This window comes from Leguminivora glycinivorella, chromosome Z (assembly GCF_023078275.1).
Source record: "Leguminivora glycinivorella isolate SPB_JAAS2020 chromosome Z, LegGlyc_1.1, whole genome shotgun sequence".
Taxonomy (NCBI): Eukaryota; Metazoa; Arthropoda; class Insecta; order Lepidoptera; family Tortricidae; genus Leguminivora; species Leguminivora glycinivorella.
In genome coordinates this window covers 12,450,258-12,522,346 of record NC_062998.1, presented here as the reverse complement: position 1 = coordinate 12,522,346, position 72,089 = coordinate 12,450,258, and the positions used below count along the sequence as shown (strand labels likewise).

At 38.7% G+C, this 72,089-nt stretch overlaps 2 protein-coding genes across 9 annotated transcripts in view; one reads left to right on the top strand and one right to left on the bottom strand.

Annotated features, from left to right (window-relative positions):
• Nucleotides 1–20,316, top strand: part of LOC125241532 — a 25,903-nt gene extending 5,587 nt beyond the window's left edge. Inside the window, exons 2-11 of one of the 2 annotated variants that reach the window (XM_048150060.1) lie at nt 10,931–11,143; nt 11,879–12,172; nt 12,732–12,877; nt 15,411–15,506; nt 16,193–16,275; nt 16,357–16,552; nt 16,645–16,812; nt 16,885–17,000; nt 17,082–17,988; nt 18,936–20,316. In XM_048150060.1, the coding sequence (XP_048006017.1) occupies nt 10,931–11,143; nt 11,879–12,172; nt 12,732–12,877; nt 15,411–15,506; nt 16,193–16,275; nt 16,357–16,552; nt 16,645–16,812; nt 16,885–17,000; nt 17,082–17,988; nt 18,936–19,307 (2,591 nt within the window). In that variant the 3' untranslated portion in view covers nt 19,308–20,316. Of the gene's footprint in view, nt 1–10,930; nt 11,144–11,878; nt 12,173–12,731; nt 12,878–15,410; nt 15,507–16,192; nt 16,276–16,356; nt 16,553–16,644; nt 16,813–16,872; nt 17,001–17,081; nt 17,989–18,935 lie in introns of both variants that reach the window. The other variant, XM_048150059.1, reaches the window with a different exon arrangement.
• Nucleotides 20,317–30,673: 10,357 nt separating this feature from the next.
• LOC125240422 (bromodomain-containing protein 3-like) lies at nt 30,674–69,971 on the bottom strand. 7 transcript variants are annotated; one of them, XM_048148308.1, is made up of 22 exons: nt 69,508–69,970; nt 58,256–58,285; nt 57,345–57,401; nt 57,103–57,255; nt 56,942–56,998; nt 56,664–56,834; nt 56,388–56,582; nt 55,124–55,417; nt 54,726–54,824; nt 54,456–54,605; nt 52,485–52,664; nt 52,153–52,400; nt 51,627–51,961; nt 51,034–51,273; nt 50,726–50,896; nt 49,875–49,997; nt 48,251–48,376; nt 39,459–39,520; nt 36,140–37,195; nt 35,658–35,791; nt 33,977–34,163; nt 30,674–32,417 (listed from the first exon to the last, which is right to left on the bottom strand). In XM_048148308.1, exons 4-22 carry the CDS (start codon nt 57,145–57,147, stop codon nt 32,352–32,354), a joined length of 3,939 nt encoding a protein of 1,312 aa, XP_048004265.1. In that variant the 5' UTR covers nt 57,148–57,255; nt 57,345–57,401; nt 58,256–58,285; nt 69,508–69,970; the 3' UTR covers nt 30,674–32,351. The 7 variants fall into 7 exon arrangements, with proteins under 7 accessions (XP_048004265.1, XP_048004266.1, XP_048004268.1 ...); XM_048148309.1 differs by lacking the exon at nt 58,256–58,285 and having other exon boundaries at nt 48,251–48,373; nt 69,508–69,971; XM_048148311.1 differs by lacking the exon at nt 58,256–58,285 and having other exon boundaries at nt 51,034–51,261; nt 69,508–69,971.
• Between the last annotated feature and the right edge of the window lie 2,118 nt (nt 69,972–72,089).

The window sequence follows — 72,089 nt, the reverse complement described above, 5'->3', positions numbered from 1 at the left end:
CGGTCCCTTGAGCGTCGTTGTAACTGGAGTCTACCGTATACACCGTGTCCAATAAGTTTGAATACAGCACAAATAGCCAATAAAACAAAATGAACAAATAGTTACTACATTATTATTATATTTTATGAATGGCACTCTTATTTACTACATTCACAACAAATGTTTTGGAATAACTCCAGCATTAACTTGTTTACCAGCCTCAAACGCTTCTCAAACGGATCACACGCGGCACGCACCGTTTTCTTCACATTTCATCCCAAATACTCTCGATAACCTTTTTGAAATGATCTAGGTTTATGATTTTATAAAAATTTAGTCTTCAAAGCATGTATGACCATACAAAATAGTCTAATACGCCTAAACCTGGAGGCCTGGGTGGCCACTCATGTTTCGGATAAAAAACTGCCAAATTAGTCTGAAACTACGCTAGAATACCATTTGCCGAATGTGCTGGAGGTGCGTCTTGTTGGGACACGTGATACTCATTCCCAAGCATCCTTTTTAACTTTTAAGGCATTTTTTTCTCCAAAACCTTGGTTTTAAAGAAAAAAACGTTGATTTTAACGCTTTTATCTGTAAGTACTGAAGGTAGTTTACCGCGCTTACATACTGCATCTAGGGTTGCCAACTTTTTTTTAGGGAAATATAGTATTTTAGAAAATTCCATATAAAAAATATAGTACACCGAAATAAAATATAGTACGGTACACATAATCAATAACCAAGTCGTAGAGATCGTTCTTTCTGTCCACTCTAAGGGGCTTCATTCGGTTTTCATTAACTTTTGACAAGTTTTGTGTTGCATTGGTTCTCTTATTTAAGTATCGTCGAAAGTTGTATGGCCGAATATCACTTCCCAACTCACGTTTCACGGAATTTTATTCCGCCGAATGTTCATTTCCCAACTTATTGTTTTATTTGCCAAGCTCACATTTACCAACTTAACATTTGGCCTTTTTTAAAAAAGCAAACTTTCATGTTGTCGAATGTTTTACTTAGCGTAATATATAACTAGTTGTTTATTGTATGTAATGTCCCAAATGTTTTATTGAACACCAACAATATATTATGGCGTATTTCAAAAAATATGCAATATTGAGTCTTCTATCACTTTCTAAATTTGTTGACAGGTATGCAATTTTTACTTACTAGGTACGTAATTAACTTAATATTCTTTTAATTTCAATAGTTACCTACTTACTTTTTTTACAAATCCATATTATAAAAAAAGAATACCCATATCATAAGTACTTATATTTTTTATGAAATTTGACATTGTTTTAAAAACATTTTTACTTAAATGAAATCTAGACTTTTATAAAAATGCAAAAGCGATTTTAATTTTAAACTAATTAAGGCAAAAATGTTGACCAAAGAACCAGTTTCGGTCCTAAAATAGTTCAACTTTGATGCTAAATATCACAGAATGAATGAGCTGTGAAGTAGGTACCTAATTATGGGATGCTAGTTTGTTTAAAGACGATGCTGTTAATATGATACGCTTTAGAAACTATCGTAATATTCATAATACCAATGGATTCAAATCGAAGCTCATCGGAGTAGAGAATCCCCTTGAGAAATGTCGTTATTTAATATATCATGGAAAAAAATACAATTGTTTGCAAACAACAGTGACTATATATACGTAACTACAATATTTGCACGAAATAATGAAATGTACAGTGAAGGTTAAATATGAATAAAAGCGCGAACGGAGCGAGCGCGAAATTTTTTTCATTATCATAGCCGCTCCTGGCGGTTTGACCCTAGTGTAAATTCGCCACTGGCATGGACCCCAAAAATATAGTACTTTTGCGTACTATATATGTTTCATATAGAATATAGTACGCTGGGCCAAAATATAGTACAGTACTATATTATATAGTACGGTTGGCAACCCTAACTGCATCCCACACCTGGGCCGATGGTGAGCTCTGGAACCTAGGCACATTTTTCTAGTTGCCCGGAACGTTATCTATCCTCGGTACCCATAATAGTTTATTTTGGACACGTGGCGTCTGTTTTATCACATACAGATTCTCCTTATAAAAAATAACTCTTCACCTGCGTGCCGAGCAAGTATTTTGTTGGCACTTTACCTCTTTGTTTTTCTTAGACACTTCGGAAATTTCATGTACTTTGTACTTGTATTTTATTAAGAGGAATATACTCTTTAGTTTAAATAAGAATTTGATGGCCTGTGATCCCTATATCTTTAGAACTGAGGTAAAATGTGAGTATTCGGACTTATTGGACACGGTGTATTAACATGTTTCATGTGCTGTTGGTTTTCCAATAAATAAATAAATAAAAGAAAGGTAAAATGGAGATCTTGGTTTTCTTACATCAATTGCTTGTATTACTAGGGGCTCTGGGAGCTGTAGACCTTCGCGACATGCCTAGAAAACGCAAAACTGACGAAGCACAGTCAAACCACACAAGCCTTTTTTAGCAATTTCCGCATTTTACAAAATTTCCAAAAACTGGATAAAAATGATCTTCATCGTGCAAGTAATACCTGCTACGATATCATAAACATCAGAATTTTTAAAGGTAATGGTAATTATTGCGTAGTACGGCCATTTCCTTTCCAATCCTCAAAACCGGTTAATAACCGGTTAACCGGTTTTGAAGGAAGTCTCGGTTAATAACCGGTTTTTTAAGTTAACCGGTTTTTGCATACCCTAACTGCGACATAGTGGACCGATTTTCATAAAACATGGCTAAGAACACTCCCGACAAACTCAGCTTTCAAACAAAAAAAACTAAATCGAAATCGATTCATCCGTTAGGGAGCTACGATCCCACAGACGGACACACACAGACAGACAGACAAACAGACAGACAGACAGACACGTCAAACTTATAACACCCCGTCGTTTTTGCGTCGGGGGTTAAAAAAAGCGGAGGCGGTTCCAAGATTTTCATTTCCCGTTTAAGTGGGACTAGAACCGGCAGTCCCGGTTCTTAGTATTTTTAGGGTACCAAAAAGTGGAAAAAGGAACCCTTATGAAAAAAAAAATGAAAATATTTGAAAAAAATGAAAATCAAATCAAATTGCACTACTTGCAATAAATATCATGTTTGTCTTGTCAGATTCAAGTTTACTAATTATTTACAAAATAGTAAAAATGCCATCGCACAAATACAAATGCAGATGCAATTAAAAAAAATCCGATATTTTGAAAAGAACTGGGACCACCGGTTCTTAATTTTTAGTCCCGGTTCTTACGCCACCATTTAGATGTAGATGTAGTGTAGGGACGCCTGGCCGGATGCAGGCGGGCTGTCGATCGCTGATGCGTTCATTCAGCCCAGTTCCCTGGAGTTGGAGCTGCAAGTTACTGTCCCGGCTGCCCTCCCACACTTCTCTCCTCAAATCTTCTTGTTTTCCTGCAGAACAGAAGAACATATTTAAGTTCGACATCCTTGAGTTCATCTTCTCTCAAACTGTCTAACGAATGTATCATATCACGGTGCCGCATTACATAATACATTCTGCTAGTAAGTGCAAGCTTGTCTCCTCCTTACCACAGTGTGGACAGAATTCGTCACTACTGATACCTATTATCTTCATATATCTGTTGAGAGTGTTGTGCCTCGTTATAATACCGGTCAACATTCTTGGACTTTACCTAGTTCCAGAAGATACCTAGTTCTCCTTTGGTCTCTACCTTCTATCATCATCTTCGTCTGTCTACAACTGGTCTCTCTTTCCCAGTCTCTTTGTGCTTCCAGCTCTTTTATCTTCTCAATGACTCTTTTCGTGACGTTAACTGACATCGGCAGAGCCGGTTCCGGACCCAAGGATTCCGTCTCCGCCCCCGCCCTTGCCAACTCGTCCGCTTTCTCATTACCTGTGACTCCCTGGTGTCCCGGTACCCACGCAACCCTTACACTTCTTTGCTTGCTTATCGTGTTGAGCTCCTCCCTACATTCCTTCACCAGGGACGAGGTCACCGATGTTCTCTTCAGAGCCTTTAGTGCCGCTTGACTGTCGGTGTATATTACCACGGCTCCATCTTGTTTATTGTTCTCTTTTATTATACGTGCACAGCGCGCTATTGCACATACCTCTGCTTGGAACACGCTAGTTTATCTCCCTAGTGGTAGAATCGTCCCACGATAAGTTTGCAACGATTTTCACACCCTCGCCAGTGCAGATGTTATTTTAAACGTCAAACTTTGATGAAATTATGACGTTTACTTAACCCTTGCAGAGGCGGGGCTATTAAAATCTATGCAGACTTATCGTGGGACGATTCTATTGATACCTTTTCTCCTAGTTTCGGGATTAATATTCCCGCCCCTGCTAACTTTGTAGAGCTTCTTCTAGAGCCATCTGTGAAGCATACAGTCGTTGGGTGCACGACTCCTACCTTCCAGTTGTCTCTTTCTCCTATATGTACCCTATACTTCTTGTCGAAAATCTCCTCCCTCTTTATGTCATTATTGGCCATCAGCATTTCTAGTTTTGACAGTGCCTCTCTTTGTATCAGCGTATGTCTCTTATCCACGCAGATTCCTCTCCATTCATTACATGCTTTCATTCTGTACCACTGTTCCATGGCTCTCTTCCTCTGCCTCAATCCAGAGGGCCTTTAAGCCTATCAGCACCTCCATAGCATGTGTCGGGGTGGTTCTCATAGCCCCCGTCGTCATGAGGCAAGCTAGTCTTTGTACTTTTGTCAGATTCTTCCGATATTCTCCAATATGGGTCCTGTGCCACCAGATCACGGCCCCATATAGCACCCTGGGTAGGATTATAGCTTTGTAAATCCAGTGGATCATACCCGGCTTCAGTCCCCAGTTCTTCCCTACTGCCCTTTTACATTGGTACAGCGTTCTTATGGCCTTAGCCGTCTGCTCTCTGATATGAGTCTTGTATCTGTCAAGAGTAAACTGTCAAGAGTAATGCCCAAATATTTGAACTCGTCTACCATTTCTAATTCTACACCCTCTATTTTTATGGGTTCTATCTCTTTTTTCCTCTTGTTAGTGAATAACACCAGCTTTGTTTTCGACGGATTAAGGGATTTCGGAGGATTAAGATTATGTTCCTCATGACACTAAGGACCATACCTCTCACCAGTAGTACTCCATCATCAGAGTAGGCCTGCATGTACAAGCCTCCCCTGTTGAATTCTCTTACCATAGAATCCAGAAGTAGATACCACATCAGGGGTGACAAGCAGCCTCTCTGCGGGAACCCCCTCCTGGGACTAATCGTCTTCATTATACCTCCCAACTCCGCCGTTATAGACCTGCACTTAAGCATACTACCTATCCACTGCGCTATTGTCGGTCGGATGCCTTCTCTCTCTAGACTCTCTTCACCGGCTTGGAAGGTAGCCCTGTCAAAGGCCCCCTCCACGTCGAAGAAGCAGCCTAGAGCGTACTGTTTTGATTCTAGTGCCCTTTCTACCCTCACAGCTAGGTTATGAAGAGCCGTCTCCGTTGACTTCCCAGCCATATATGCATGCTGATTCCCGTGAAGCGGGTCTCCACTGCAGTTGACCTTCTCTCTTATATGCTTGTCTATCATCTTCTCTAAGGTCTTTAGGACAAAAGACGATAGACTTATGCTTCTAAATGATTTGACTTCGTGATATGATTTCTTGCCTGGTTTAGGTAGAAAAACCGCCCTTACCTCTCTCCACACCTTTGGAATGTGTCTGAGAGCAATACTTGCCCTGTATATCTAGTTCCAATAGGTCTTCTTTTATGTACTCATACCCTTTCTGCAGTAGTACCGGTAGGACTCCGTCCGGGCCCGCAGACTTGAAGGATGCAAAGGAGAAGATCGCCCACTCTATCCTGCTCCCCTCCACCACCTCCGCTGCCCCCCCCCCCCGTCCCCCCCCGTCCCCCCAGTCGGCCTCCTCCCGGTTTACCTGCTCATCAGTCTCTGTCACCTCTTCACAGCCCGGAAAGTGTGTGCTCAGCATAATACTCAGTACCCTCTCCGGTTCTGTGATTAAGTCTTCGTCCACTCTTAGGCTCCCCAGTTGGCACGCCCGGTCTCGAGCTAACAGCTTTACCACCCTCGCACCTTCTGAGTAACTGTCTATGTCTTCTGTAAATCTTCTCCAGTCCACATGTCTAGCTCTCTCTCTTAGTCTGGTATACTTGTTCCTGACCTCTCTATACTCGTCCCAGCTCTGAGCGTCGCCTTTCTTTACCGCTACCCTCATAGCCTTGCGAACCTTCTTCCTTACCTTCTGTAATTCTTTGCTCCACCATGGCTGTCCTTTACCTACCTGCACGAGTTTCTCCGGACATGCCTTGTGGTATGCTGCTGTTACTAACTCCTTCAGCCTGAGTGCTCCTTTGTCCAGGTCGTCGATACTACCGTACCTTCCACCCGAGACGGTCGCTCTCTTTAGCTCCTCTCGAACTTCGTCCAGTCTGTTTTGCGTGGATTTCTTACCTTCATCTTTTCTACCCGACAATCAATGCTGTAGAGTATCATACGGTGGTCAGACATGCTGTCCTCCTCGTCCACCCATCCAACATTTTACCTTGCCTGATATCTCTCTCGATGCTACAGTGATGTCCAGCAGTTCTCTCCTCGCCCTTGTTATAAACGTAGGTGTGTCGCCTGTGTTTATGATTTCCAGGTCATTGTTTATTATGAATTCTAATAGAGATTCCTTTCGTTGGTGTCGGTGCTACCCCACACCTCATGATGTGAGTTAGCATCGCAACCAACTCGCCCGGCAGATAGCAGGACACCAGCGCCACCTTGCATCTCTTCCCTTCGTCATTGATGAAGTAGGTCTCCACCGCGACAAGGTCTCTGCAACACATGGTCATGAAGCATCCCAAATTTCTCACATTATTACTCACATATATGCATGCTCTAGGAGGTAGCTCACCATTTCCCTCATAGTACAGAGCTCCCCCCAGATGTCCCAGGCCTGCCACCCGGTTCCTCCATGCATAAGGTTCTTGCAGCAGTGCTATTTCAACTTGCGCCCTCCTAAGGGACCGGCCACATCAGAGCGTCGCGTGTCTCGGGGCGCGCAACGGACGTCTGCGCCACGCCACTTCAGTGTAATTCAAAAAACGTCTCCTCAGTACATTTTGTATAGGAAGGACGTAAGACGCGCCGCCAAGCGCCACGCCGCCGCCACGCCACCTGGGGCGCGTCTTACGTCCTTCCTATACAAAATGTACTGAGGAGACGTTTTTTGAATTACACTCAGGTGGCGTGGCGCGGACGTCCATTGCGCGCCCCGAGACACGCGACGCTCTGATGTGGCCGGTCCCTAACATATTGTCCTAGCTCAGACATTGCGTCCTTGCGCCACCATAAAATTATCGGGATTTCCCGGGAAATACCGGGAGCATGCCCTAGCTACGACAATAACACCGTTCTATGGGCCTACTCCACCGTAACACAAATATTTTCAACCAGTGCGCGTTGCCTGTGCTGTAATGACTTACGCAACAGAGACGTGGTGGGTCGCGATGAGTCTCATAAACAGTCACTCAATGGCCGATGAGGGAAAATCTCATGGGTGGCGGCCACGAACTCGAAAGCGCAACCCATTTCTCAAAACTGAAAGTTACAAGCGGAAGTCTCTTTCCAACTTGTCATAATATTAGACATTGCCAACCACTTGCAAATTGTAACTTGTAGCTTCGAGAAATGGGCCCCTGGTGGTTCGACGATGTATTGATGAGAGCAGTGTGAGGCCGATCGCTTTGCAAATCCATGGAAAAGTGGACGTTTTACGGCTGAATTGCTTATTGTGGCATTAGTTTTTCCCAAATTAAATTATTAAAATAACTGATTACTTAACAGTGACTTCCAATTGATACAATCGAATTTAATCCTTAACCACGAGCACGAAACTTCCTCCGCAGATAAGACATATTCCAGTAGACTGGTAGGACGTGGGGCGGTAAAGACGCGTGGAAATTACAGATTCATAAATAATGCCTGGTTTAGACTTGGCATGAAAAAGAAATCTTAAGACGGAAAGTGAACTCGTTCTTGTGATAAAATTATGTGCGCGTGTAAAAGTCGCCGTCAATAGAACTTGTGAACAATGTAAACAAACCTTGTAGTCAAAATGTATTTAATTTCCATTCTAACTCATCAGATACTGGCTAAATCCATGTGTTATTTAATCAATTCATATCACATTATGATCCTCAACATTTAAAATAATAAAATTGTGCTAAAATATTGATATTTTATATAATGGTTTGTTTACATTGTTGATAATTTCTATTGACAGCGATTTATCATTATTTTTTTCAAATTTACATTTTTTGTACGATTTGTTGATTATACATATATAAAATGCTTCGATAAGTCCCCTCACATTTAAGGATTTTTTTAAATCATATTCTAATTTTAGTGCAAATTTTATACAAAGTGCATGTTATACCTATGTTCGTGTTATTTTTAGGGTTCCGTACCAAAAAGGTACAACAGGAACCCTTATGGTGCGACTCTGTCCGTCTGTCACATTCCTAAATATCTCGAGAACTACTAATGCTATCAACTTGAAATTTGGAATAGTTGTGAACATTGTGAACCTCTACAAATAGAAGGTATAATTTTTTTAAATTTATTCATTTTAATTGTAGAAAATGGCCAAAATGAAAGGGGGGCAAACTGTAAATTTCAAGTTACTAGGTCAAGTGGGGTATCGTTAGAAAGAGCTTAAATTGGACGTAAATAAACTATTTTTTATAATTTTTTTGTTGTGGAAAAAAAAAATTTGAAGGAAAATGTAAAAAAAAACCGTCCGTCCCCCCCCCCTTATCTCCGAAGTTTACCAACGAAAAATTATGAAAATTTTAGGAAACATTGGTTTTATGCTAAATATTACAGGAAAAATATAATCGTGTTTGTATCTTGAAAACTTTTTTTTTAATTCACAAAAAACTTTTCACATTTTTACTTTTAATTTACCCACCTTTGCGGATGTATATAGTACTTCAAATTAATACGAGATGTTACGTAAATCATCTTCTTTCCAATAAAGTAAAAATTGTTTAAATCGGTTAACATTATAAAGAATAATCCCTGAAAAACCAACATACTATGGTCGCGCAAATTAGTTAGCGAATTCACCGAGAGATGGCGCTATACATAATAATGCTCATTAGTACCTATACTTTTGTCTTCTAGTCAAGTCGTTAGAGTTATGTGAAAACATGAGATTATTTTAACTGGGGAGTTTGAAAGTTTGTACGGAACCCTCGGTGGGCGAGTCCAACTCGCACTTGCAATATTGACCCCTCGAGTTTTTCCTGATTAATATCGGACGGAAGTCGCGTTAAATATTCCTTTTCGCACTATACTTGAGTGCGAAAAACGCAACGCAATAGTCCGGACGGAAGTCGAAAAAATAAAGTCCCTCGAGAAAGGTCTGAGTATTCCTGATTAAATGTTAGACAATAGTATTTACGGTCTGAAAAATCGCTAGCGACTTTTCAAAAAACTACGTTTTCTGGCGGGCAAGCACAGTCGCGTTATAAAGCGTATCACGTCAGTCCGTCCTTTTCGCACTATACTTGAGTGCGATAGGAACGCACCGACGCAATAGGGTTTATCACACTAGTGTGCTACGCGCGCTGTACTTATGTATAGATTGTATCATTCAGGAACCCCGGTCACCCCGTCGACTCGCTTCGCATTTTCGTTCCATTGAAGATTAGATGTTCCTATAATTAGATGGTTCCAGAATGACACCATCAATACAGCCTTCCTTACCTGAAAGCTGATACATATTAATTGCCTATCTTTTGGCTTTAGTCACATATCAACATATTTTGGAATTTGGTTTAAGTATTAGAAAATAATATATAAACCGTGTAATGAATGACCACCACGGGACGCGCTCTACGCAGTCTTAATGTGGTTGATCTGAGAGAATTACTTAAAAATAGTATAAATACCTATCACATTTCAGGTAGTTATTTATTGTTATATTTTGCTTGTTTCCATATACCATTATTATCGACATATTTATACAGTAATTTAGTGATTCTGACTATCAATACTAAAAATATATTTTTGCATATGCTTTCTCCATGGACTTTGATACAAGTAAGTAGATCTTTGTCAAAGGTTTTACTCGCATGAAAGGTTAAAAATTATTATTATTTAGTATGATAAAGATGTATTTAGCAAATAGACGAGAAATTCTTCGTAACAAAAGTAAAGTATTAATTTAAATGATCTTGAAATTGCCTTGTGGCCTGGATCTATTTATGAAAAATAAACATATTTTTTTATGTGAAAGGTATTGATATTGTATTGTAGAATTAGTACCAAATTGTCTTACAGGTGACCTCAGTTAGGATTTGTTATCCCAGTATAATAATAATATGCGATTTCTGTGTTGATCCCATATTCCCTTACTATTTATATGTATACTCAAAACAAAAAAGATACCTCTAAGAATTGCGGGTATTAAACGATTTATACGAAAACGAAATTCATGTTTAATGAATGAAATTAATTTCATGTGAAATAAATACAATTGACTGCTTATTTAATATTATAAGCTTTTGTAAAAATACAGGCTGTAAAATGTAAGATGGGTTGGATATTGCTATATTTTCCCCCTACCTAAAAATCTAGCATCATAATCTATCAAATCAGCAGGTAGACGTTATGGTCTTATAATAAGGATTACAAATGTACAGCTGACAATGTTGCCGATGGTACTAAAGTTTACAATAAAAGGCCACTTTGCAAGAGAAATCATTAAAAAGCCCAAAGAAAGCTTCCAGCTCACAAAGTTATCAGATATTTAAATTTTGTAAATGAGGCACTACACACTCTTTTTCATAATTTTGTTTTTTATGATAGTTCTGAAAATGATCTGTGAATAACTATTTCGTTTGTTCAGTCATAAAAGAGTTAAGATTTCTTGTCATTCATTTTTCCTTTTACTTTTAGAGGTCTCAACACAACTGTCACTGATCGACGCACTCCTGAGCGATTTTGACAAGACAATTTCGCCATGTACTAACAAAAAGAATGAGAAAAAAGAAGAAGAAACCCAGGATGCCATGCCAGACTCTACCACCAACACGGAGAAAAGTAATGCCAACCCTTTCCACTGCGGGGATGACGTCCTTGTACCGAATAAAGACGGAAGATATTATTTAGGTATGTTCACATTTATCTACTATTTTGGAATATGATATTGCCACATAAGTATATTAGTCAAACAGAAATAAAGTAAACCGCAGAGGGTGCATATAGACCCGCTGAGTGGAAATTTGTGTGGCTTCTAGGAAAAGAAAAATTTTCTCTTGTTGGGGTCGCGATGAAAAGAACTTCTACGCCTACACCAAAAGTCATCAATGGCGTCGTCATTGGCCACAGAATCTATTATTGTGAATGTTTGTTGCGGTGCTTGTGGGTTTACACCATAAGCACGGAATTTATAATAATGTCACAATTTGGATTTCTTTCAACCCCTTTTTCCTTCCAAGAGTGGCACTGAAACTTAGTAGTTCATGTGCTCTGCCTACCCTTTTATGGGATACAGGCGTGATTATATGTATGTATGTATGTATGTATGTATATAATAGTACAAGTACAGAAGGCTCACTCCCTATGATATTCACAAAATGCCGCCATCCCAAATTCTTACTTACATTAACAAACGGACCGCACGCGAGCAGCCGATATTGAATTCTATTGCGCGAGGGGCGCCACCATCACCACTGAATGGGCCGCAAAGTCGCGGCCCCCGGCATGTACTTGTAGCGGGGCGATAGAATCGCGGAGTGAGCCGCCCCTGCCATAAGTAGCGTAATTTATTTGCGTGCTTTAGTTAACTCACTTTACATTCTGTCAGCCTGCTAAAATTGGCAGTAAAACCTTACGCTCGTTCAGGTACTATTGTGGAGCTCAGCACAAGCAACGACAATGATTCGTGCGAAGTGGGAACGGGGGTGGCGCGGTGCCTGGTCAAGTTCGGGGACAACACGCGCGCCTGGGCGCCGGTCTCGTCGCTGAAGCTGCTGAGCGCGCCGCCGGCGGACGACGGGCGCATCATGTGCGTGGTGTGCAAGCGCCGCGAGGGCCCGGCCGCCAGCCCCGCCGCCAACGCCATCATCGCCTGCGACATGTGCGGCCGCGGCTACCACGCCAAGTGCCACACGCCCCCGGTTGACGCTTGGATTAATGGTAAATACATACTCTTTCACTTAATTGGGCATTTTCGCAAGAAAAGATTTTAATATTTTTTTTAAATAGGTAAATTTAATGTTTTTCCTACTCAGAATCACGAGCATTTTCGATCCTACTAGGCGGAAAAAAGCGTCCCAAATTTATTTTTTCCATTTCGTTACTATTTTTCAAACACGTTGCACAGCGGTTACAAAGTGGAAAGTATGCAAAATATTTGGGACCATTTTTTTGTCTCTCGTTTTTTTATTATTGATTGAAAGGTGATTCTTCTCGCGAAAATGCCCAATTAGTTTAAAAAAGTATGGGTGTAAAGCCAGAGTGGAGTCTCGGCGCCGAGCGTTCGGCAGGGCGCGCTCGCCCGGCACCCTATGCAGCATCGACTCAGGACACCTTGTATGAGCTTCATTTGTTTGACATGTACGCAGCACGCCCCGCCTCGCTGCACGACCTATATGAGCGTGTACTCAGTCCTTACACTCATGGTAACCAATAACTAAACTTTGCTGTCATGAAATAACTACTTAACGTGCCTAATCATAATATAATTGTTCGTCAGGCGCGTCTTGGCACTGCAAGAGATGCGTGGACCAAAGATACAGGGTAGCCGCCGCTGAAAACCGAGCACTAAAACGTTCCGACTTGCTTCGATTTAAAGGAGGACAGCAGAGGAGGCAGCAACAAGAACTGACACCACCATGTGATGTAAGTTTCAGTGGTTTTTTATATGTGACATTCTCAAGTACAGGCAGGCAATTATGGTCGCGCGATAAATGATAAAATAGCAGGCCGTCCCTATCGCACTATTTGTAAGTGCGATAGGGACGGCCCGATATTTTATCATCTATCGCGCGACCATGATTGCCCTGCAGGTCGATTCATGAGAGTTAGCATGAATGGAATGAATAAAACTTTGATTGTATGACTAACACCTGTATCGATAAAAATTCGTAACTGTTAATCTGTCACACACATGCATATTTTCATTCACTTATTCGTTTAATTCCTGCCAATTGTGAATCGACCTGTAAAAAAGTAAAAACTGTACAGTGTCACTTATCATAAGGACAAAATTAGCTCGTATCTTTATACAAATAACCTGTTGCAGCGCCTTTATCTTTAAGCGATAGCAGGGGCGGCTCACTCCGCGATTGAGTCGCCGCGCTACAAGTACATGCTGGCGGCCGCGAGTTCGCGGCCTAATCAGGGGTGGCGCGCGTTCTCACGGAACGCACGTTCGCACTTCCTATTGTTACTTTACATCGCGAGTTTTTTTTAAGGTTCATATGCGATTTCCACATGTGGAATGGCTAATAATGCATAGTTAAGTAGGGTGAGGTTGCCAACAATGAGCCACCAAAAATTTAAATCTTAATAAGTCAGTCAAATTGCAAAATATACAAACTGATTTAGGTAAATATGGGGCAATTTAATAAATACAACATTTAAAATGTCAAAAATGCTTATTTATTTAAACAAAGAGTAGTTTACTAATGTAATCGTCACAATATTCTTCGTTATATGAAAAATAAAGTCTTGCACTTCAAAAAACTTAAATAATATATGTATTATCATATATTTTTGTACTATATAGTAACGTTATATTAGATATATTTATATTAACTCTTAAATGGCATTAAAAGTTGTACAAAATAGACCTTCCAAAGGCTAACTAGAGAATTACCTAGAGAACCTCCTGGTTCATTGAGTACTCTAGCCTTGTGGTTCAATGTGTGCTAGATATACATTTTCACTTTTTAAATTCGGTAAAAAATAAACGGCACAAGAAAGCCGCATCAGTGAATGTCAAAAAGATAGAGAAATAGTCACTCCGCACAACTGATTAATTAGATAAATCAAACATAACTACATTCTGAGAAAATAAAAATTACCCTAGACATAATGAATAAAATAGGACCATCTTACACAGATCTTATTGATTAAGTCCCACGGAAAAGTTCAATAAGGCTTGTGATGCTGAAGGCTTAAACAAAAATATATAAATACTGTATATATACCTAGAAAGTACCCAAGACTTGAAAATATATTATAACATTTTATCTGAGAATTAATTCGTTTTAAGCCATAGGCAACCCTATCATCCGACGCTGCGCACGTGCGGCTCGTTTCTTTGTTAGAATTTTGTAGGCATTTAAAAAGGCGGCATTTCGTGAACATCAAAGCAGTGTACTTGTACTATTATATATTCTGTGGCGATAGTGAAAGTGAATGTATTCAATTATTTTTCTTAGCTTTTTTCATGATGCCAGCTTAATTGTTAACAGTATAATTAGAAATTAATTTGTGGGTAACAATTAAAACAAACAGAGTTTTCTTTTAGCTTTTTACTGCCACGGATCCCTGTCAAACATCACATTTATATATTGTCAAGATTTCCTAATAAGTATGTTTACAGTAGCTGAAAACCTAAAATGTCCGAACCCTACTTTAAGAATTCCTGTTCTATACCAAAACGTGCTGGGCTTGTTTGCGTCAGTTTAATAAGCAAGTGTTTAAACACGTTTTCCGAGTTTGGGGATTTTTTTTGGCTTCCCACTTTAGAGAAGTTTTATATACCGCCCACTTTTCTTCAGTCTGTTTCGGAAGCTAAAATTGAAATGTTTTTAATTTTGCTAGCATTGAAATGTACATTTTCGTAAATATTTAAACTAGATTTCCATAGGCCAAATAGACAGACTTTAATTATACGTTCTAGAACTTCTATAAAAATCTCACATAGTATATGGTATTGTAACTTTTGACCAATACATGCACTGCGGTCGCTTTACTTACCCCCTCCGTGTACTACGCACGAAGCCACTTAAACTCATAAAACTAACGGAAATCATTTCGGCTGCTTGGTCTTGAGTTATCAATGCAATTGGTATCTTTTCATTACGAGAGATGTTGCCTGTAAGTTTTTTTTAATAACCAAAAACATACATAATTATAAAATAAGACTTGGAATAAAATATTACCTAAATCTAAAACAACGTACAATTTTTTTTTTAATTAAATAATTATATTTTCACTTGTACTCTCTTTCGTCCTGATATGTTCCATCGGTTATTTACATCGCAGGTTGTTGACTCGAGCTGAAGTGAACAGTATAATGTGTCGACGGTAACGTGGTCATGTAAATGAACTCCCGGAACTGTACCGTACAGAAAATTAGGTATTATTCAGAAAAGATTCATGTATAATTTATTGTTGTTTATTGACTTTCAAATGGTTTCAGACCGCCTCCACTACCTCGTCGACGGCTTCCGAAGCGGGCAAGGATCAGAGCGAAGTGCATTGCTACTGTGAGGAAAAGAGTGACTGGCTTGCGCAGGTAGGTAATCTATACTAATTCGAATTAGGAAATTGTTTTATGCAATTTTATACCTGGGTACGTAGCCGAATGGCACAAACGGTCATGAAACGAAACGCTCGTAGATATCTGTCTCTATCGCTCTTGCGTATTGGCGCGGCAGAACCAGACTACCTTTCGGGGCGTTCCGTTTCGCGTCGCAGAAATGCCATTCGGCTACGACACCTGAAGATATATTTTGAAATTTGAATTGCAGTTCCAAACCTTATAAACTCGATTTATTTCTTTACAATTCAAGTCCAATCAACATGAATATAATTATATTCTAGTCAAATGTCTGTATTTATTATTTCTCAATTTAAAAAATAACAATATTACTAACTAAATACAGTTAGAGATGAATATTGACTGACTGTGCATTAATTTTGTTGGATAACACGTATTTTGTGTTGTTACTCGTAAGGCCGCAGGCTGGACTCGCGCCGTAAGCGGGGCGACGGGCGGCGTGGCAAGTGCCCGCCATTGTCAGCCAAAACAGATTCGGAGTTTGTACATTTTTAGTCCCGCGCGAAACACCGTTCACGTCGCCCGCCCTCATTACTCCGCGTACCGTTTAGTTAAAAGAAAAGTTTTATTAATAAATTCATTATGATCCAACAGTATCCAACCCTAGGTATACTTGTGTCATGATGGATCTCTCGTTTCAGATGTTGTTTTGTTGTCGCTGTTCTCGTTGGTTTCACCAAAGATGCGTGTCCAGTTTGCAGTACCCGTTATACGCTGGTGATAAGTAAGTTGTTGTCTATATGTGTAAATCAGTGAAGCATATTGTGTGGTAGTGAGTAATCTAAACCGTCTTGTACGTTTTTAGACTCTACATATTTGCTTGTTCTAACTGCAACGGAGGCGTGGAGTACCTGCGGAGGTTGGAGCTCTGCTGGCTGGACTTGGCCCATCTCGCCCTGTACAACCTCACTGCATATAATGCTCCCAATTATTTCGATCTGGATACTGTTATCATGCCTTATATCATGGACAATTGGCATGCCTTGCAGTTACCGGAGAAAGTAAGTGACTATTAATTTACTTTGAATTGAAATGAGTACAAGTAATTGACCCGCCTGATATGATATGTATTATAATTTTGTGTCTGCCTCAGATGTGGCGAACACCAGTGAACGAGCGACGCGAGAAAATTCTAACGGCGTTAACGTCATCTCGTAAGAAATTCAAGTGCGGTCGCGAGATGAAGAAGCGAGCCACGATCTGGGGCCTGCGGGACCGGCGCCCGCCGCCGCAGCCCTTCCAGCTGTTCGCGCTCGAGCAGGTCTGTGCCCACCCTCCGCGCGATCTCCCCGCCCGACTATGTCTCCAACTAAATGCTAAGGCCTGTTTGCAGGTTAAGAAAGGGGAGCCGCTGACTGACGAGATAGTGAAGGAGTACGCGCCGCGCCTCCGCTTCCTCCCGCGGTCTCCGCCCTCGCCCTCGCCCACCGCGCCCCTCGCCGACGACAGGTACAGGCTATCTTCTCTCTTTAACCGATATACACTTACTTCTCCATCCAACATGCGGCTCACGCTTTTGTTCTGTTTCAGCACGCAACCGTCTAGTAGTAACAGTGAGAAAAGTTCCTATAAAAATAATCACCAGCAAATGATCGTGCCCGTCGACGGACATTGGCTAAATCTAATGATGGGCAAGCGGTTTCACGAGAATCTTAACTCTAATTCAAACTCTGAAAACGACTCAACAAGTTCCTATGAATCAATCAAACAGATTGAAAACGACGAACAGTCCCCATCTCCAGTTAGTACAGCTAGAAAATCCGATGCCAAAGATGAAGTGTCCGCAGAGAAGTTCCCGAACGTCGAAGCCGCGGAAAATGACGACGAGATAGTCAAGCCGGCTTGCGACGACCCTCCCGTGCCATCGCTTAACACGTCGGTAGTTCCTTGCTCGGTTAAGTTAAATAAAATACCCAAAGAAATAATGAGTGAAGTCAATGAAAGCAAAGCGGTTTCCAACGTAGCAATAAATTCTAACGCCAGAATAGCAATTATGAACTTGGAAGTGTCCAAGTTATCGACTAAGAACATTATCGAACATTCCAAAATCATGTCACTGCAGCACATGGACAAGATGCCTCCCTACAGCAACTTCAACCACGACGTCGAGTCGTCGGGCGACGAGACGTCGAGCCGCGGCACGCTGGACGCCATCATCCCGCCTCTCAAGGACTTCCAGGGCAAGAACAACCCCTTCCTCATGCAGAACACTTCCAAGACGCCCTTCGCCTCCTCCGTCAACGCCCACAACAAACAGAATGGAAGACAGAACCACTTCCATGCCCGGTTTTCACTGCCGGTTCAGTTGAATCCGATGGCGGGCCCTGTAGGGAGGCCTCTGAAAAGAAAGCTTAGCGAAAAAGATATAGTTATAGGTCCGAATGGGGAGGTGAAGCGTAGGAAATACAGACGGCCGAGAAAATATCTGCAAAATCAGGTTAGTATCAAATAAAGCTCTCTCTAAGTATCACTGGCTGACCTCACCCTGTCACTATAATTATAAGTTGACATACAACACATAAATAATTGCCATTTGGAAAATTCAATTCAAGTAAACTATCAAAAGGTAAAATAAGTGTAATACGCCGCCCGGTGAATGAATAGGCAGTGGGCCTCGTTAGGTACCGTTGGTCAGAACTCGAGTTACGCGAGACCTAATTGCAGACTTCTAAATAATAATGGTTTCTAATGAATATCAGTCTAACTTTTTATTTCATTTGTAGCGTTTAAAACAAAAGACTAATTATAGGATTTATATTCTTCTAACCACTTGGTACCAATAATTGTTGACCTGAAAGTTGGCATAAATATACCTATGAAAAGCCAGAGATGACATTGAGACCGAAGGCGTTCGTAGTTAGAGTCGTATCGTCACTGTTACATGTAAGGTTGAACTGGACGCTCTCGTCACGGTCATGTATACTTGTGCGCCACTAATTGAATGAGCGGATTTGATTTACATATAAAAATATTTTTATTTTTTCTCATCTTTTATCTTGAATAACTCTCAGTCGCACTCGCAGTGTCGCAGATGTAATCTCTAAATCGAAATTCTAGCAATTATCAGCTTTCAGAACAGGAACGACTTTATAAAATATAGGCATTGCAGACATTAAACTCTTGTTTTAACTGGGTTTTGCAAGTTTATATTCTGCTCTACATATGTGACTGTGAGTGTGTTTAGTAAAACGTCCCACTTTGTCGGTTACCATTAAGGCGAGATTTACTTGTATCTTTATATGAATAAACTGGTAAAGCGGCTTTAGAGCAATCGACAAAGTGGGAGATTTTCCCGTGCACACTCACATATTATGGCTAGTCTGCGCGATCACGAGAATACTCATATCAATGCACATAACTAAGTATTTTGTTTTTGCATTCCAGATGAATAAGTCATGCCCACTGCCCGACGATCCCAAGACTGTTCAGAACGAGATCGCCGAGCCGACGCCGCCGGCGCTCGCTAGCGTTAAGTTTCACGGCAGAAGACTGAGACAGCGGCAGGAGAAGAATTATTATGAAAACGCGCGGCGCTGCACCAACACCAACGCCGTGCATAATAGCGTGAAAAGTCTGCAGCTGAGTCCGCACAAAGTGCAGGCCACGGGCGCGGCGCAGGTACAAGCGCAGGAGCTGTCCGCGCTCAAGTCCAGCGTGCAGTCGTACTTCCGCGCCGGCCAGCGCTTCCGCGTGCTGGCGCGCAGGCTGTCCGACGCCGCGTCGCCCGCCTACCTCGTCGAGTGGGACGCGTCCTAGGAGCCTCCTCCCGCGGCGCCGGCGCCACCCAACTACAGAGGCAAATGGATCAACCACATTTCGGTGATAGCCAAAATATGTAGAAATTACTCCCAATATCGAGAACTAGCATAAATATATTCTAAATTGCATCACTTATTATAGCCGACTGAGATGCCGTGTGAATATATGAATCGTAAGTAAGTAAGTAAGTAAGTAAGTAAATATTCTTTATTGCACCACAAGGATAACAGATTACAAATAGCAGACATTAAACATAGGTAGCAACAGGCGGTCTTATCGCTGTAAGCGATCTCTACCAGACAACCTTATCGTGTTAGTTTGCTAAACAGAATCACAAGTGTAATAAGTTCTCCATTTGCCATTTCCGTGTCTAGATGTAAACGGCGCTCGAGCGCACCCAATCGACTCGCGGTTATAGTTTGTAATACTATATGTAATGAATTATCAAATCGGGTGCTGTTCACATTATGCGTCACAGCTAGTAAAATGTATTGTTACACTATGCTAAAGATGCTTACTAACTATGTTTGTAGCTCATAAGGAAAGGGAACCAAAGCAAACCGGTTAAATCATTTCAACATTGCTTGTTATTCTTATATTCAAATCCCGCCACGTTTATTATCAACCTACCTATACATAAGTACTTACAGGACATAAATAATTGACATATCGATTCGCTACAGAAACTGTCGCGTTTACCACATCACATAGTACATTTTCTTCATGAAATTTATGAAACCATTACAATTCCGAGTTATTTAATCGGAAGGAAGAATTAGTTCTATTTAGCCGTGTTGTGGTTATTTTTTATATAATTATGTTTTAGTAGGTATGAATTTTTTTGTTTGAATGAACTGATATTTAATTGTTGATCCATTACGTGACTAATCATGTCAACAGCTCCTTATAGGTTCATTTACATATTGTACTATTATTTAAGTGCTTGTTTGTAGCCTAATTTAGTTGTACAGTAAGATAAAGGAATGTGATATATTATTATTCCAATCTATAACGGTTATTTTATTTATTATATCTCGTACTTATATCGCATGAAAATCCGTTCAGCACTTTTTGAGTTTATTCGGAACAGACTGCGACGGTGGACCAGTGCGTTGCAAGGGATCTTACATTTAGGGCCAGTTGCATCAAAAGCAGTTAACAGACACATCATCGTCACGCGGCAGAGGTCTATGGAACTTCTCATACAATAAAATTTAGCGAACGTTTTGACGGTGACAGACGATTTGGTGCAACCGACCCTTAGGGTTGTATTTCGTTTCACGGAATCGAACGGAAAGAACATCTTTAAAGCGCCCTCCACACGGCGCGATGCCGCAAACGCGAGTGTGGCTTCGATTCGCTAAAAGTTCGCGACTTCGCACCGAGTTCCCCGCTTTTTCGGCCCGCGTCAAAGGAGGCGCGAACTTGCAAGGCTCCACATTACAAAGTATAAGAGTGTGCGCACACGGGCAACTTTTCGCTGCAACTTTTTTGTCGCGACCATGGGCTAGTATGAAAGTGCGCCCACGAAGCGACGCAACTCTTCATACAAAATATAAATACGTCCATGCGACATAAAAGTTGCAGCGAAATTTCGCCCGTGTGCGCGCCCTCTAATATATGTATTGGGTTGGCACAAAAGTAATGAGACACTTGGTTTAAGTTTTATATTTTTTATTATTATTACAATACAAAACACTTAGTCGATGATGTAATCACCATTAGCATCTATGACTTCTTGCCAACGATCCGGCAATGTTTGGATGCCTTTCGCCCAGAACTCTGATGGCTGTGCCTCGAAAAAGTTGTTCAGCTCCACCTGTACATCATGGAAATCATTGAATTGTTTACCCCGCAAATGTTGTTTCAGGGCTCTAAACAAATGAAAGTCTGATGGTGCGAGGTCTGGAGAATAAGGTGGGTGGGGTATCGTCTCCCAGCCCAAGTTCTGCAGCTATTGGCGAACGGTAGATGCGACATGAGGTCGAGCGTTATCATGTAGTAAAATTACAGTGGCTCGTCTTCGTCGTTTTTTCTTGATAGCAGAAGATAGTTCGGTGAGCTGTGTTGAATATTTGTTAGCGTTTACAGTTTCATGGTGTAATAGTTCATGAAACAGCATGCCTTGCGAGTCCCAGAAACAACAAAGCAAAACTTTTAAGCGGTTCTTTTGACTCAGCTTCGGTTGAGTTGGTGGCGTTTCTTCTCGAGGCAGCCAAAAAGCACGACGTGTATCGTTCTCATAATAAATCCATGATTCATCTCCCGTAACTAGATCAGTCAAAAACTTTACGTCGGGGTCGCAGCAAAAGTGATTGACAGATGGCGACACGGACTGCACGACTGGCGTCGGTAAGGATGTGCGGTACCCATCGAGCCAAAACTTTTAGATACCCAAGCTCATGCAGATGGTATTCCACAGCGTGGTGACTGCAGTTAAGTGCTTCCGCTAATTCACGAGTAGTAGCCTCAGGATTCGACTGTAGTTCGCGGCGTAAATCGTCATCATTGAATGCAGGTGGTCGCCCTGAGCGTGACTGACTTTCAAGGCTCCTGGTCCTGTCTCATGGCTTGTACTTCCAGCGCCCAATGCAGTGTTGATATTGTCAGCCGCAGCCCGCGCCCTGTGGCCTAACAAGTACTCGTATAAGTAAAGTGTTCGAACTTGTGGCTAGTCCATTTCAATCTAACTAAACCAATCACGACGGCGGCTTTATATACCCTCACATTAGAAGTACCTAGAATGTTCTACAACATACTAGAATATTATCGAAAACAATTAACTTAAGAAAGGAAATGTATAGAGTTTTGTAGAGTGTGTCATTACTTTTGTGCCAACCCAATAGTAATAATATAATAATAGTTCATGTGTTGAATGAAAATATTAATTATATTGTTATTATACTTTGAGGCGATTTTACAACAAAAAACAGGTAAATCCAATATGATGGCATAGATAATTTACAGTTACACTCCATCATCAACATCATGCTCGATCAGCTGCATGAACGGGTGAATTTAATTGGCCCTCTCTTACACAGTACCGGCAAGTACCGGTAAATGCTGCAAACTAATTATAGTTTAATACTTTAACGTTGATCCCTGTCTAGTATATTAAATAAACTAACAAGGGCCAGATTTAAAAGTGCAAAAAGCAAATCTTTGAGAGAAAGTGTTTTTCGTGAGAATCGATTTTTTTACAGGCAGTGGCGCAAGTGGTCGAGTGTCTTAGCTAGGGGGCATGCCCTGACCTACCGATATGTTACCGGAATTGAATGGTATTAGAATAAAATTGTATTGAACGAATTAGTACATTACGATAACTTTCTTATGCAACTCTGCGTTAGATGGCGCTGAAATTCACTCAATTTACTAAAGGCGTAACTTTACTTAAGCGACAAATAAGCAAGGAACCTTTTTATTAGAACTTTGGCTGGAAAGGAACTTATTGCACTTGAATAATATGGACCCTTTTATCTGAAAAGCCAGCTTCTTATTCGGTTTTACTTACGAGCATAGTACCAAACTCACTGGGAGCAGACTTCCCCGCTCTTCTGATTTTAGCGACAAATGGCCAGTCTATCGAAGAGGGGTTACCCAGCTATCGCCCATGGGGTCTGCCGAATCCCCAGTTTTACGAGTAGGGCACCCACTCCATGATTATCACACTCAGGTACCTATTATACTCAACCTCTGGTAGTTTTTTAAACTATACATAATTAGGCTAACCAGCCTTGGCTTACGATGGAGGAAGTTAAGGTATGTACATCAAATTATCCCCGTTTTTCAGCGAAGCGTGGTGGTAATAGGCTAAATATGCTGCTTGCTCAGCTTGCTGCACTTCATACTTCATAGCTAACTCCGATTTTGGTCTTCAGAGCATCACCTTTTCCACGCGAAAGGCGTATATTATGTACTCGATCATGTACTCACCGACCTACCTGTTTATATCAATATCGAAGACGTGATACTTATATGTATATGGATGGACTCAGCATCAATAGTAGGGGATAAAATAACACACCGAAAGTAACAACCCTGAATAACTTTTCTAAATAGCAATAGATAATTGTATAGTTATCGGTCAGAAATGTGTTTAAATTATTTTTGATATGTATAGACATCTTTTAGGGTTCCGTACCAAAAAGGTAGAAAAGGAACCCTTATGGTGCGACTGTCCGTCTGTCACATATTACTAAATATGGCGAGAACTACTTATGCTGTGGATTTGAAATTTGGCATAGTTATAATGCGAATAAAGAATTATGAATTATTATAAACATTGTTAACCTCTACAAATAGAAAGCATAATTTTTATTAATTTAATAATTTTAATTGTAGAAAATGGCCAAAATGAAAGGGGGGGAAAAGTGTGAATTTCAAGTTACTGGGCCAAGTAGGGTATCATTACAAACAGCTCAAATTGAACGTAAGTAAACTATTTTATATATTTTTTTTGTTGTGGAAAAAAAAAGAATTTTGAAGGAAATTGTAAAAAATAATACCTCCCCCCTCCTTATCTCCGAAGTTTACCAACGAAAAATTATTAAAATTTTACGGAATATTGGGTTTTATGCTAGAAACTTTTTTTTTAATTGAGAAAAAACTTTTCCTCTCACTAGCTCGGAAACACGTGTTTTGTCCTTTAATACCAGCGGGTAAAAACGCATTTTATCCATTAGTGGGCAAAGTAATTTGACCTTGAATAAAGTTAAATTAACTGCTTTAAAATTGATAAAAGTAGGTGAATTTAGTAATAAAGATGATTTACCACCTGTGCAACTACTGGAAGCAGTGATAAACATATTTTTTGCATTGTAGTTTCCTCGCTACAGTGAGGGGAAAAGTTTTGTGTTACACTCGGGTGCAAATGTATTTTACTTCTCGTGTGTTAAAAAACTCGCAAGTTCAGGATTCTATTCTCGAACCACTCACTTCGCTCGTGGTTCAACTATAGAATCCTTTCACTTGCTCGTTTTTCAATTCCACACTCGGCATTAAAATACAACTTCGCCCCCTTGTATAACAAATAACTATTTCAGATTTTATCTTTCAATTTAACCACCCTTTAAGATGTATATCGTACTTCAAATTATAACGAAATTTTACGTAATACATTCATCTTTCAAATAAGGTAAAAACTATCGAAATCGGTTAACATAAATAAATAAATATTGGGGACACCTTACACAGATCAACTTAGCCCCAAACTAAGCAAAGCTTGTTCTATGGGTGCTAAGCGACGATATACATACTTAAATAGATAAATACATACTTATATTAGGGTGTTTCATTTTTCCAAAATTTTGATTTATCTTTGACTTCGCTTTTCTTCTTGTTTCTACACCTATACAGAGCCCATATACCAAAAATCAGGGAAATCGGACAATATTTAGAGGTCGCACTCTGTGGCAACTTTTGTCTGAAGATGTTAGTATGGGCGCAGGAAAGGCTAGAAACAAAACTTATGTAACTTTTTGTAGTAGGTGGTTTAAAAGTGATTTTAATGAAAAGTTTTTTATATTGAAGCAAGTTCTTTTAAAAAAATTACTAGTTGACGTGGCATTTAGTTTCCAGGCAAGGTTCCTCATGGTATTTTTTTGGACGCTCGACTTCCTTCTAAGCAACAAGTTTTTTTGGTTTTTTGTCCTGTTTTTGGCATGTAGCAGAGGTCTATCGGCCCTCTCGGGGCACTGATAACAGAATAGGTGGATGATATCAAGCGGCACATTGGCTATCACCAGGTCTTTATCTAATAAAGATTCAAGTACGTATTTGTTTCTTAAATACTGACGAAATCATATTTACATAAAATGTTTGAATAGATGTTTGCACAATATTTAAGTAGGTACCAAACTTTCGAGCTAGATAGATCGCAGCATCTACCTAAATGTCGTTACAGATAAATCCTTATTGATTTTAATGTGTCATTCTAGCTTTAAATCTTACTTTTACGCCATTTACGTAAGCAATAATGTACCTAACACTGCAAATATATAACAACCACTTACTTTTCTGGGTGTCTAGGAATTCTAAAGAATGACATTTCCGCATTTTGAGAACTTTCCATACACCCATAAACACTACAGTAACGAAAATATGTCTTCGGTGCTGACGTCATTTTCTCCCGAACTCAACACGTCAACACAGCGCGCAAACGCGGCCCCGACTGTCCAGCCCAATAATCACCAGTTTCGCATGTTTTCGCCGCATGCGAGGGGAGGGAGGGGGACACACCGCGCGGCGTGAAGTTTGTAAGAAGAGTTATTACTGGTTTTATACTGTGACCAGGTCCGCCATGGACCGGCTCAGCAAAATGTGGAGAATCAGAAACATCATAAATGCCACTAAAATGCGACTTGTCAGGGCATTAGTATCTCCCAATTTTCCCATATTTCTTTACGGTGCTGAGACGTGGACTTTTTTTTTTTTTTATGAGGAACAGGTAAACCATTTGACCGCAATCTCACCTGATGGAAAGTGCCGATGCAGTCTAGGATGAAGCATGTTTACCCAAAAAATGTCTATTCACTCTTGATTTAAAAAGATCCAAATTATAGTGGGTTGGAAATAGACATGCAGGAAGGGAGACTTCAAGGGAAAAGAAGATTGATTTCCTAGAAATGTGGTGCTGCAGAAGAAAGCTAGGAGTATCCTGGACAAGATTCAGATGCGATGGACCCGGACCGGCCAAGTCAAGGCTGCACTCAGTGGCCCACTCTACGAATGCGTAAGGAATGTCAATGCATTGTCAAACTTGCTACCACCCCTGATGTGACCACTACCACTCTGCCAAGAGTGTGACGACAAAGAAGAAAGAGACCGTACTTACCTTTTTCATTTTTGTCTTCGAACTATTTAATGTCCAGGATGTTGGCGATTATTGTAGCCCTAACACCAGACTTGGTGGATAGTCTTAACAATAGTCTATCATACTGCAAAGAAGAGTAAGTATACCTATATATTCAATAATCATCAACATCATGCTCGATCAGCTGCATGAACGGGTGAATTTAATTGGCCCTCTCTTACGCAGTACCGGCAAGTACCGGTAAATGCTGCAAACTAATTATAGTTTAATACTTTTCCCCTCACTACCTCGGAAACACGTGTTTTGTCCTTTAATACCAGCGGGTAAAAACGCATTTTATCCACTAGTGGGTAAAGTAATTTGACCTTGAATAAAGTCAAATTAACTGCTTTAAGATTGATAAAAGTAGGTGAATCTAGTAATAAAGATGATTTACCACCTGTGGAACTACTGGAAGCAGTGATAAACGCATTTTTTGCGTTATAGTTTCTAGGGGAAAAGTTTTGTGTTACACTCGGGTGCATAAAAAACTCGCAAGTTCAGGATTCTATTCTCGAACCACTCGCTTCGCTCGTGGTTCAACTATAGAATCCTTTCAAATTCCACACTCGGCGTTAAAATACAATTTTGCCCCCTTGTATAACAAATAACTATTAACGTTGATCCCTGTCTAGTATATTAAATAAACTAACAAGGGCCAGATTTAAAAGTGCAAAAAGCAAATCTTTGAGAGAAAGTGTTTTTCGTGAGAGATGTGACCACTACCACTCTGCCAAGAGTGTGACGACAAAGAAGAAAGAGACCGTACTTACCTTTTTCATTTTTGTCTTCGAACTATTTAATGTCCAGGATGTTGGCGATTATTGTAGCCCTAACACCAGACTTGGTGGATAGTCTTAACAATAGTCTATCATACTGCAAAGAAGAGTAAGTATCTTAGAACAAATTAAATTATTCTCAAAAATAATCCGAAAAATCCGTCCGTCAACGCTGGTTCGAGTCGGACACTTGCCTTGGTCACTTTTTCGATATGACATTTATTTAATGTTTAAGAGTTCCTATATATTCAAACTTAAAAAAAGGTCAAACTCCCCGTGCAGTTAAAATAATCTCATGTTTTCACATAACTCTAACGACTTGACTAGAAGACAAAAGTATAGGTACTAATGAGCATTATTGTGTATAGCGCCATCTCTCGGTGAATTCGCTAACAAATTTGCGCGACCATAGTTGTTGGTTTTTCAGGGATTATTCTTTATAATGTTAACCGATTTAAACAATTTTTACTTTGTTGGAAAGAAGATGATTTACGTAACATCTCGTATTAATTTGAAGTACTATATACATCCGAAAAGGTGGGTAAATTAAAAGTAAAAATCTGAAAAGTTTTTTGTGAATTAAAAAAAAAGTTTTTAAGATACAAACACGATTATATTTTTCCTGTAATATTTAGCATAAAACCAATGTTTCCTAAAATTTTCATAATTTTTCGTTAGTAAATTTCGGAGATAAGGGGGGGGAACGGTATTTTTTTTTACATTTTCCTTCAAAATTCTTTTTTTTTCCACAACAAAAAAATTATAAAAAATAGTTTATTTACGTTCAATTTGAACTCTTTCTAACGATACCCCACTTGACCTAATAACTTGAAATTTACAGTTTGCCCCCCTTTCATTTTGGCCATTTTCTACATTTAAAATTTATAAATTTAAAAAAATTATACCTTCTATTTGTAGAGGTTCACAATGTTCACAACTATTCCAAATTTCAAGTTGGTAGCATTAGTAGTTCTTGAGATATTTAGGAATGTGACAGACGGACAGAGTCGCACCATAAGGGTTCCTGTTGTACCTTTTTGGTACGGAACCCTAAAAATTAACGCTCCAGTCAAAGATGAAGAGCAAAACGGTTCTCGCTGAAAGTCGTCGAACATCACAGAAGATGCGGTACTATTTAAGCGAACAAAAGATAACGTTGTGGCTTACACATGTAAGCTAAATGATGATGATGACTTATTTTATCAAGAATGGATGTTACAACTGTTGTATTTTAAGTTTAATAAGTTTACTTTTACTTTCAAATAAGTTACAACTACTCTATTGTTTTATTTGAAAATAAAATTGAGTAACATTACTTTTTAGCGACTTTTTTTCAAACTGTTCATCCAGTGCGACCTCTAAACAACGTCCAAATCACTTGAAATTTGGTATATAGGCGTTTAAGATAAGCTAGAACCGAAAACCGAGCGAAGTCAGAAAAAATATCACAATTTTATTTTTCTCATACAAATATGAAACATCCTAACTTATATACATAGAAAACATCCATGACAGGAACAAAATATATCTGTGCTCATCACACAAATAAATGCCCTTACCGGGATTCGAACCCGTCCTGGGTCGGCAGGCAACCCGGCTCAGCAGGCAGGGCCAGACTGACTGAGCCAGACCGGTCGTTAGACATTATAAAGAACTATCCCTGAAAAACCAACATATTATACAGGTCGCGCAAATTAGTTAGCGAATTCACCGAGAGATCGCGCTATACACAATAATGCTAATTAGTACCTATGTAAGTACCTATACTTCTAGTTGAGTCTTTAGAGTTATATGAGAAACATGAAATTACTTTAACTTTTGAAAGTTTGTACCTCCTCGTCCTCAGTGGGCAAGTGCGACTCGCACTTGGCCGGTTTTTTTATTCTGTTTAATGGTTACAGAATGATCTTCATCATGCTTCTGAAGCGTTGTTTTTTTCGCTACTATCACACCTCGGACACTGGCGATCAAGTATATGAAAGAAGCGCGTTCCAGCACACATTCTAAGCTCGTGTAGGTGAACGCGTAATAATTCGATGTTGATACAACGGTGAACGACGCTATTAACATTAATTTTGACTTGAATAATGATATTTTTTGTCCATAGATGAATGATGATGAAGATGATGACTTATAGAAAAATTATTGTATACAATAGTGATATAATTAAGCTTTTCACTCTCGTACCGTACTATTAGGTCACTCGGCAAGCTTCGTGGCCTAATTTGGTACTCGACTGAAAAGCTCTGAATTATATCACGATTGTATAAAATACTATTAGAGGTTAGAGGTATAGATAAATAATCAATATAATAATATAGGTTCTCAAATTTCAGTAGGTATAAACCCTCATTTTCATTATCTGAATCACTGATATTATTTATGGTAAATCGATTACCTACCAAAGATTTACTGCCATCATTCGACACAGGATTAAAACCTTTAGAGCCTCCGTTTTGATAGCCCATATCAAATCATCTTTGACGGATAAACTAACCCTAAGCAAAGTTTGCAGCGATTTTGATAGCCGTTGCATTATTTTAACGTCTAACTTCTGTATAATTGTAAAATTTAACTAAACCCGTACTTGCCAAAGTTAGGTCGGTCTGAACCTATGTGGTGGCAGCGAGAAGCTACTTTCATTCCCACTATGTAGTGATGTCGCTCGTTAACTGAATATCAACCAAGTGGTGGCGTCATAAGCTCGTTATTTTTCTGAGACTTTATTTGGTATTATTGTACTAGTATTAGACTAGTTGATTCAAAGCTTTTAAAAAAAGATAGTACTATTCCCGGATATATTAACACAGTAGAGATTATGTACTTACGAGCTTAAGTTTTCTTTATGTAAAAAAGATTTAGACTCTAATATAATATTTATTCTGCACCGTCTAATAATTTGGAAGTGTTCACTCTTCTCACTATATATCCATGTCGTATCCGACAACGGCGACCTTTACAACTTTCTCTGATGATCACGTATATGGCTCGCAAAACCGAACTTCGTTTTAAATATTCGGTCGCACTGTGCGCAATAAAGAGTCCATACGTTCATAAACCATATTCGTATTCGTTTTACTCTTGTGATTGTAGCTTGCCCATTGGGATCATACCAGAAATCCTCAGTCATAAGCTCCCCAAGGTGCCAGGTATTCCCATATCAGCCGATGATCAGAGCTGCACCACGGAGGTGACAATTTAAACAACAAGTTACAATATGGAATGTATATTTTAGTTCATATCTACAATTGATATGAGTAAAGACAAACTAAATTGCTTATCAATATACAATGCGTTTTGGGTTGGTATTTATTATCATGTTTACTCCTGATACCTTATTTATGAGTAGGTACGCAGAATATTTAGGATATTATTTAGTACAAAAGTCTAATGGAGAGTCTATCTACAAACATAAAAAGGCATTTCTCAATGTAAAATAAATATATTTCACAAATCAAATGTATGACATTTGATCTGATATCAAACAATGACAGACTGATAAAAATCTACCAACACTAAGAAATATTTATTGAATACCGAATATGTAACAGAAAATGTAATTTATTAATAAATACACAAAATAATAGTTATTTGTTTTACAAGGGGGCAAAGTTGTTGTTTTACCGCACGTGCCAAAATTGATACTCGAGCAAGCGAAAGATTACAATATTCAACCGCGAGCGTAGCGAGTGGTTCAGAATGTGGAATCTTGAGCGTTGCAAGGGTTTCAAGGCACGCAGGTTAAACAAATTTTGACACCGAGTGAAACACAAAATTTTTCACCACGCCAACACTATGAAAATAGTACCTGTAAAACATCAAACTAAATGAAATCCATCCATTTATTTAACATTTATGATTATAAATCATCACTAATACGTGAACTGAATAAATTTTGTATGCAATTACTTTGCACTCTTGTGGATAAAATGTAACATTATCATCCATTTTCAAGTAGCCAGAGGACCTTTACCAGTTGGGGTGGTGAAAACTAATTTTATTCATTACATGTTGATTGAAAGCAGATTGGTTTAAGTTTATTTAATTAAAGCGGCAACCACTTCATGCAGTTAGTGGCACAAGACACCAACACGGACATGTCAACACATGCAATGAATAAACACGTACAAGATAACACATTTCATAGTTCCATTGACTGCTTACATCATTACTTTGATTTCATTGAAATACTACTATATTAGTATCAACTACAAATCTTTAATTATGGAAGTGTCCCGAGGCTCCAGTTTTGGTTTGAAATGCCGAGCTGTTATTGGTATCCTGGATCTTACAGATTGTGTAGAGTGTAGGCCACCGGCCCGCGATCTTACCCCAGCCCAGCACCACTAGGCCTTTTATTGCACTAAATTATTCCGCTAAAACTATGCCGCTTTTATACCTCTAATTTGGTCCGTCATGTACTACTCGTCTATTCGATTTTGACATTTAGGATTTAAGTATGATACACAATTTTCTATCGTCACAGTATTTGTTAAGTCAATAAATAAAAATACCCAATGCCACTGTTAATTTCATTACGTCAGTCTATGACCGGCCGGCAACAGTACATATTATACACTATATACAAATAAATATATCCTATACATATTTAACTCGGCATATATAATTTATATAAGGTATGTAAGCGGCAAATGTTGAGCTAAGGGTTACAGATGGTAAGTCGATGAAAAATGTGACTAGTGGCGTAGGCCGTGAAAAGCATGGACGGATAGCAAGGCGCTCTTCACACTGCCGCGGCAAACGAGGCGGAGCCATATCTGTACCGCGCACATCAGACTTCTTCAAAAAGAGTTCCGGGAAGAACAGCTTTCCATTTCAACCCTTAACCCGAACCTCGTAACAGTTGGCTTATAAATGTAAAGAGAGTTTACTTTAAGAACTTACAATTAACTTATATATTACACATAATTTTAAAATGCAACCTCCTAAGGGAGGCCCTTAACTCGCGAACACGAAATCTAAATTGATGGTACAACAGTTTAATTTAATATAAGTATCCTATTCACAGCTCTTATACACATGTTAGTCAATGGTTCCACGCACAAATCACTATTTCACTTGGAGTCACATTTCACCGCACACACTGATTATGATTAAAAATGGTCAGTACGGACGTTGCGCAGCCGACACTACGATTGTATAAATCAAAATCGTTTTAGGAGGTCGGCCGATATTGTCAGCTTATAAAATTGAATTGACCAACAGGGGTTGGCAATTGATTTTGCGACCCTATACGTAATTAATTATATTTACAAAGTTATGTATAGCGATCAAAACGTCAGCAACCGCAGCAGAAGAAGAATCGTTAAAGGTCGTCCGATGGCAGTTTGTACGTTGAAGTGCGTACACGTAACGAGTTTACTTTGTAGAATTAGGGTAATCTAACCATTATTACAAAGATTCTTCAAATGCAGCCATTAGGTCGCTCTGCATGTTCATGTCAATTTGACCAGCCATCTGGAACAACAAAAAATCGTCAATTTACTGGTTATAAAACTAAAAAAGATGTGTGCCATATCCTTTCAGTTGCAAGCAAGTATGATAAAGACCATAATTATTTATATTTTACCATTTTATCATTATTTATTTATTCAATATTTGTGTCGTTTTCAAGTCAAAGTCATTTTGATTCTTGTAATAATGCCTATTTGGCCAGTTATTTGTATGAAGAGTATTATTATTAGCAATCTCGTTTTTATGGTTACCTAGCGACAAAGTGAATCCTTTGACACGTGACATAACAAGTACATGTGTTATATGTGATATTGATATATTCACAGTACCGTGGTACCGCTTTTTCTCCCTGTTATCATTATAATGTCGTAATGGAAAGTGTAGAAATGGTGACGTCACATACCCGTCACTTAGGGGTTTAGCGTATGACGTGACTCTCCCGCTCGCGCTAGGAGGCGGCAGGCGCTGGCTATCACTCATATTATTATACTGTCGTAATGGAAAGTCACCCAGGGGCTTCTACTATGATACTGACCGCTTCCCGACGTCGTCTCTCATGCTCGCGCTGGCGCAGACGCTCGCGCTCGTAGGCGGCGAACGCTGGCTATTATTCATATGGCCGCTGTACACATTGGCCCAAGGACTTGGGCCAGCACCTTAGGCTTTCGTGTAGCTCGTTCAGTTTGTCGTCATTCGTCAGAGAAGACAGTAGTGAAAAATTTACGAAAATAATATGTTAATCTATGCCAATATTAGGCCTGATTTAGACGGCGTGCGAACTCGCATGCGATTTTAATTACATTGCGGGCTGTTTAAGTTACGTACAATTTTGCACAGCCATCAATACCGCAATGTAATAAAACTCGTATGCGAGTTCTCGTACCGTCTAAATGGGCCATTAATGTTGATTTTAGAAAATAAAATACCCTTTCATATGTTTAATTAATTGCTTAAATAAGTTTTATTGCACAAGCTTTTATCGCTGACTGTACTTTTCTTTCTACAGTCATCTACTACTGTTCTCCGAGACGTTTCTAAAAACCCCTTACTCGATGGGGATACGACGTTTCATAACAGAGTTCCTATGACCACTTTTCAGCTCCATCATCAGATTAGCTCTATGATACCATATTATTGCATTGTCACGTGATTTCCATGTGTGCAAAATTTCAGCTCAATCGGAAACCGGGAAGTGGGTCAAATTAAGCTCCTACGTTTTGACACACACTAACATACTAACAAGACAAGTTGAATAAAAGCTTGTAAAAAGAGTAACATGTATATCAGAATGCTCAAAAAAATTGTTAATAATTCAGATGATTTAATTTTATTAAGAGTTTATTATTTATTAATTCAATTTTATTGTCAACGCAATTTACTAAGAATTACCTAGCCTTTTCCATTCTACGTCCATCTTTTATGAAGTCACCAATGTGTAAACAGCGATACTTGGGATTCGTTATCTTGGCCCAAACCTTAGGGCCAATGTGTATAGCGGCCTTTAGTGCCACGATGACGTGACATACCCGTCTCCTCAGGGGTTTAGCGTGTGATATACTGACCGCTTCCCGACGACGTCTCTCCTGCTCGCGCTGGCGCAGGCGCTCGCGCTCGGAGGCGGCGGGCTTGTCGCCCGCGGAGGCGGCGGCGCCGGCGGCGGCCGCGGCGGGCGGCGACGCGCGCGCCACGGGCGACACGCTCGGCGACGCCACGTCCCCAGACTCCGCTTTGCGGACACCGCCGAGTGCCCTGGAGACAATCACGATATAATTGGAACGTGTCATACCCTAATATAGAACTTGTTCATTACGTAAGCGCTGGTGGCCTAGCGGTAAGAGCGTGCTACTTTCAGTCCAGAGGTCGCGGGTTCGAACCCCGGCTCGTACCAATGAATTTATCTGAACTTATGTGCCAAAATGTAATTTGATATTTGCCAGTCGCTTTTCGATGAAGGAAAACATCGTGAGGAAACCGGACTAATTCCAATAAGGCCTAGTTACGCTTTGGGTTGGAAGGTCAGATGGCAGTCGCTTTCGTAAAACTAGTGCCTACGCCAAATCTTGGGATTCGTTGTCACAGCGGACCCCAGGCTCCCATGAGCCGCGGCAAATGCCGGGATAACGCAAGGAGGATGAGGATGAGAACTTGTTCATTACGACTATTAATTTACAGAATCAATACCAATATTCTAAAAAAAGTCTTTATAGGTTTAAGCCTGGCGTCCACTCAGGCGGAGTCGAGCCGCGTCGAATCGAGTTCTCATACATTTGAATGCTATTCAATGCGTCGGTAATGGACGCAGATTCATAAGAAATGCAGAAGGCGAATTAATGAGACTCGACTCTGCGAGCCTAGTGACCGCCATTCTTTAGAGTAAAATCGAAATTAAGGTTTAATCAGGTTACAGATTAAAAAATAAGTTTTCAGCAAACATTTCCGTTTTGGCCTAAGCTTTTATCGTTGATTGTAGGTACATTTTTTCCAATGCAGACTAATTAATTATGATTAACGACTGTATCCATCATCAGATCATCTCCATGCCGTACATACGTGTGCCGTCAGCTTAGTCCGTAGGTACACGGAAGGGTATGTGAAAGTTTAACTTGCAAGATTTGACCCTTACATATATATTACTAATAGCTTTTGCCGGCTTCGCTCGCGTTAGAAAGAGACAAATAGTAGCCAATGTCACTCTCCATCCCTTCAACTATATCCACTTAAAAAATCACGTCAATTCGTCACCACATTTTGCCGTGAAAAACGAACAAACAAACAGACACACACGTGGATTTTAACTTGCCAAGTAACATATACAGAGTGGGGCCTGTAACAAAGGCGAAGAATTAACCTGTAGGCTATTCTCCTTATACTGATCAACATTTGTTCAGTGACTTAAAAATTACGATATCTTTAAATTTTAAATTTTTCATACAAAATAAATATTAGCTTCAATGTACGCCATTATTGTTGTCATTGACGTTGTCTGTCACACTTTAGACTTAACAGAATTCGCAATACATTACCTCTTAGAAAAAACTTTCAAGGGTGATAAAAATCAAAATACAAGTTATTTTTAAAAGTCGCCGAACAAATGTTGATCAGTATAAGGAGAATAGCCTAGAGTTCAATTCTTCGCCTTTGTTACAGGCCCCACTCTGTATAAATATGTTACTTGGTTAAAATCCTCGTAGGAACGTATGGTCTCATTAAAAAAATGTTAGTGCTTGCACATTGCGAAATTACCTCATCTTATCGTCGTCGGGAAGTCTCCGCTCCGTCTCCTGGCGCTGTCTCTCCTGCTCCTTCCTCCGCAGCTCCTGCTGCTCGATCAGAGCTCTCTGCCGGTTCATTTTCTCCCTGGCTTGCTTCTTGAATTCCTATCAATCGAAACCAGTTATGTAGTTTTCTATATCAAGAATTAGGCCGCTTCAGCGTTCGTAGGAGGTATGTTCGGCATTTAATTATTAAATATGTGAGTGTGCACGAAAAACGTCCCACTTTGTCGATTGCTCTAAAGCCGCTTTGCCAGTTTATTCATATAAAGATACAAGTAAATCTCGTCTTAATGGTAACCGACAAAGTGGGACGTTTTACTAAACACACTCACATATCTGCATCGTCAGAGAGATGCTGACATTTTTCAAAGTATTTTACTGATAATCTTCCCGTACAAAACACCAAATTAAGCGGAGACATGATCTTAAGTGACATAAACCAATACTTACTTGGAAAGTATCCATGACGGGCTTCTGCTTTATTTGGTTGTTAGAGCTCACATTAGGAACGCTCTGCGGGCTTCCAGCTTGAGCCAAGGAAGACCACGAGCTCGCATTCCTCAAGTTTTGCTCCTGTTTTAACTTAAAAGCTTGAGCAAAGTTGTTTTTAGATTCCTCCATTTTCTTATCTATTTCGTATTTGTTTCTATCCATGTTATTAGGGACCATGGGCGGGACCCCGATTAGGTCCTCTATAGGTTTGGGCGTGAGCAGCGGTTTGACATCCTCCTTCTTGAGAGGCGCGGCGAGCGGCGCGTGGTGCGCCTGCGCGATCACCGACAGCGGCGCGGCCGGCGCCGGGTCGAAGATGGACGGCACCGGCGGCACGCCCGTCAGCCCGCCCATGCCCGGGTTCATGTCGCCCCGGACCATCTCGCGCTCTTGCGGCATACACTTATCGATGAAGCCGTTGTGCGGTGGGTACATTTCCGACTTGATCTGGTCAGGAACGTGTGACATGTCGGCGAGTCCGCCGAGGTGCGCCATTAAATTTTGGTGTGTCGAGTCGCTCAACATTTGCGGCTTGGGCAGGGCGAAGTTCTCGAGACGCATGGATGATTCGGAAGCGCTGACGCTGACGTCCATGGGAACGTCGGCCTTGAGGGTGCGTTCGAGATTGGCGAGGGTGCGCTCTATTGGATCTATGTAGTGCGAGGAATCGGCTTTGTCGAGACCGTTGCGGGGCTCGGCTTTGATGGGCGGTTTCTGGTCGACGGAGTCGCGCACGGGCGCCGCGAGGGTCGGGTGCGACGTGTGCGACGCGTGCGAGGCGTGCGGCGCGAGTGACGGGTGGGAGGAGTGGGAGGAGTCAGGGGCGGCGGGCGGCGCGGCGGCGGGCGGGACGGCGCGCGCGGGCGGCTCCTTGACGTCCGCGACGGGGGGCAGCTTCACCTCCGCGGGAGGCTTCACTTCCGCGAGGGGCTTGGCCTCGGGGTCGCCCGCGCCCGCGCCTGCCGCCGCCCCGGGCAAACAACTACCGGCCGACGGCACCGGTGGAACGATTTTCTGCGGATTTCCAAGCTGACTATAACAAAGTATACTATGATTTTATATAACAAGTAGCGAAGTGGACATCTAACGGTAACCTTGATGTTTGTCAACCCAAGAATAAACAGATAATTCCGATGTTACTGCTGGCTAACATCAAGATTCCAGAAAACAAGTGACTACATAATTGTCTCCATTCCTTTCATCAATTTGTCAAACTATTTTGGGCATAGAAATGTGGTGTGGTAGTGAATGGCTACAACTCATAAAGAAATTTTCCATAATTCACTATGATCCTCGAAAATAATTTACTTAATAAGAATACGCCTAGGGGGCGCTGCTGTCGCTAGGTCAATCTTTTAGAAATTCAAAATCTCCTTGATAAAACAATTAGTCTAATTAACTCTATTTTGTAAATAAACGAACGAAACTTACGAAATGTCATCGTTTGTTTAAGTTGAATATGCCTGAGTAAGTATAACAAAATCTGCTCTATATGTGTTTGGGTGCGCTTTTCACTGTCTCCCTAATAGTACATTACGATACAAGTGCGGAAACGAGGAAGTTTGAAACGAGTGGCAATAAATGAATTCGACAAGAGGTACGAATTTCCTTTTCGCACATGTATCGTTCGACGTTTTTCAGTACAGATGGCTCTCTGAAGTTTCGACCTGACAAGAAATGAACCACTTCTCGCACTAGTGCATAAAAGCAGCATCTGTACTGAAAATAAATTTCATTTTCCTAAACGTTTACGCTATCGAGTAATGTATTCTAAAGTGACAATAACTCAAGAGTATAGCCTCAGTTCACATCTATTCCAGTTGCAAGGCAGTCCAGTGATCGAATCCAGCAGCGGTGGGATGTTAAAGACCGACACTGGCAGCTTTCCAGTCCAGTAACTCGAGCTGTGGTCTACATTTTATTCCAGTCCAGCTCGCCCAATCCAACTAATGGGGTAATGTAGACTGTTAACCAGATTAAACGTCAAGTAGTGAAGACGTACCTATTTTTACATACATACATACATACAATCACGCCTGTGTCCCATGAAGGGGTAGGCAGAGCACATGAAACTACTCAGGTTTCAGTGCCACTCTTGGCAAACAGGGGGTTGAAAGAAAACGAAACTGTGACATTGCAGTGACAGGTTGCCAGCCTCTCGCCTACGCCACAATTTAACCCATATCCCACAGTCGCCTTCTACGACCCCCACGGGAAGAAAGGGGGTGGTGAAATTCTTAACCCGTCACCACACGGGTTCAATATTACAGCAACGTTTTACCGTCAGAGTGCGTCACTATCAGACATACCAAACCCTAGAGTAACTTATACCACAGTATAATAAAGAGTACTATCGTACAGTATTGCCACTCCCGCTCCCCGCTGAAAGCGCCGTCCAACCCCTCTCGGTTACCTCACAGTTACCGCCTGTCAAAAACGCGAAGAGCCAACCTGTCATATCTCACTCATACAAGCATAGTACGCGTTCACCTACACGAGCTTAGAATGTGTGCTAGGAACGCGCCTCTTTCATATATTACATACTGTGGTTTAAATAATTATTTTTCACTTTGACATTGTTGAATCTAGGCGATTTGTTTCCGAGTGCCTACTGAGAATCATGTTTCACGTGTTTCTTCCCTGTCACACTTTGTGAAATTATACATAACTAGCTTTTGCCCGAGGCTTCGCTTGCGTTAGAAAGAGACAAAAAGTAGCCTATGTCACTCTCCATCCCTTCAACTATCTGCACCTAAAAAATCACGTAAATTCGTCGCTCCGTTTTGCCGTGAAAGACGGACAAACAAACAGACACACACACTTTCCCATTTATAATATTAGTATGGATTATACATACATACATATTACATACATATATCACGCCTGTATCCCATAAAAGGGTAGGCAGAGCACATGAACTACTAAGTTTCAGTGCCACTCTTGGCAAAAAGGGGTTGAAAGAAATCCAAATTGTGACATTGCAGTGACAGGTTGCCAACCTCTCGCCTGCGCCACAATTTAACGCATATCCCACAGTCTACTTCTACAAAGCGGGTTAAGAATTACACCACCCCCTTTCTTCACGTGGGTGTGAAATTATAAGTGCAACAACACGCCAAATGCCGAACATATTTCGCGGTAGGTCCTCAATCATTTGCTAGCAGCGCTACCTGCACAGAGTTTTGCGTAATGTCCTCTATTCAAGCACTGGAGTGGAATGTCTGGAATAAATGTAAACAGGGCGTGAGGCTTGCTCTTGAGTCGACGTGATACTCACCGCAGGCAGCGCAGGGTGGGGTTGCTTCTTCGTCTTTTTCTTGGGCGGTTTCGCGCCGGCACCTGAAATATATGGCAAACAATTCGGCCCAATCAACAAGAGTTCAACATGTACCTACTTGACAACGCTATTTTTTTAAGTATGGAACATTCATAATTTTATATACTGAATGACTGATTTACCGGTCACCGAGCCGCGCGTTTCTTACTACCAGTCCACGGCCTTGCGGGTAAAGATAAGTTAGTTATGTGCTGTGCCCTCATAGTCTGGCAATAAAGAGTAGACATTTAAAAGTGGCATTGCTGCTATTTGCTTTAAAAGCTGTATATTTGCATAAAAAGTACTGTTTACGAGTATTGTAGTTAGGAAATAGAAAGGATCATGTTGAGATACTCGTCAATTCGTCACTACTTTTAAAAAAACTTGTATCTTCGTCTGTCAATGAAAAGAAAACTGTAGTAAGTATGTATGGAATGCATACAAACTTACTGCGTTTTAACTTTGAGGAGCAGCGTGAGATACAAGATTTTTTAAAAGTAGTGACGAATTATTTCGCACGCACCATTTAATGAATTAAACCTACTTCCTAAAAATGTACTCCTTCGGCCTATTGGAGAATGTTTGGACTGTCTTAACATTAACAGGCAGGCACAGTCAGTAGAAATCACTTTACATTTCGATCAGACCCGTTATCTACTTCACATACATCTGATGGCATATACCTGATGAATAGGTACCATAAAGTACGAGTACAGATGTAAGGGGATATAGATGGATGCATACAAAAGTTCTCATCAAGAAATAGGTAACGCTACATTTGACTATTTTAGACTTGTTGGTGAAACAGGGGACCCCCTGAGGGTTTAGAATCCTGATAATATTTTAATAGATATATATTTGACAAGCCCAGCTTGTATTTTAGAGAAATCTATGTTTTGCTTTATTACTGTGAAATTAACAGTAATAAAGCAAAACATAAAGTAATAATCATTTAGGATAAAATGTTTTGATTAATAATTATGAATTACGATCTTCGCGACATATTTTTCTATTTGAGAAATGCTAAGTAATATAAGAAAATCACTAAGGCACTGGTCCCACGGCGAGCTAGCAAACTATGAGCTATCGGCTATTTGTGCGACAAAAGATAATCGCTCCCGTGTAAATAAAAGTGACAGATGTATTATAGCTGAGCTATTGACTATTTTATAGTTCATCGCTCAGCTATAATACATCTCTTTCATTTGTTTACACGGCAACGACTATCTTTTGTCGCATAAATAGCCGATAGCTCATCGCTTTACTAGCTAGTGGTGGGACCAGTGCCTAAAAAACTAATAAAAAATACAAAAACCAATTCACTCGTCAGGACTCGAACCCAGCGGTGTTAGCATCGTTGTATTTATATTATTTATGGTTGTCTTATATGACACCTATCACTTATCCCTGTCTTTTTGCATACCTTGTTTTCCCTAGCGCCACCGACGAGATTTGGAACTGGACACTTTTCACCATTTCAGTCTCTTTTTGTAAGTACTTATTATTAATTGCATTTCTGGTAAATTATAATGGGTAAATTATAGGTTTTCCGAAATAAAACTGGATACCCTAGCTATTCTTACATATTGGATTTTCGTTGGCTCATTCTACCAGAATCAGCAGCATTATCAAAAAGTATATTAATCTATTATCAAAAAATGATTCTTCACCACACCAACTGGTAAAGGATTGGATCTCAAAACTGGTGAGAAATTTTCATTTTATCCACAAGAGTGTGCAAAATAATTTACACAGTTATTAACTTGATGTCCCAAGCTGCCACTCGGTGGCATAAATTCAAATCACTAAGCTCGCTCAATACTGCAATCTTTAGCCTACTCGGGTATAAATATTCTGCCCCGGTAAAGCAATTAGCGGTATCTCAAAATCAAAAACATTTGAAAATGGAATTGTCAGTTAGAAAACTTAAGGTATACGTTTGCATTAAAATTCTATTTGGGATACCTACCTCTAATTGCCTTATGAGGGCAGTATTGACACGTGCAGTTTAATAACAACTTCCTTCGCCCCCTTGTAAAACAAATAACTATTGCCTTTTACGTTCGTCGTCCGACTTCCCCCAAAATTACGTAAGTACGTACTTGTACTCGTATATACGTCACATAGTCGATTCTACATCATTTGACATGCTAATTTTGACTTTTTTTACTACCATGACAATATAATATGATCCTGAGTCGGAAGAACCCAAAAATATCAGTAGGTATCAATGAAAACGCAAGGTCTAACAATTTCAAATTAATACACAAATAAAAACAACCTGTGTTGTTAATTTTGGCTCGTTCGGAAAACACTACAGCGGAAGTATGCCAGCAATCCTCAGCGATAAATATTTCTCTGATATATACGGTGCTCATGATCAAACTCAATAATTTTAACAGTCTATTCCTGATCACATTTTAAGACTAATATGTCATATAAAATATTAAGTTTTCTGGATTTCGTGTTATTATTTGTAGGAAATTTATATTATTATTAATAGGAAAAGAAGCCAGCAATGGAACGCTTTTGGTTTTACGTGAAACGCTAAAGATGTAACTTAATTAGGCGGGTCCACTTAGGGGGTGCGTATCAATCGATATAACTTTTTTTGATATATTTTTAGTCGTTATAACGATCATTTGATATAATTATTGAATTATATAACAACAAATAATATACTAACAAATTGTATAATTCTTATTTAATATAGTGATCATTTTTTCGAAAAACATTTATTATAACATACTTTGAGTATAATGCTTATTTCCGATAATAAATAAATTGTATAACACAAATTCTTTCTAAAGCACAGTTAGAATAAAAAACAATTGTACAATAGATTAAGTACAAGTAATTAGATCCATCATTTACCAGAAAAGTAGATTAGGTTAGAACTGTGACCCCTACACAGAACGCGCTGCTACCACAAAAATAGGTTAAGTTAGGTTACAACTGTGACCCTTGAACATATGTACTGCTATCAGAAAAGTAGGTTAGGTTAGGTTAGAACTGTGATCCCTTCAAAAAATAATAAAATTAATTAATGAAATGTTTTATACTGTTTGCTAGTTATATTATACTAGTCGTATATCAATAGATAGTTATACCATATAACGGTTATTATAAATAAGTGTTATACGAAATAATGATTATACAAAATAAAAGTAGATATTTTGTGGTTATACCAAATGTTAATTATGTCAAATGAGTGATTATATCCTTTAAATATATACGAAATGTTGTTATATCAAGTGTTATTATACCAAAACAAGAGCGTGTCGGGCCACGCTCAGTGTAGGGTTCCGTAGTTTTCCGTATTTTTCTCAAAAACTACTGAACCTATCAAGTTCAAAACAATTTTCCTAGAAAGTATTTATAAAGTTCTACTTTTGTGATTTTTTTCATATTTTTTAAACATATGGCTCAAAAGTTAGAGGGGGGGGGACGCACTTTTTTTTCCTTTAGGAGCGATTATTTCCGAAAATATTAATATTATCAAAAAACAATCTTAGCAAACCCTTATTCATTTTTCAATACCTATCCAACAATATATCACACGTTGGGGTTGGAATGAAAAAAAATATCAGCCCCCACTTTACATGTAGGGGGGGTACCCTAATAAAACATTTCTTTCCATTTTTTATTTTTGCACTTTGTTGGCGTGATTGATATACATATTGGTACCAAATTTCAGCTTTCTAGTGCTAACGGTTACTGAGATTATCCGCGGACGGACGGACGGACGGACGGACAGACAGACATGGCGAAACTATAAGGGTTCCTAGTTGACTACGGAACCCTAAAAAGTTATACCAATCATTACACACCCCCACTTAGGCCCCCTTGCACCAACCACTTAACTCCGGGTTGTCAACTGTCAAATTCCATATAAAATGGTGGGTTAACCCTCCATTTTCGTTGATGCAAGTGGCCTTTAGCGATGAAAAATTATTGTTGCATAAGAAATCGTTTGAATGCAACATATCAGTAACATTTTTTGGAATATTGCCAACTTATTGGTAACATTGTGGAGTCTAGTACAGTGTACAATTTATGAAAAACGAATGGAATGAATGATTGTTTGAGTGACACCTGTATCGGTTTAGTCGTAACTGTCCAGAGCCACTATTTTATCGGTTAATCTTTCACACACGTACATATTTTCATTCACTCATTCGTTCCATTCGTGCAGTAGTTTGTGAATTTACTTGTATAGAGATAGCGCACGCGTTTTCGTCGGATGTGCGGCCTACTTGGACCGAGGCAATAAGTCTACGTTCGACGTTTGCCGCGTGAACATATTGCCTCGGGCGACAAACCTCTCTGTGTGGACCCGACTACTCAACTCAAACAATTGTGCATATCGCCCCCTGCCTGCCAGGGGAAAGCGTACTTTTATGTTAGTAATACTATTAAGTAACCCAAACACCATGTAAACTGTTTCTGAAAAAAAAAACAAGATTTACGAATACCTACCATCACCGTCACGTCATGTCCCCGCGCTGTTATTGGTTAATTAAATGAGTTACCCAAGAACACGTCCTTAAATACTCTAATGTTTATTTCTCATTGGTAAAACTTCAGATCTCAGGATTATAAAAATAAAATGCATCATAAATTACTTAAAAGATTTACTTATATTTTAGTTATATATATTGAAATATATACAATGTTTTTCCACTCATTCTTAGTGTCTAGTGAATTTTAGGGTCATTTCGATGGATAAATAAAAACCTTATATAAAATTTAACACAGTGCTCCAGTAAGCACACTGCCGTTTCTACATCAATGTTACATCTACATGTTGCGTTCAAGTAACTAATTGTACCACATACTCAAACCCATATCACTGTGTTAGCACAACTCTGGCCCTCTCGACACGAGAACCTATTGCAGCACACATTGCCGTCAACATATATAAATGTAACACACTTTACAGTCATAATTTAATGGCAAATACTAAACCATACAATGCGCTAGAGTTTGTTCAGCTCCCCCCACTCTGCCGATTCGGCAAAGAAGGAACTTTAAAGAAAAATATCACTATCATCTAACTTACAATAGGATCTCAAAGCAATCAGCAAATTGTACTTGCCCCTAAAAATTCTTACAAAAATTCACAAAGCATTTACAGATTTTACATTTAAAATTCATCAGGAATGTAAAAGAATCTGCAGAGTTTCGATTAGTGATTACTTGATAAAAAAAATGATAGCTTAAATCCAATACAGTCGAACAATTTAACTAGTTTTATATAAAAATACAAAAGCGAGGCAAGTGACCAAGGCAAGGCGCACGCGATTTGAATGATCCTAGATCACGAATATAGCCATCAATAGGTACTACTAAATGGTTACACTACTGCCCAGCACAATTCGACGTCTTACTAATTAGCTACCTAAATTGGACTAGTTTGGCAGTGACGGTGTCCACAATGTGCGCAAACCAATTTCAATTCCAATTTACGTCATAGCATTTGGGTGTGGCATGGCAAAGTGTGGCACATTCTACGCGGCACCCCTTGGCTCCTTAACCCCTAGCAGGTGACAAACAATAATGTAAACACGCATAAATACAATTAACACCAGGCTACTATTTCTGTTCTTATTTCATTATGTTTCCATTTAAAATTATCAACTTTTAGGCCACATAATATATAAACCATCCATTTGTTACAACACAATTTAGACATAATTACATAGTTCCAATGTTGTTTTCAATACTGATGGACAATCTATAAGACAAATTTAAAGTAACTCAGAATTATTAACATTAACATTATGCTATATGTACCTATAAATAGTATGTTTCGCATTTTATCGACTGTATCTTCATGAACTCTACTACACATATATTATACTGTAATCACAACTACGAAATTAAACTAGTTAAATCATACTAAAATAATCTGTATCAAAGTTTTATGCTTCGTGCTGTATCAAAGATATAGAAAGATAATACAATAAATAACCAAGTCTGTTCTATTCACAACAATGCATATGATGTATAATTTTATATCAGTAGTCCAGCCGTCTGAAGAAATATACATACAAATTATATTTTTTGCATGAAATCTGTTTGTAACATTATATTATAGTCGACATTGTAATCAATACATAAATAATCATACGGCTAAATCTATAATATCCAACAGTTAACATGTATGCAAACAATTTGTGAAGGAAAGAGGCCAGCTTTCGGTGCTAGTCGGTCTACTTTGAAGACAGTTAACGAAGCTCACTCGCCAATTCAGAATGTATAAGAGAGCAAGCATCAATGTATGTATCAAGCACTAAACCAATAAAACATACCTTTTCAGTGATAAAATTTTTAACTAGAACATGTCACAAAATTGGATCCTCGTTGTCCATAAAGAAATAAATTCAACAAGGCAGGGCAAGGCAAGGCAAGTGATGGCAGGGTGTGTGTAGTACTGTTCGTCTGTTTGCTTGCTAGCTGCTTGGTATCCGTCCTTACACAATTGTTTGCATTGGCTACGTAGCTGCGGGCCGCCGCGCCGCGCGCCGCGTCGCTCCTCTTCGCTCGCGGGCTCGTGTGTGGACGTACCCGCGCGCTATCAACTAGATCACTATTCCCTCCAACGACTATTATTGCTTAACTATCCCTCCTAACAGCGCGTCGCTATTCATTTCAATTTCACACTCGAAAGCAATTAGTACCATGAGATCTGAAGTTTCCAATAAGAATTTATAATAACGAGAGATCGATAATTTAAGGATGCAAATGAAAGAGCGCCGCATTTGAGGACATGACATAGTTAAAAATATTAATGTGAAAAGGTATTTCCTATTGGTTTATGAAAGCCAACCAAAGAAAAATCGTTTCTTACCGGCACGTGATAAGGTACGAGCGAACACCAAAGCTGGCTTCTCCTCCTCATAACAACTGTTTTGTTCTTTTACAGGGCAGACTTCGGATTGATTGTTCACATTGAATCAAAACTTTAGGTGGTATCCCCTCTACGTTATCACAGTAAACAAAGTTATTTACGACACTCTCAGTACTCACACTCACTCTTTTCTCACAAATTTACGATAGATTTATCAGGGCAATCGACCCATAGATCTACGACAAATATTGCCATAGACCTAACCACACCACGCGTATTCAGCACTGACGATGTGACTTCGCCTTGCTGTAGCCCATTGAATACCCATTTGTTCAAATGTGTTTTGGCCACTCATACTCCATGAGGACATGAGTAAATTCATTCATACATTCCAACCAAATGGCGTGCATCCCAAAAGTCAGTAGCAAGCCATCAAAAATTGATCATCAGACGCAGAATCACACAAATTGACCACATTCAACCAAGTCAGTCATTCAATTTAATGGACGCATAATTATTCTATCAACTGAACCATACACAAACACAATTTGATAAAAAACATACCCTACCTCTTTCGTCAGTCGGGTAAAAAATAACGATTGCCACAAAAAGGTAAATCATAATAAATTACGAGACAATCTTACTGTGAAATCTTAAATAAATAAAACTTATAAAATGTAAAGGACTTTCATAAAGAGTGAAATAATAAAGCGCCCTAAAAAGACTAGTACATGAGGCTGCAGGACGTACACTGTTCAGCCCAGTCTCTATACGCCGGGCGTTGCCACCGCGGCCGCGGGCGACCGACGGCGCGCCATTCTATACTAGTCTTTATATGTCTATGTTATATTTGAAAATAACGACGAGTGTGTAATGAATTCTCATTCAGACTATGGGCGACACAGTTGTCTCCATGACATTCATTCTGTCACTGACATCAATACAGAGACTAGAAAACATATTGGATTATAACTGCCACATCTCTCATTAAAAAAACTATATTGGATAGACTACAACAGTCATTCGCTCTACAGAATACTGGCATAGGTAAACACCATGTCACCGATTTTTTTGTTAAAACAAAATGTAATGTTAGGCATTAAAGGTATCGAGCATTACGAAGAATCCTTACGTATTGAAATATCTTTCTTAATTAAATGCAAGTATTATTTTACAATCTAACAATAAACTGTAATTTACATCATGCGGTACGAAGTAGTACCACTCTATTGCATTGATAAAAGCTTATGAGTTTTATCATAGACGACGACCACCGTGTACTTCGACATCGGACAGTAAATGTATAATGAATCGAATGCCGCAACGATGCGACACTCACCGACGAGCACGCGACGCGACGCGACGCGAGCGTGTTACGTAAACGTACATGTTTACATCGCGGCGTGGCGGCGCGGGCGCGGTGCGTGCGCACTGGGCAGTGCCCAGGTGCCCACGCCGTCACCGTGCACCGCCGCGCCGCGCAATCTGCTTCACTCGGCGCGTGTCGCATGCGTTTAGTTTTATAATCGACGCCGTGCACTGCGGTTATTCCTTTGACCCAATACATCCCAGTTCCAAAAACAAAATGTTTGTTATTATTAGTGAATAACAATGACTCAATTTTTGAAATAAATAAGAACAAATCATATTATGATATTGGATGAACATGAGATTTAAGGGCCAAGACGAAGTCGTTATGATTATAAAAAATGTTAAAAATATGTAAATATTACACCCTGCAAGCACATGAATTAGCCATATAACTTGCGCAGTTTGACGAGATCCTCCACGAACTTTTCGTATACTTTTTGATGAGTTAGCAAGTCGGAGCGTCTACCTCTAGAACTGGTATACCGGGTCAACGGGGAAGTGTGGGCGCGGCGCCGCCACGAAATCTAACCTGCTTCGCTGTCGCTGGTGTCGGAAGAGCTGGTGTCGGTGCTGGAGGACGAGTTGGACGAGTCCGACGAGCTGGACGAGGAGGACATGCCGCCGCCGCCGCCCGCCAGTGCTTCCTTTGAGCCTTCTGGACAAAACCAAATATATGTATTCACAACTATTTCCAAACAACAAAATTACAATCCAAATATTATTCAATATTTATAATTTGTTATATTTCCACTAATTGTAAAGTGGAGGCAATCTAATTTCAAAAGTCCCCGGGTGCTGAGCGGTCGACTCCCGGCCGATTTGAAATGTCCGCAAGTGCCATGGCGCCGGGAGTCGACCGAATGGTCATTGCGTATTTGGCGGGAAAATTAAACGTTTGCGCGCGCACCTAAGCTACAAAAACTTTAACAATAGATAGCGGAAAACACAATAATTAATTGTCGCATCAAAAATAATTACCTGTAATATAAATATTATTAGAAAATCCTTATTTTAAAAGCGCCAGGCAACAGGGCCTTTGCTAAAAATTTGATGTTAAACAAATTGTGTTTTTATGTGTGTATTTCTATACAAAATTGTATACGGATTTAAATATAATGTGCCTGGGTAAGTACTAAACAGTTTACAATAGTTTAACCGTAAATTTGATTGTTTTCACTTATTGATTTGGCATTTTATTTCAAATAATCGAGTGATGAATAGGTTTGGCCCGAGGAATTGGGCGTTTATTTAGATATATCTAGTACTAATAACCTAAAACAACACTTTAATCTTTAGGTTAACTATTTGATAACCAAAGTTTATAATCTTTATACTGAAAACTCGATAATTTTTCATCACCGATACACAATATTCAAGGTCACGACCGTGGCCATTTTATTCAATTTTCAATGTGGATAAAATGTGCGTAATAATTTAGACGAATTTTGTCCCATTTGTATGTCGTTTTCTATTAAAAAATGTCACTACTAAGACATTGTAATTTAATGTAGCTTTGAAACCCCCAAAATTTTAATTAAACCACTAAGAACTTGGTATTATGAAAGAATGTACGAAGGTCATCTATCTACTTTAGCTTTCGCACGCCTTATTTTTCAACTCATTTTTTTTTGAAAATCAGAACTTTTGTTACTTAAGCCTGTGATAATACATATATCTTAAGACGCGCTACAATTTTAATACGCTTTAATATGTAAAATCTTAATGCAAAAGTGTAATTTTATTACCTTTTCTGATGTATATCCATGTATATGTTTGTAAAAAAAGTGTTTTTCTTAAGAGTAGTGCTTTTTTCTGTATTTTTTAGTCTGTTTTATACAAGAATCCGGATTATTTTTCCTTGGCTTAGGTTAAAATGAGGATTTGCTAATTACTTACATATCGACAGCAAATGTTTGTCAGTGTAATTAAAAAGCCTATTTTATACACATTATAGCGTCAAACTTTTTATATACAACTTTCATACAAAAATAATAAACAATCAATAAATTTGTATCTCCCGCCAATATCTCGCTGATCACCGTTCAGACCAACTTCAGACCCTCTGGCACTTGAGCATTTTCGCGCAACATGGCGCCGCCACCTGACAGCTATTTGACGTATCGTGCTGCCACCCGAAGGGTTAGAATGCCTACCTTTTTTCACTTGTTGCTTCTTAGTAGTTCCTAATTGTCCAGACACATCTTGCAGTCGTTTTTCTAACTCCTGTTTCTTCTCTGCCATTTGTTCATCTTTAGATTTACCGGACACTTTACGATCTGAAAAACGATGCTCTTTAATTTATCTTCATAATTATATGAACAAGAAATTTAATATTAGTATGTAGCCATTTTTTGTTATGTATTTATGTTATGAATTTTATAATACCCAAATTTCACATAGGTATGTACAATATACATAATCTTGTAAACAAATAAAATATAAAATTTACTCTGATTCTATAGTTTTCATTTCATTTTTATCATGAGAAGTGGCATCATTCGTGCCAATTTTCGGTGTTCTGTCTCCAAGCACACTTTGGTGCAATTTGCTATCGTGAGATAGAATGTTAAAAAGTTTAAGAGGAATAAATAATATACAAAAGCAATTACTACATGCGGGTCCATTGCTAATAAAATTATCTGTTTCTCAAAAAATACTTTACAAACTTTAAACTAACATTGAGTTGTTACTCTATTCAAACTGCCAAATTGGTAACTAAATAATATTATTTTATTAGCAAGAGATGTTAAGCTACAAAACCGTGGTTAGCAATCAATAATTAAAATGAAATAACTATAAACTACAACTAAAATAAAAAGGATTAATAAAAAAAAGTCACACCAACATTATTTTCCTACAGAAACAACTAGATAAAAATGTAGAAGTTGGAAAATAAAAACAACATTTAGACAGAAAACACTCAAATACAACAACAAGAATACAACATGGAATGGTTCAAGATACATTAATATTGACATGGGTAAACAATGTCGGCTTGACTCACAATGCGGCTTACGTGTCTTTTTTCGAAGACAAGAGGCTACATAATTCTCGAGTTCTCGAAGCGTGGATGGCTTGAGGGTCTCGAAATCTATCTCGATCTCGTCAGGGTTAGAGTCGCGTAGCGATGGCTCCCGGCTCTGTATTATGTGCACCACTTTGCCCAGTTTATCGCCTGTGGAAACGTAATTCGATAATGTTCATACAGTAAATAATTAGAAATACTTTTATGTGGCTAAATATGGCATAAACGTTGAACAGAAACATCTACTTTCTGAAATGTGTAGAGTAGGAGTTAAGTAGTTGTCTTACCGGGCAGCTTGTTGATATCGAGCGAGAGCTGCCGCTTCTCGTCGTAGGACATGGGCTTGGCGACGTCCTCGTCGTCGGTGTCGGCGTGCGGCGGCGCGTGCGCGGCGGGCGCGGTGCTGGGCGCGGAGTTCTTCTTCTTGCCCGGCGCGGAGGCCCGCGAGCCGCCCTTGCCGCCGCCGCCGCCGCCTCCGCGCTTGCTGCCGCCTTTACCGCGTGCGCTCCCTGTTCCTGTTACACCAACTGCTTTCCTATACACTGTTTTCTAGGGCAACTACTCATGGTATTGTTACTTAACGTTATTAAAAAAAAGTGGTATTTATTCACTCGTCGTAAATAAGATTTCCAAACATACATAGACTCACACCTGTATCCCCGAAAGGCTGAAATTGCTCAAGTTTCAGTGCTACTCAGCAATAAAGGGGTTGAAAAACAAAATGATTGCACTCAAGAGGTTGTAAGCATATCTACACACACCACGAACCCATATCTACCAGTCGACTTCTACGACCTCCATAGGAAGAAAGAGGGTGATACAGTTCTTAACATGTCACCCGCGCGAGGACATACAATTTAAATGAAAGTTAATGTTTTACCTATATTCTCTGCAATATTGTTAGCCTTAGCGCCATAGCCCCCTACTGCATTCGTCTTCGGCATTGCACTGTTGACCATTTGTTTCTTTGATGATTTATCTTTAACCTTCTTTTTCGCTTTTTTCTTGGTATTGGACTCTTCGACTAACTTTCTCATTTTCTCCTGCAATGCGAGCAACTCTTTCTCTAGAAGCTTCACTTTATTGTTCCTCTCTTCTTCAGAGTCATCTGAATCAGAGTCTGATTCCGAGCCAGACTCGGAACTGGATGCGGAGCTTCCTTTATCCATGTGAGGAACTCCCACGTGTATGGGCTCATCAGGAATCTTAGCATATCTGTAAAACAGAGTTTTATATTTATTTTGATTTAACTAAAAAATACAATGTCATTTGCCAAACACAACTTATTTTAATGCACATTCTTATATTTATATTGTTATTAATCAAAGTTAGTAAGATTTGTCTCGAAAACAAGTGCACGTAAAGTATCTCACTGTATGTATAGCACTTGATGAACACTTAAGTACCTCATTTCGAAGACATCTTGTAATTTTCTCGCCATCGCTACAACATCGTGGTCTGGAGGGTTGTACTTGTAACAGTTTGTGAATATTAAACGCACATCAGCTGCGAATTCGGCAGCAGTTTTATACGCTCTGTTGTCCATCTTCTGTTTCACGGTCCCGAGATCCATAGGCTTCTTAATTATATCAAAATAGTCATGGAGTCCAAGTAATTCGGCATCCACAGGTTTGTAAAATGGCCAGGCATAGCCCTGTAAACAAATGTTCCCATTTAGTCGAGGCTGCTCTTTACGTATGAGAAGAAAATGCATTTATGATGATAGTCAGAAACTTACCGAATGCTTTTTAGAGAAGAGTTCTTTTAGTATTTCATTGCAACTTTTGAGAGCGTCAGATAGTTTTTCTTTGCCCTTTGCGAGTTGCGGGGTCAGCGCGGCGTGGTGAGAGGCGCCCGGGCCGCCGACGCCGGGCGACAGCGCGCCCATCTTGAACGAGTCTTCGCCTGTCCTGCCGGCCTGCGCAATACCCATTTCGTTAACACGACGAATCTACTTCACTACTATATCTCTACAATCACTGGCAAATTGCCGGCCGTTTCAAGGTCCGAGCGTAATAAATGCGTGTAAATACAACAAAGAGAAATGGATATTATTGATTACATCGAGAATATTTACACGCATGCGTGCGAAAATTAATCTATTAATTTAAGCCGGGCCAATGCATTTACAAGTGCATTTAATATATACATACGCAGTGCACATGTGCAATAGCATCGACCAAGAACGTAAAGGATAGCGTGTTGATGAGTTTATGAGATAAAGACAGGTGTATTTTTTATTTAATTTTTTGGAATTCGAAACTAGCTTTATGTTGTTGTTTTTTTACTAAAAACACACCACACAAGCGCCAAAACGTGAATTAAATTATATTATACAAATACGTAAATAGTTATTAGCGCATTACAAATTGTTAATACCACAATTGTTAACAAAGAACATATAAACTACATATAGTACAGATATACACCCCCTTATTCATAAACGTTCACGAAAGTTATCAAGCCGATAAAGTTCGTTTGTGCCTTTCCGACGTATTGGTGTGATAGAAAGGGACAAACGATATATGTTTATCGGCTTGATAACTTTAGAGAACGTTTATGAATAAGGGGGATAGTCTGCAAGTCTGTAACGTGTAATTCTCCTCTCAGTTTAGGACAGGTAAGTGTAAAGCGTAGCGCAGAGCATTTTGCGGGCGGGAAAAGACAAGTGCATGCAAATTTCGCGTTTGCGGTATGATCAAAACCGATGTCCAGTTGAGACCTAATAATTATCTTCCTAATTGTCCTTACTTGATCATCTGGTTTGCTTTTAAACTTATTCTAGTCGAGTGCATCGCAAAAATACTTGACATAGTTGAATTTGAATAAGTTCAAATGTATAATCGCAAGATAATCGAAAGCGTAAATTTAATGCAGATATATCTATATCTCGTTTTTCTGGAAATATACTCTTGACTTTTTAAATGCTGAATGGTAAACATAAAATAAATTCGCATGTTTTACTAAAATTAGCATAAGCACATTAAATTTATTAAATAAGTTATATACTTGAAATTAAATAAGGTTCAATTTAACCGCACGGCATCTCGATAAATTTTGATCTCACTTAACACTTTTAACTAAATGAACACTGATCAAAATTAGATGTATTTTTTTTAACAGGTAAATAATGTTCAATATCATTTCGCATAGCAATATCACCATAAAAATTAGTCAAAGTATTAAAATATTCATAGAAAAGCATGCAAGAAAATATTTACACGGGTTATTTAATTGCACAGCACAAGTAGATCTAGGTTGTAAACATAAGTAATAAGTAAATAAAGTATTAAGACATAGAATGCATGGTCCTTAAATAAGCTCCATAACTAACACTTTTGAAGGGTAGGTAATTTCTCGTCTATATTTCACGATAGATATCTCCTTATGACAATTACGACTGTTAACATCAAGATCAAACACTAATATTTAATACTATAGTGAAATAGTCGAGATTAGAAAACATTAAATTAGCAAATATACTTTGTACAACTGATTGCCGCCTCACACGCCACCAAAGCTCTCTCTGGCTAGGTGATGGGTATACGTCGATAATAGTACGTCTCACAGGAGTCACAGTCAGTTGTGCTAGCTATACAGAGGTTATAATAGTGCATAACACGAAATGACTAAAAGCATGCACACATTCATTTTAGTTACACAATTCTACTAGGCTACGGTGATTCGTAGATTTTAAATAGACCCGTACCTTTTTCTGGCGTCCACTCTCTCTTCTGGTGGATATTTTGGCGGGTTTAGCACCACTTTGCTGATCTATGGTTGGAGTAGTGTATCCTCCTTCAAAGGAACTTCCCATAGGTGTAGTGGTGTCAGCCTTTCTCTTAACGCCCTTTTTAACCTGATAACATGATTTATATGTTAATAAATTATTAGCGTAGCAATTTTTCGGTAGTAATCCAATTCGAGACAGATTTGTTACCATAAACAATCCTAAAATTTGTAGCAATGTTATACATACCTTAGCCGGTTGAGTTTGCGAGAGGGCAACCGACGATATAGTCGAAACGGGCGTGGCAGCCGCCTGCGCTACGTGAAAACTTGACTGTTGCGTGGCCACCTGAACGAAAGAGTCGTCATTATTAAACATGTCGCAGGAATTCAAACTATGCATTATTAAAATTTTTTTGGTAGCAAGTGAAGCTCTTTTTCGATAGGTCTAACTAATAATTTTGACGATTAGTCTGACGTGATTTTGACGTAATGTATGTCCATAACCCAATTTTACCAATATTTAACCACCCTTCTACTAGAAATCCACTGTTTAACCACAAATTATCAGGGTTCATTGTTATGTATGTCGTAAAAAAACAAGGCAAGTACAGTAGTATTAGTAGTAGCGGCAGCGGCAGCACCCACCTGTTGCGGCAGACCGGTGTGCGTGGCGGGCGGCGTGACGGAGGGCGTGGCGAGCGTGAGCGCGGGCGTGGTGGTGGTGTTGGTGGAGCCCACGAGCGCGGGGTGCGGCGGCGCCGGCATAGTCTTGACGGCGGCCCCGCGTGCCCCGCCGCCGCCGCCACCGCCGCCGCCGCCGCCACCGCTCGCGCTCCCGCTGCCGCCGCTGCTCCCGCCAGTCGTTCGCTTCTTCACGCCGCCTTTCCCACCTTTAGACAGGACTTCTATTTCCTTTTCCTCTTTATCCATTTGAGCTATCTGTAAAACGACTAGTCGTTAGCACCGTCTTTATAATAATATTTTTCTTCTCCCGAACTGTTATTCGCCATTTACAGGGCAGTGCATAGGATCGTTAAAACCCTACATAAAAGTCAATTCCCCAAAGCCAGCCCCCGCCGGCTTCCCGCGCATGCGCGCAGTAACGAAGAAATTGAAAACGCATTGTTTGGTTATGTAACCATGGCAACGCATTATTATAACGTTACTGCGCGCGTGCGCGGGAAGCCGGCGACTGATGACCAGGGAGCGTACTTTTCGTGCCGATGACATCAATTTGACGTCACGCTCCATATAGGATGATCACAAATTGTTTTATTGTTAATTATTAATCATTAGTCATCAATCATTTTAAGTTATGAATTTCTTTGCGTGGTAATGAATGCAAGAAGGATGGTGTGCCTTACGTTAGAGAGGAATTCTCTTTTCTACGTATGTATTGTAATGTGTTGTTAACAATACTATTTAATTCAATTTATTTATAAAAACAAATCAAATAATTTTATTCACGTTTCACATTTCAAGTAGGTATTATTTATGCCACATGTAAATGGACTAGTGTATTTGAAGTAATTTGTATACGATTTCAATGATTGACGACTAACAATAAAACTATTTGGGATCATCCTATACGGAGCGTGACGTCAGATTAATGTCATCGGCATGAAAAGTACGCTCCCTGGTGATGACTTTGGGCAGCTGGCTCGAGCGCTGGCAATGCAAACCTTTGCGTGAAAATACAGGAAAGTGTGAATTTCACCAAAGTTATTCTAGAAAACTATTAAAAACTAAGTCCATGGTCGTAGAAAAAGTCAAAAAATACTCGTGGCGTCTTTTCGGCTTCGCCTCAAATTGTTACACATACCACTCGTCTTTTTTGACCTTCTTTAAACGCCGCTTGCATAAAATACTATATCCTGTCAATGGACGACGGTTTAGTATTATAACTTACTCGATTCAGAAACAGTTTCTCTAGGGTTTGCGCCATGACCACTACGTCCTCGCCAGGTTTGTTGTAGACGTAGCAGTTCGTGAACATTGTATTGAAGTCTTGGATACATTCTTGAGCAGAATAGTAATAATTTGACTCGAGCCGCTTTTTGATGGTACCCAAGTCCATAGGCTTCTTGATGATTTTGTGGTAATCCTGAAAATGTAAAATGTTAAAATTTTTTTTTTTCACAATAAAATTACAATAGCGCGAAATATTAAAATCCCAGAATCTTACCGGCAGATTTAATTCCTTGGCGTCCACCGGCTGATGAAAAGGCCAAGCAAATTGATGTTTCCATACTGCCTTCATAACATTTTTCTGCAGGAATTGTAGTTGATTAGTTATCCTTCCCTGCCTGCGCGCAGGCTCGTCAGGCGGAGCGCCATTGATTGGTTCCGCAGTCGGCTGCAAACAATTTTATCATGTTATGACATTGTTTAAACTATTTATTCGTATATTCTACCCGAATCTACTCATATCAAAAATATACGCGTATTAAAAGTTGCTCTTACAGTGCTCGTCGTCGCCAGTGGATCTACAGCCTGCTGCATTGTGCTGGAATCTGCTATCTACCTGCCAAAATTACAATTGCTGTAAATCTTTATATTAAGAGTTTACAATTAATATTATGTGCACAAATTAACTTAGATGCACAAACAACAAAAACTCTCACCTCAATTGCAACTAGAGGCTCCTCCAATCTCTGACTTAGAGGCATTAGCTATTTCCTCCAGTAACGTAAAACCATTCTATCAAAATAAATTAAATGTGGTGCTACAGCACCAGGAGGCAGGTCATCCCATTAATCAATAAAATTAAATCATACCTGAAATCAAACCATGAATACAACATCAAATTTAATATTAAAGTTTGGAAGCAGTCTTTAATGAGTTAGCCAATGAATGTTACTCTTACCTGGCACAAAACAGTAGTGCCTGCTGATGTTCCTCCAATACTTAGATTTCTCCAAATCTGTAACAAAAAACAGTTAATCATTAATATTGTTTGTTTTAATGGAAATCACTAAAAATATAAACACAGTCATCTTTACAGTTTATTAACCCTTTTTCCGCTTTTTTACAAGTTACTATTATACGAATTTATATAAGCTTTCTTTGACACAATTACATAATACTAATAACTAGATATTATAATTCTTAAAATCTGACAACTTCAGCTTTCTTGGCATTGGAAGGGTTAACAAATCTTACTATTAAATTTCTAGACCATTTAATTACTATGCCAGTTCAACTCATTTCCTCAAATTTGCGATGTTTTGTTAGAGATGATAATGCATACATTAAAGCCGCCGCCACACAAAGCGTTTTAATAGCGTAGCGCAATGATAGCGGCGCGCCGGCGTTCCGCTCGCAATCCGCGCGCATTCCGCTCGCAATCCGCGCTCGTTAGTTCCCGCCGGCGTCCGCTGGGCGCAACGCCAGCGTTCGTCCGGCGCACCACTATCGTTGCGCTCCGCTGACGCTCCGCCTACGCTATCAAAACGCGCATGTGTGGCCGAGCTTTAAGTTAGTGATACCGGTTAATTATGAAATGTATTATGTATACAAAGGTTAATTTCACAATTCTGGTCAACTTTCATGTGCAATTTCTTTTAAAGCAAAATTCCAAAGTTTTTCTATTTTAGTTAAACTTAAAAGATATATTGTAGTTCTTTTTTTGTCATGATATTTTTACGCAAATTAGTTTTTAAGTTTGTGTTATGAGTTGTACTGGCATTTGTGCTAGCCCTGGTGTGCAAGTAGTACTTAGTATACGATACTACAACGTCTCATATGCAAGAGACCAAAAAAGAGAAAATACTTAACAGTAGTGTATTTAAATGGTGTCAGCTCAATCTGAAAATATATTTTCCATGTCGTATATTCCATTTTCTTGACATTTTAGTGTTCAGAGTGATATTTCAGGTGCATGGCTTAGACATTATCTCGCATTAGGTACCTATTAAAAAACTTAAAACTTAAGTAAAGCAGTTCTACATATACTACTGAATGCACTCAGTGTATTAATGTTAGAGATCGCAATGAAATAAATATTCTAAAGAGACCAACAATACTAGTCATTCAGACCTAGGCTCTCGACACGTGAGCGGCACAACCACGCGTGAAGTTAAACCACGCGTAAGATTTGTTTAAGCAAAAAAAAAATACAAGTAACTATAACCACCATGATTTAACAATCCAGTCCAACTTAAAAAAAATTCAGATTCAAGTCAATTATTATTTGCGATCAAGTTAACCTTTACGACGCCGTGACAAACACAACCTCTGTCAATCAGACGCGACGCCACGCACCATCAAAACAGAATTTGAGCTTTATCTATATGAACGGAAGTCAATGTTGCTCTGTGGTCTGTGACGGATTAATTGGTCGTTAGCGTTGAACCTGCAGCGCCAATATGTACGTCGTTGGCGTGGAAAAGGTTAACCGGTAATCAAACACATGCAGGAAAAGTCTTGTCAAGTTTAGTTTAACTAGCCCTTCAAAAACATATCGAAAGCACGAGTACTTAATGTTGTAACAGTAAACGTTGAATGAGTTTGTAAAGTCGCATGAAAATGTGAAGCCATATTTTATGTTATGAAATCACTAGCTTTTGCCCGCGGCTTCGCTGCAGGCCTAGCACATGATGGCCGCGAGAGTATGTCGCCGCGAGATACTACCTGTCCTTATGTCATTAATACAATTAGACAAAGACGTGTCATCTATCTCGCGGCGACATACTCCCGCGGCCATCATGTGCTAGGCCTACTGGCGTTAAATTCTAAAAATTGCGGAATGCTCTTAGACAATGAAGCCAACAAAATAGACGCCGCTACCTTGGACTAAATAGTAAACTGTCCAAATTGTATTTTTTTTTACACTGCCCATATTATGTCGTACTTGTCGCAATCTATCCGACAAATATATACCTACACAGGACGTTTGCTCTGTAGTGTTCGTTCCTTTAATTTATTTATTAATGAAGAAGCTTTTCGGTCAGACACTCTTTCAGTAAGAGTAACACAAGCCGCAAGCCCAAAAGTATCCTCACCACGAGTCAAAACTTGCTTAACATATTAATTAGGTACGTGTGCAAAATAGGTACCTAAGTTCTATTTTCTATTGCGATATATAGAGCGAGATTCATTGAAATAAGAGCGTTGCGGATATTGCACATCATTCGAGTTTGAAAAATAATTTTGATTTATCGGGTTTGCATAGAAAGTAAGTTGAACCACTAGATCATATTTTAGTGTCAAACTCGTGGTAAAGATTACTCACGTTGGTAGGTGCTAGCTCACTCACACCACACACTGAAGCGGCGTGCGGATACGCTTGAGTTTAATAACCGCTTATGATCAGAAATAATCGAACCTATCATAAAAACGCATTGCCGCCAACTTGTAGCTATTACATCCTGACGTTTAGGCACAGAATATATAATAGTACAAGTACAGAAGGCCCACTGCTTTGATGTTTCCGAAATGCCGCCTTTTTAAATACCTACAACATTCTTACAAAGAAACGAGCCGCACGTGCGCGGCGTCCGGTGATAGGGTTACCAATGGATCCAAACTGATTAATACTCACAATAAATGTTATACTATTATATTCAAGTCTTGAGTACTTTCTAGGTATATACGCTGTATTTATATATTTTTGTTCAAGGTTCCAACATCACAAGCCTTATTGAACTTTTCCGTGGGACTTAATCAGTAGTTTCCGTGGGACTTAATCAGTAGTAGATCTGTATAAGAATGTCTTTTGGTATTTATTTTATTCAATATGTCTATTTAACTAAGTATTATTAGCCATTCCACTCGCGGACATCGCTTAAAAAACCTCGCGACGTAAAGTAACAATAAAAAAGTGCGAACGTGCATTCAGTGAGAATGCGCGCCACTCCTGAGTAGGCCGCGAACTCGCGGCCGCCAGGATGTACTTGTAGCGCGGCGATAGGATCGCGGAGTGAGCCGCCCCTGGTTTAGGTTAACGATCTTGTATACTTACGCTTTTCTGAATAGAGTTACTTATGTTTGCATTTGGGATTTTATGCCTCAATAATACCTAATGTAACTACTTAAAAAAGTCACCTCACTCAAAACTTACTCTTTCATTTCGTTAATCACAAAATAGTAATATGTAATGATGATTCAGACCTATACTAGCCATGCATTATCTAACCTCGACATCGGCAAAATCATCAACACATTGATGGAGCCATAACACTGAAATAATATTGAAATGATTGGTACTATACCGGGTGAAACAAAATTGGTAATACAAAATAATATTTTCTGAATCTATTCATGATTACGATCAACTTTTACTATGGGACTTATATCGAATTCGGCAAAAAAAATTTCTAAATTCTGGTATCGAGTTCATTAATATGTATGCAAATTTGCAAGGAATTAGTATGGAGAAATGGGTACATAATAATGAATCATATCAAAAGTTGGGTTCATAATTTGTATGAAGATGTAGATTTTGAAGTGATGTTTTCGAAGACGGTCCCATAGTAAAAGTTGGCTGTAGTCATGAGTAGATGCAGAAAATATTATTTTGTATTACCAATTTTGTTTCACCCGGTATATAGGATGCAGGGACACAGAAGATACTGCAATTCAACATGAGAAGAGCCATAACCAAGGTAAGTTGAAGCAATTTTATAATTCATAATTTCATAGAAGTTTGACGTTTAAAATAACATTGCACCAGCGGACTGTAAAACTATCTGTCAACTTAACATCTTAGTATCACTCAAGCAGCGTTAAAAAATTTCAAAGTGATGACCTAATGACGATATACCTCGAACATTAAACCGGAACACAAAAGTAGACAAGTTGGATAGGAAATATGTCCTAAGTAAGACCTACACAAGTTTCAAGATGCCAAAACGGGTAAAGTGAACTTAATCCATACTAATATTATAAATGGGAAAGTGTGTGTGTCTGTTTGTTTGTCCGTCTTTCACGACAAAACGGAGCGACGAACTGACGTGATTTTTTAAGTGGAGATAGTTGAAGGGATGGAGAGTGACATAGGCTACTATTTGTCTCTTTCTAACGCGAGCGAAGCCGCGGCCGAAAGCTAGTATACTATACAGGGTGGAAAAATCAAATGCCACATGGATGGCAACTACCTTAAATATTGTAAATACCACATTTTGTGTAAGGGAGACTTTCCTTTGTTTTTAAAAACAATAAATTCTGCATTTAAGGATTTATGAAAAATCGCTTGCCTCAGTCGGGACTCGAACCGGTCAAATGTGACAAAAAATAACGTGCCGTATTTTATGATGCAGATTGAAAGGGTTACTGATAAGGTTTATTTTTCTCTAACTAACAAATACAATCAGAATAACGAAAGGCCATGAAAATTTGGCACATTATTTGGCACGTTATTTTTGGTCACATTTGACCGGTTCGAGTCCCGACTGAGGCAAGCGATTTTTCATAAATCCTTAAATGCAGAATTTATTGTTTTTAAAAACAAAGTCTCCCTTACACAAAATGTGCTATTTACAATATTTAAGGTAGTTGCCATCCATGTCATTCGATTTTTCCACCCTGTATATGTATATAATCAGACCAAGTTAAGTAAGCAATGATTTTCATAGCCACGCATGAGCAAGGGTTAAAAGTAAACATCATATTTTGTTTGATATTTATAATAACTTTTACACAAGCAATGTGGTAAAATCGCTGTGTAGTCATACCAAGCTTAAGTGGGCTTGGTATGACTACACAATGTCTATAAAATTGCACTTAAAACAAAGACCCTTCTCTCAAGGAACCATAAATTATTACCTAAGAAAACCGGCAAATCCGACTCAGACTCTCCCCACCAAGGGTTCTAATATAAAATTTTCATATTTAATTTTTTTTTTGCCTGGATGTGTAGTATTATAAGATTTATTAAGATAATATTACCTGCCAAATTTCAGTTTTAGAGCTACAAGAAGTACCCAATTAATTCGTAGAAAAAATACAAGTGCACAAATGGCTTTATCCTTTTCACATACGAACTTTTAAAGGTTGTTTTTTTTTCAGGGCTTAAGGGATTGTGGTCATGTATATGGTTTTAATTTCAAATTGATACCATAAGTACATGTTCTTTAGATAAAGGCTGCAAATATAATATAAATAATATTATCACCTAATGACCCTTTAAAGGGACCCCACTATTTTACACCAATAAATACAATACAAGTACATATTGTTTGGCATAATAGCAACCGTGTCGGTAAAAAAACCGGCCTAGTGCGAGTCGGACTCGCCCACCGAGGGTTCCGTATCTGCACAAACTTACAAAAGTTAAAATAATCTCACGTGTTTCTCATATGTATACACCGTGTTTTTTTTGTTTTCCGTTAAATTCGACAAGTTGTTAGGTTCATTATCAGGAACCACCCTGTATATCACTTTTAGTTGAATTCGCAAAAAAAATTTTTCATCGTTTTCATATATAATAAATGAATTAGTTAGTGTGAGAGACCCTTAAGAATAATATCCAAGCTTGTGTCAAGTGATTGGGGTAATTCCATGATAACTTGCGTTACATTTAGAACACAAAGTTGTCAAACAAATGTTATTTGTGGCTTAATTCATACTTAAATATCTTTTTTTGCTGGTGCACCATTTAAGGCAGTGTTCCCACTTAAGCGTCGCGTGTCTCGGGGCGCATGACATGCGTCTCTTAGATGTGGCCGGTCGCTAATACAGTTAAATCTCATTAAACTAAAGTGGAAATTATTCGAAACATAACGATTTTCTGGCCTCAGTACACTAAAATGAGGTGGTAACTTTCGTTACAGAAATTGGACATGGGTTTTTAAAGGATCATTTAAATACGATTTTTTTATTTCCATATTGGTTTACGAATTTTCTTGTAACTTAAATTGTGTCAGTCACGAGTACAGGTATGTTTATGTAGCAAAAAGGAATCTTAATATTTTCAATTATGAAAATAAACATGCAAAACATTGATAACTTGCGTTTCAAGAAATCAGTAACTTTTGTTACGTCCAAATGAAACGTATTTTTTTATAGTTAGTAATCAAAATATGAAGTAAAACTTACAGAAGTAAAAAAATACAGGATTCCTTGATTTTTAGGGATATGAGGGAAGACTATATTATTTCCCTCGAAAAAGATATTCAGTTTTTAATTTTTTTTTTTTTTTTTGAATATTATGTTATTTTAGTATTTTTCTAAAAATGTCAGCTACTTTTTATAATTAGAAAAATCCCTTGAATATAATGTGAGTCTTAATTAGTTCAGTTTACGCACGTATCTTAAAAAACACGCATTTTAAACTTTAAAAAAATTGGCATACTTAGTTAAACTCAGTTTATTAAAAAAAATCGGTTCAAGTAAGGTCTAGAGTCAAAGAACATTACCCAATAACCAGATTTTAAAAATTCTGACCTCAAAAAATTATTTTTTTCGCTGTCTGCCATGGAATTACCCATTGACATAACATGTCATAACAAATTACCTTGGGAAGTGGTAAAGGCTGTCACATACATGTTTAGTAATTATTTTTATTTTTTTAATAACTCGATAACCGTAAGAGTTAAGACACTAGTTTATTAGAGAAATTAATTGCATTTGATCTAAAGAACCATCCCTTAAAGTTAACGGAAATCAATAAAAACAGGTTTTATATTAAAAGATTTGACTATAAATTACCTACAGTAGGCCTAGCACATGATGGCCGCGGGAGTATGTCGCCGCGAGATAGACTACCCGTCCTTATGTCATTAATACAGTTAGAAGAAGACGTAGCATCTATCTCGCGGCGACATACTCCCGCGGCCATCATGTGCTAGGCCTACTGGTACAGCGCGCTAGGTGAATTCGCTAACTAATTTGCGCGACCTGTTTAGTATGTTACTTTTTCAGGGATAATTTTATGTTTACTGATTTCGTATTAATTTGAAGTTCGATATAATCCGCAATGGTGGTTAAATTGAAATTTAAAATCCGAAGAGTTTTGTGTGAATTAAAAAGTTTCCAAGGTACAGGCACGAGTTTATTTTTCCTGTAATATTAACTATAAAACCAACGTTTCGTAAAATTTTCAAAATTTTTCGTTGGTAAACTTCGGAAATAAGGGGGGGGGGGTATTTTTTTTTTTACATTTTCCTTCATGATTCTTTTTTTTTTCCCACAACAAAAAAAAATTTAAAAATTGTTTTTATATGTACAATTTGAGCTATTTCTAAGATACCCCGCCTGAGCTAGTAACTTGACATTTACAACTTGCCCCCTCTTCCATTTTGTCCATTTTCTATATTAATATTTTTTTTTAATAATTCTTTCAATTTGTAGAGGTTAAAAGTAAACATAGTTCTCGAGATATTTAGAAATGTGACAGACAGACAGACGGACAGAGCGGGGCCATAAGGGTTGTTCCTTTTGTACATTTTTGGTATGGAACCCTAAAAAGGCCGAAATATGTTAAAATGTGATGACTTGACTATTCAAAAAGTAAAGTGCGCACCTTTAGTGCTAACAAGTTTTGTGTATTTCAATATACAAGGAGTAACATGAGGAAACTGAATCATTGTAACAGAGTATTCCTGAGGACTAAAATGTCATAATAAACTTTTCTGAATTTTGCTTAGTTTCAGAGTTATTACCATTTAAAATAAATACATCAAAAATTAAGTACTCATTATTATTTCTTGGACGACTTGGTAATAGTAGCAGGGATCAACTGGATATGGGTAGCCCAAGACTGCATCAGGGCCTTCAACATTTAGCTCATGTCAGACCGTATAGACAGGGATATCCCTTTCGGCATCTATAGTCAGATACCAGAAAATACAAAACGCAAGATTGCCGTAGTTCGAAATACACAGAGTTAAACTCTAAGAAGAGATACTACTGTTCAGTATCCAAACAATTAGATATCAAGACATAGAAAAATTAACAATAAATATGTAAAAGACTATGCCGAAAATTATTAGAGGCTGTACATTAATTACATTAACCATCAATACCACGCTTTTATCAGATCTTTATTTTTTATTTATTTTATGCATAGATGAAATTTAAATTTATTAAGCACTTCTGTATTTTTTTATTATGTTTATCATTTTGCGTGCTCTATTAGAAGAGTATCCGATTTTGGTATACCTGTTTCAGTCTTAAGAATATTTTTTAAAAAACTTTACTTCTAATTGATTTGATTCTCTCGATTTTTTATGCCCCTTTAATACCCATCGCAGCAATAGAAAAAAAAAGTGGGTTATAACTCAGTAGAAAACGATTACATAAAAATCTAGTCTCATACTCAACTACTCTATTATAATTTTTGGCTCAATATCAATATGTATTTGAAAATATCACTCTTTTATCTGTGTGGCATATTCAATTAGACCATTTTTGGCTATGTTTGAAGGAGCACCTTAGAAAACAATAAAAAGCAAAACAATGCAACAGATCTTGATAATAAAAAACAATGTTGAAAAAAATTGATGCTTCATAAACCACAGAGCAAACAGTCAAGTATGTTTGTATGAAAAAATGACCACACCTATTGTCTCTTGAATAAGGTAGTTATTAAAAGATGAAAAGTTACTTTATGGGTTAACTGATGCCCTGTCAGCAGTTATACCGTAATATATATCAATCAATTACATTACCAACTAGAAGAACAAGAAGTGTTTTTAATCTTGATTAACCCTTCGTCTGCGTTTGATAAGGATCCTAACATATGGCGTTGGACTTTAAAAAAATATATCAAAGTTAATTATTTTATGACAATTGTTTGACAGAAACAGACGATAGGGTTAAAAAAATGCTGATTTAAATTAGTCATTATTATTATTATTATTAAAGCCTTTCTTTTCACGAACTAGTTTCATTTGTTTTTATTCTTATTTTTTATGTATATTCTTCTGTTTATGTTCGTAATGGTCTTTTGACCTAGGCCTCTTCCGAATCTAATATGGATAGATAGTTATCTAGCATTTCTTTCCATTTTTTTCTACTCCCGTACTGTTATTCGTGAGTTACAAGGTCGTGCATAGAACTTTAAAACCCTACATAAAAGATGTCAGGACAAGTCTATCTAGTCTATACCCTGAAAACATTTAGTAGCAGTCGCACGATATAGCTGTTTTACAGTTCAGTAAATACATTGCTACCAACTTAACAAACCAATTCGCAGAGTCGAGACTCCTTCGTTTTCTGCTGCGTTCATTGGCGACGCGTCGAATCGCATTCAAATGTATAGAACTCGATTCAACTCGGCTCGATTCGTCTTAGTGGCCAGGCTTCAAAGAACCATACCATAGACAGTTTTATTTTCATGTTTGCACTCAAACTGCATATTCAAAATGGTAGGCGGTCCACCTAGATAACTAAGATGACTGAAAGTAGGTATTTGTTGAATTTATAATTTTCTTTCAAAATAAGTGCTTGGTCGTAGAAAAAGTATTGTATGCAACGGTGTTTAACTGAGTCAAAAAATGCTCGTGGCGTCTTTATTAACAATTTTCGGCTTCGCCTCAAATTGTTACCCACGCCACTCACCTTTTTTGACCTCTTTTAACCACCAGTTGCATAAAATACTATTGCCTGTCTGTAGCTATTTCTGTCCAGGTTTTTCCTATTTTTTCTATGATGTCTTTTTCCCATCTCGTTTTGGGTTTCCCCTTCTTTCTCTTGCCAATTTTTGGGTTCCAGTATGTTGCAATTTTTGTCCATCTGTTGTTCCTCATTCTGGCTATGTGCCCTGCCCAGTTGTATTTTTGTTTTAATATATGTCTTGCCGCGTCTATAAAGTTTGTTCTTTTTCTAATCTCTGTGTTTTTGACTCTGTCAACTAATTTTATGTTTAGGACACTTCTCTCTATGGATCTTTGACATACTTGAATTTGCTTAATGTAGTCTCTTGTTATTGACCATGTTTGACTACCATATGTAAGGCAGGGTAAAATGCATGTGTCGAAGGCCAGTTTTTTTAGTTTCATCGGTATTCTGTTTTTGAATAGATTTAAATTAGTCATACTACTACATAATAATATTACAATGACATATTTCCTATTTTTTTGTTATACTATTAGTAGCACTAGCTTTATAATTTTTTTCATATTTCTGTCAGAAAAAGATAAAATTTTACAGTTACTGTGCTAAGTTTGTAAGTATGACCATTTGAAAGTCCTGCAAGTTAGTCAAGTCTTTGCAATTGTTTTTAAAATTAATGAAAAAGTAGTAGGTTTACCTTTTGAAAATGCAATAAATATATTAGTTCGAAAGGGTTCACTAACCAGTGATGTTTCTGTTCAGTTGTTACTGTTAGTAGATAATGCCTGATGAGTATGTATTTGTTTGTTTGTATAGTATTGTATGAGTTATGCCAACAGGTGTCATCTCCATACTTCATAATACAAAAAATGCCAAATCCCACAATTGTAATAGTTAGGGTCAGGTTAAACAGACTTGCGCCCTAATTCATGGGAACATATGTAAGGAAACTGCCCTAAAACAGTGGTGTATGAAGAAATTACAAGTCAATTGCTCACTCCACTCCACTATTCATTGTGTTTCCTAACTTATTTATATTTAACTGACTGGACTAAAAATTAGTAGTAAGAGTTATATGTGTATGTTTTTTATAATTTTTTTATTAGACATAAAATTTACCTTTGCACACAGTTGTTAAATTGAAGTTTATATGATGAACTTGTAATGTTAAAATTTAATATTCAAAAACAGTTTTAAAACCATGAACATATCAATATTATAACAATGAAATACTAAAAAAGGGTTTTGTTTTCCTTTTTGAAGTATGGAACGATAAAAACTGCTCACTTCACCTAGAAATAATTTGCTACAAAGGTAAACCGTGTCAGTTATCAGTTATTTATATGGTGTAAATACACACATTAGTATTCATGGTGTTCATACAGGACTCAAAATATATTATCATTTTACTCCTGATCATATGTCATATGAATTACTCATGAACTTGAATTTGTGAGTTAGTAACAATTAAAGATCTTTGAATACTTGAAAGAATCCTTTGATGGCAATGAGCCTTTTTAGCGGAGTGCATTTTAAATAATAAGGCTTTTAGTTTGCTTAAGTTAAAAAAATGTTTATTGTAAATTAAGTTTTGGGTACCCAATATTTTTCCCACCAAAAAACCAGCAAAAATTAGGTATATCACAAAATCTCATACCAACATAATGCACATCTCAAGAGTGAAGAGATACTTAGTTGGTGACCTAATTATGTGACATGGCATGTGTGAAAATTATAGCAAATTAACTATCACACATCATGCATATCAAGCCATGCTGTTACTATGTTATGCTACCAAATCCACACCACACATCCTAACCTAACCTTACATTAGAAGCGCTGTAGTTATATCCTTAGAAGTTACTTTCATACTGGCAAGCACAGAATGAAAGATAGGCTTGGCTTGGGGGAGAATAGTGTTCCAAGTTAGAACATAAATAGTGAGTAATGTCAATTGACATAAATAACTGAATATTTAGCAAATTAAACTTGTAATGTGGCATGAGACAAGAATAAATGCATAGAGAGAGGATCTAGAACATTCTTCAGCCCCACTTTTTAAATGGCTGAACCAAATGGATTAGAGAGAAAACAACGGAAAAACAACAAACTTATTTCAGAGTTCACAAAATTATAAAGTTTTAAACCAAATAAGAGCTTTAAGAATGGTAATTTATTCCAAAATTGAGCAAATTAGTAGAAATGGAAGGAACGTAAGTACTAATAATCGTGTAAAATTCTACTAGCATTTAACAATGAATTAAATAAAGCTGAACATTCTCAAATTAAATAACATAAAACGGCAAAGAGAAAGAGTTTGTTATGATGCTCCACAAATTTCTTCAAGCTTGTGTAAAACGGGTGAAATTTCCTCAAAAGAGGCCATGGATAAAATGACGAAATAATGTTTAATACCTGCACCATGCACTCTACATTTATGTGTGAGAGAGTCCCAACAATAGGTAAACAGATTTAGCATAATATTACACTTCTAATCTAGGAATAAAGCTAAAAAATTATCAAAAAAGACTTACGAAGAGATATTAACGCCAATATGGCGGATGAACTAAAAATACGATGTTGAAGACTTCTGCAAAAGCAAATTATATCGATTTGCTCTAATTCCAGACACACTCCACACACATTCCGAGTATATAGTTTTAAGATATTCCTATATATCTGCTGCTTTATCACAACGAAATTCACTGTCTTTTATTCCCAACAAGATATAGCACTACACGAACTCAATAAGCTAAGCTTCAGAAGAATATCAGACATGGCGGCCAAACAACAGTGACGAGCGTCTTTAGTCATAAACTTCATATGGCACATAATTAGCTCTGGAAAAGAAAATATTGTAAAATCGTCATAGAAATATGGGAAAAACGCATGTATTTCATTATTTCATGTACTGATGACAAATGTTATCATAGCTATTGTGAGATTTATTTCACACAAGACTAGTAGGACAGTTTAAACGCGAAGACTCCGGCGGAGACTAAAACCACAGACAATAGTTTACCATAAACATACGTTCAACTCTATAGTCTATTACACAGGTTCTATAGCGTGGGCAACATTTCAAGTTTATTGATCGTTGTAGCCACAAACTACTAAGAAGATTGGTTGTAGCTTAACGGACATTATAGATGAAAAAAAAACAAATTAGGTGCTATAATATAATATATAGAGTCGGGGACGCTAACTCCCCTTCTAATTTAACGATTGTAAAAGCCACACAGGACTGCAAATTTGATTGAATCAAAATATAAAAGTCTTCTGTTTATTATTCTGCCCTTTAGTCTGGCAGCTTGTAGCCAAAGTGGTCTAATAGCTGTAACAGACTATCGCTCCTCACCAGGATCGCTATAATCTGTAAGCCAAAGAGCATTGAACTCAGACGAAGGACTTGACGCAAGGGTACACCCGTAAGGGACAGATATAGAATAATGGAGCTAATTTAAGAATCACTTTAAAAATGGCTGACAGTTTACCATACACAACATACGTAATTTGGGCGGATAAAGCTAGGAACATACTACGCGGACGTCCGTCGTAAAACGACCGCGACCGCGACCTATCAGTGTGCACGGAACAAAACATCCAGAGATTAGATTTCGATCGGATTTCCGCGTCCGTCGACCGATAGTTTGCACGGTTATGTGTATTTCCATTGTCCAGATTCCCGTCCGCGGTCGATTTACGACGGACGTCCGCGTAGTATGTTCCTAGCTTAAATCGACCGCGGACGGGAATCTGGACAATGGAAATACACATAGCCGTGCAAACTATCGGTCGACGGACGTGGACGTGGCCTTGAGCGCGTGGACGTCCAATCGAAATCTGTCTCGCTGGATGTTTTGTTCCGTGCACACTGATCGGTCGCGGTCGCGGTCGATTAAAGCTAGGAACACACTACGCGGACGTCCGTCGTAAATCGACCGCGGACGGGAATCTGGACAATGGAAATACACATAACCGTGCAAACTATCGGTCGACGGACGCGGACGTGGCCTTAAGCGCACGGACGTCCGATCGAAATCTGGCTCTCGGGATGTTTTGTTCCGTGCACACTGATAGGTCGCGGTCGCGGTCGTTTTACGACTTAGCTACGGACGTCCGCGTAGTATGTTCCTAGCTATATGCTAGCGTTTTTTCGACGGCCGTGACGTCATGTCACTGCTACCAACACAAAAAAATCGCTAGGGCTCGACCAACCCAGTCCCTAACATTTATCGATATCGATAAATGTGCGATATTTTGCAGTATGTCGACTTAACAGTAAATTTATACATATATTTAAAAAAAATGTCTGGGATAGCTGTCAGAGGCGTATTTCAAGGATTTGGCGTTGGCAACCTGAGCCAGTCAGGATTACCGTCCCGTTAAGTGACGATAAAGTATGAAATTTAAGAAAAAATGCTGCTTTGCTACCCTACAAAGAGCCCGCCGCCTTTAATACGCCCCTGTATAAAATGAATAAAACAAAAGCAAAATATAACATCACTTTTCTTTTACATGAAGTAATTTTTCAACTACTTTACAGCACTTCTAAGTTGATCGCGTAAAACTTACGTTTTATATTTAACCCGACGTTTCGGACATGACATTACGTCCGTGGTCACGGGTAGACTGGCTGGGAGTTGTATCAACATCTTCTAGCTGTACGAGTTTTTCGAACTACCCGCACTTGATTGTCATCAGTCACTTTTACGCTAGGGTTGCCACTCTGCCTACATACAACACTCACGACATCCGATGGTATGAGACGGGAAGTTTTCTCACGTTTACACTTGCTAATCACTGGATTCCACGAAGATGAAATCCCTTGCCCTTCATTTTGATTGAAATTACGATGTTTCCTGATTTCAATCGCTTCACGTACTTTCCTGCTATAGTAAAGACGTTCAGTTGAAAGGACTTTGGGATTATGCAGTTCAATCCAGTGGTTCGGTCCTGACTCTAGCAAATGCTCGGCAACCGCAGACTTATTTATTTGTCGTTTTTTGACCGCCGCGATATGTTCTTTGGCTCCCCACAGACAGTCTTAAAAATTCATAATCTTAAAAAAAACTTGTATGCAATCTGACAGTTCAAATCTGACAGTGTCTTGTCA

Bases quoted from the DNA above. Each gene is read 5' to 3' on its own strand.
- LOC125240422 (XM_048148308.1), bottom strand. From the start codon at position 57,147: ATGCCTCTAAGTCAGAGATTGGAGGAGCCTCTAGTTGCAATTGAG. The intron at 48,377-49,874 runs GTAGGCATTCTA...GGTTTTGTCCAG, and splicing joins GAAGCAACAAGTGAAAAAAG to AAGGCTCAAAGGAAGCACTG. The intron at 34,164-35,657 runs GTAATTTCGCAA...GATTGTCTCCAG, and splicing joins CCCGACGACGATAAGATGAG to GGCACTCGGCGGTGTCCGCA.